Genomic DNA, 60,948 nt, shown 5'->3' on the forward strand with positions numbered 1-60,948 from the left:
ATATGTTATTACGAACCTAGTAGCAGACGATCGGTATCGTTAATAAACGATCAATTTTCTTATCACAACAATTGGGCATAATAAATATATACAGAAATTGATCAACCCTTAAACAGAGAAGTAAACAATTGTTTTGTAATCGAATAAATGAAATTAATTAAATATTACTTTCATTTAAATTATCTTTAATTAACAAGTTAGTAGATTTCTGCATAACAAATTATGCCCGATCGTAACGTTGTCATTAATAATTATAAATTAATGTTAATAAAAATAAATATAAATGTTAATTAAAATGAAAAAATAAAGAAGAAGAAGAATTAAGCTATCGAAAAAAAATAAAAATACGGAAAGTCAATGAATCTTAATCGAATACTAACACAAGATTCTTTAGGCTTCTCGGTCGTAGAAGAAATATCGGTATAAATATTGTGGCGATGAAAGTTACAATGCCATAAAAGACGATAAACTTGAAGTAATAACGAAAAGTCCGGCTTGTTTCATAGAGAAAGGGTAATAACAGGATGAATCCAAAGAGTATTAACTCGAAGCTTGATGGGGCCATTACTTTTGCAACGAAGGGCGGTGCTTCAGGATTTTTGACGTTTCCCCTTTTTTCTTTTTATACGTCTGCTGCTTTATATTAAAAACGTCTACGATCTGAACTTCTTCGATGCTCAATTTTTTTGTCTTCTTTTTCTTAATATTATTATTATTATTAGAACGCTCGAAGGACTATACTATTTATTAAAAACTACGAATAATAAACTAAAACGAAGCGGATTACGAACTACCGCCGGCGAACTGTCGCGCACTGTCAATGTTGCGAATTACCACCTTTATAAAGATTCGACTGATTCTGCTGATGGTAGGAATATATATATATATATACTTAGAATATAGATAAGGGAAGGGAATATGTAGATCGAGGTAGGGTAAAATATAAAAAATGACTGTAATGCAAATTAATTTTTTTCCTTCTTTCTTCTTTAGAATGTCATTTTTTCAATGTTTCTTATTTTCCTATAATTTTTCTTTCATATGTATATTTTTAACACTTTTAAATAAAATACCTGAAAAAAATTTAAAGCGAATATTGAATTGCGCTGTTATGAATTCGATCGATTGTTTTTTTACTAACGTTAATATGTTTACATATTCAAATTTAAACGCGTACGTGATAATATTTAATGATCGTGATAATAATATAATAACGTGATAATAATTTTCTTTTCCAATTTTTCAACAGTTTTTGTTTAGTAATTATCTTTAAAATGAAATATTTATAATCATTTTATTATGTAACGAATATTTATTCCTAGAAAATTAAATAGATGTTCTTTTTTATCTCCATGTCTTCTCTTGTCAGTCCACTTTTTTTTATATAATACGAATGTGCATATACATTTTTATATTTATGTTTTTCTATTTAAAAGTAGATTTGTAAAGTATTTTCTTTGATTTTATTATTGATAATATTGGTCTATTGAAATATAAAAAAATCAATATTTGAATTATTGTTATTATATTTATTATCGGTTAGTATTTAATCTCTTTTATTTGATTTTGTTTAGATATAACGTCAATGCACGTGTATATACGAAAACTCATTGTAATTGAATTTACGATATCGTCCGTTTATGTGATTGGTTCAAAAGTTGAACTTTAACCAATACAACCAACATAACCAATAATTTGATTCGTTAGTATAATTTGATTGTATACTCTTTATATTAACCGTAATTTTCTATAATTTGGATGATTGTAATACAGAATATCCGATATTTTTTTATAGACATTAGAAATGACTTATATAAATAGAAAAATTAACTTACATAAGTTATTAGCATAAGATTTATACAATATTACTAATTTATCAAAAATTAAGTTACGTATATACAAATAATTTATACGTAAGAAAAAAAAGAAATTTATTTATACATATAAGGGATTCAATTTTTTATTCCAATTTATAAACATTGACTTATCTCTAATTTATTCTCATAAATATTAATGTAAGTATTGCTCGAATTAACGATTCAAGGATTGTTTTCAATCGTTTATGGCATTTACATTCATATATATGTATTTTAAATTATTACTATCATTATTATAATTGATGAAAAAATATTTGTTCTTCCTTACGTATGTCTTTTTTTTCATTTTTATGATCATAACACATACACGCTTGAAATAGTTATAAAAAAAAACTAGAATATTTTTTATTTCTAGGGAAAATTAAAACAGATGTAATATTAAGATAGACGGATTGTTAAACAAAAAAGACATACGATAAAAATATCAGTAAGCTATCCAATGTTATTCTCAGCATATATTATTCGATCAGAAATTGAAGGTAAATTACACGATAGAAGTGTTAATTGTTATTTAAATATATATATATATATATATTAATAATATAGATAACCTACAATTTTTATGTACAGTGGCTAATAATTGAAGAATATTAACCCACGTGTTCATGGTTATTAACGAGATAATACTAACAGATGAATGCAATTCATTAACAGAATCATCTTATCTTGATATTATTAATAGGAACCGAATAAAACATTTAACATGGTGATTAATTCTGAAAATTTCAACGATGTGCACAAAATAATATTAGCCTTATTAATTTCCCGAAAAGAACCTACTTCTGTACAAATACTAGCAAAAGATTATTTTGAACAAGAAGGTGAATCTATACCATGGAAAGAATTAGGGCATGCTTCATTAGTAGATTATTTGAAAAGTATGCCAAATTGTGTATCTTTAGAGAAAAATGATGGTATATATTATGCTCGTGGTATTGCTTCTAATAAATCTAAACATATTAGCTCGTTGGTAGCAAGACAAAAAACAAAGTTAAAAATTCGACCTTGCGTACGTAAATACAGACCCAGCCATTATTATCCAATTACATCAATACCGAAGATTCACATACCTGCTGATATATTGAGCAATTTAATATTGATTATTAAACAAAGTCCAAATGGTATTAATAAAGATTATGCTTTAAAATGGCTTCATAATAAATTACCAGACTTAAACTTGTCTATGACAGATCTTGAAAAGACAGTAAGAGATATGTCACATAAGATATATATAGATGGACATAGAATCTTTTCATTTCAAAATGAAAAGAAATCTGATCAATGTTGGTTTTCAAAAAGTTTGCCAAAGGTAGAAAATGAAAATCTACAGTCTAAAGATTCTGTGAAATCTAAATATTTTGTTAGTGGGGATACCGAATCTGAGAACGAATCAGATGATGATGTAGCAAAGAAGAATCGGATGATAAATAGCAAAGATAATAAAAACCAAATTTCTAGCAAGAAGCAATCTACTTCTACATTCATACAAAAGACTGTATCTAAATCTTGTAAAACAGATGATCATATGCAACATTATAGTTCAGAAAGTAATACTGTTTTAGATAATTCTTTACAAAAATTACGAGAAGAGGATATTATATTCTTTAATAAGAAAAACATAAGATTACTTATAAATGATAGAAAAATATATCAACTAGAAAAACTTATTGAAAAATATCCAAATGGTATTTGGTGCGCAGATCTTCCTAAAAAGTATCAAGAAGAATATAATGTATCTTTAAATTATAACGAATTAGGTTTCAATAGTGTACGAGAATTTGCATCTTATTTGCCAGAAATCTTTCAATGTAGAAAACTTCCACAATCAGAGGATTTTATTCTCTATGATGCTAAAGCGGAATTGACCGATATCAATAAAACAACACTTCCAAATAAAGTTGGATCATATACTCAATCGTATTTAATGGAAGATGAAACAGATGCTTTGCCTGTCGTATTAGTAAGTAATATTTGAATCTAGTATAGTTTGCATATATATCGGTTACTATATATTTTATGTATATTTTATAGTCAAATGATACATCTAACAAACTAATCCCAGAAGATGTAATGGCTCTAGGAGAATCTGTAGGACAAATATATGTAAAAGATATACAAAATAGACCACAGCAATACGTACAAGTTTGTGTTGTAGAAGTATTTATGCCATCGTTATTTTGGATAAATCTTTATAAGGAACGAAAACATTTAACAAAACTGATGGATGCTCTTCAGTAAGTTATTTTATCATGTATTATATTATATATTATATTTCCCTTGTGTAAATGTATCTGATGTTTTTTTTTATAGTATTTTTTACGAAGAAAACTTCTTAAATTATAAAATTCCTATTGCTGTGCTTGAAAAAGGTTTAAATTGTGCATGTAAATATGATAAGATTTGGCATAGAGGGATAATTAAATCTGTCAGATATGATCTATACGTAACTGTAAGTAATCAAACTCAAAATATTATTTATTATGGCTTATAAAAAAATTAACTAAAGTTTAACTTTCTCTTAAACAGGTAATGTTCTATGATTATGGAACGTTGAAAACTTATCCGCCTGAGGAAATATTCTATTTACACCGAGCATTTTCGTATTTATCAGCTCAAGCAATACCATGTGGCTTGTACAATGTTAAACCCATTGTTGGAGATAAATGGTCAAGGGATGTTACGGAGAAATTTGCTTCTAAAACTTTACTGAAACCTCTTGTTGCAACTATAGTATCAACTGATCCAGAGGTAAATAATTTAAATACTACATTGTAAAAGATTTGAACTTTGATTGATAAACTTATTGTTAGTGATAATTTAGACATTTAATATCGTATTTAATATTGTAACACATACTCTTAATTTAGAAAAATTCTATGCTGGTAACTTTGGCTGATACAGTAGAAGAAGAGGATGTACATATTAATGATTGGATGGTTCATCAAAATCTGGCAGTACATGGAAAAATGGTTCGTATAAGACCTCAAAACTTTCCATTTTTTTATTATTTAAAATCTAAAGGGATTAATAAAACTAATATTGAAAATCTTAGTAGTTCTACATTAGATATTTCGGGAACTAACGAAATATCTGTAAATAATTTATTTAAAAATATAAATAAACGTGCATTATCTGCATCTTTACAAAATCATTGTAAAAGCGATATTATTTTGAACAATTCGAAAAATTGTTCTCAACGTTTGGAAAAATTAAATAATTTCATCCAAAACAGTCATTCCAAAACATCAACAAGATTGGATGATCAGTTACAAGTATTACAAAATAATAAAAAATATTTTTCTGATATTGAAGTTTTATCAAGTTCTTTGGAAAAGAATGAATTTGAAACAGGATTGGAAGAAATAATTGGTTCAAATTATATATCTTCTGCGACTCAGTCAGAAGAACAAGAAAATTGTGATATCAAAATGAATATGACAAATGTTATCGAAAGTGATGATATTGAAATACGTATTCAAGAGGAAAAGCAGGAACACAAAGACATACCTTTGCCAAAGAGATATTTCATAAATGCACTTAATTTCAGTCAAAATTTGCAATCGAAATATCAGGATTATGATATATCACCTGATGATAATATCATAACAACTATTGAATGTTCCGAATTAATTTCTAATTTTAACAATTACATTGATTTACAAAATATCAAAATAGGCGTACCAGAAATAATTCTTTCTGCATTAAGGACTGATAAAAGCCAAGTAAATGATCAATGTTCTGTTAATACAATACAAAATATAAATGATTCATTAAATCAAATTGAACAACAAACAAGTAAATCGAGTATTTCAAGTAAGTTAGTTAATGAGAAAGATTTTTCTAGTATGATTAAAATTAATCAACAATGTGATAATTCATGTGAAACTTCTAAAACTTTAATTCAAATCTATAATAAATGCAATGAAGATACGAAATTGGATTTTCACGATTATTTTAACTCAGAAAATTGTGATGATGATAATAATAATAATAATAATAATAATAATAATAATAATAATAATAATAATGAAACAAAAAAAGAAGTATTAAACGTACGTATGAATGAGGAAAACTTTAACTCGATTCTATGTAAAAGTGTCAATGAAAGTAATTTAATGAAAATTACTTCTCGGTTACGATCACTCTTAAAAATAAAAAACTTTTATTCTGAATCCACAGAACTGCATAAATTTACTAAAACAAGTTACAATAAACAAAAAAATCAACAAGAAGAAAATTTGGATATTACCAACGACAATGTCACGAATATAACGAATAATAAAATTTCAAATAATTCAAAGAAAAATCCTTTCGTTGAAAGAAATAAGTACGCAAATTGTACTAATATTTTGCCAAATAAATTAATATTTGAAAAAACAGATGAAGAAATAATGAAGACATTTGATGATAATGATCTAAAAGATGACAACGATGAATGTAATATTGAAAGTAAGGTGAATGGTTTTTATGGAAAAAAAAATGACAATGAAGAAGAGCAAATTAAAAAAGTAAATGATAATAAGAGATTAGAAGAAGATAGAAATTACAATAATGATGATTGTAAAGATAATTTAGTATCTCAAATCTCCGAAATTAAAATGATTGAAGATGTTCAACGCATTTCGTCAAATGATATTGATTGTTCGAAAAATTTGGACAGTATAAATCAAATTGAAAGAAATAATGAACAAACAGTAGACTCTACAATGCCATTAATACAATCTAATATTGTAGAACAGAAAGATGAATTGAATAAACATCAACAAGAAGAACATATGAATAACGTCAGTGACGTTGCTGCACATATAACAGATAATGAACTTTTAAATAATTCTAAAAAATTAGATAAATTAATATTGGAAAAATCACATGAAAAAATAATACAGACGGATGATAATGATTTAGAACATGATAACGATGATAAATGGAGTATTGTAGGTAACTTAGATGATTTTATTATTGGAAAGATTATTCTGTCAAGTTTAAGTGTTAATCCGATAATTAATAATGATGGTAACGAGAAAAAATTATTGAATATAATGGAAGATAGAAATTACAATAATGATGATTGTAAAGAAAATTTAGAATCTCAAATTTCCGAAATTAAAATGATTGAAGATGCTTGAATCATTTTGTTAAATAAAATTTAATTTAAAAATATATTACACCAAAAAAGCAGATACGATTAAAAATAAAGGCGCTCTTATAGATGTAGATAATGTACGTTATTAACAATAAGTTAAGCAGAAACATGAGTTGTTGCATAAAGTTTTGAACAAAGTTTAATTTAAAATTTTGCATTTGTATATTTTAATTAAAAATATTGTACTTATTATTTCAAATCTAAAGAATAAGATCGTTTTATTTTTGTTAGTTCCTTTTCTATAACACTTAGGTAGAAATATTTTATTTTATTTATTCTTACTCCGCCCTTTTCGGGTTTGGAGGACTTCCCTTACAAGCTCCCTTCTACAATATCTTACAATACTTTGCCATTTACCATAAACATATATATATATATATATATCATCCTAAATAAACTATATTACCAGCATATCAACTTAATACTAACAAATTCAACTTATTAACTGACTTAAAATAAAAACAAACAAAAATTATCTTAACAATCTTCTCTCAAACCCTCTTCGCTTCTCTTCTCTTTCCTATCACTCGTTTTAATATTTCTGCCTCCTTTGCATCCTGACTTAGTATCTCTTCTATTCCAACCTCACTCCTCGTTACTTCACATGTTCCCAGTATGTGCATGTAATCTTCCTCTCCTTCATTGCACAATCTACACCTCTTCTCCTCCTCCCCTTTCCAAAACTCTCTGCTTTTGCATTCATTCCCGCATTTGAATCTTGCTATTATTTTCCTATCCCTCGTTGACATATCCTTTTTCAAATACTCTGGTTCTTCCTCTACTCTTATATACTTGTATATCGCATTATACCTTGAGTTATCTATCTTATCCCTTCTCTCTTCTTAGGTAGAAATATATTATTTTAATGTTTTATTTGTTTTATGTAATAGAATTTTATATATATAAAAAAATAAAGATTTTTATTTTATTTTAATTATTGTATTTCATTTATTTTATTAGTATTTAATTAATGTAGATGATGATTCTTAATAATGTGAAATATTTTTCCCTAAGTAACTTTTTGGTTTTTCTTTAACTTTATATCCAAAAATAAAAATAAAAATATTAATATATGAAATTTTCTTTTGTGATCTATAGGGTGATGTAGTTGACATGAATAATTTAATGTCATTTGTGGAGGGAAACATACTTTATGATCTAGACAAATGTTATGAAAAGGATTATTATATTCCTAATGAAGAGAATGATAAAACTTGTGAAAAATATTTAAAAGACATTCCTTTGATATCACCTCAGAGCACATTACCTGAACAATCATCCAAAACATTATTTCATTCATCATTCTGTGATGATTTTACTAAATTAGCGCAAAAGAATTCAGATTATAATCCATTTTTAAACGTACATAATGATGAATGCAATAATTGGGAAGATGTACAAGCAGGCATAAAAATGTCAACTAACAATCCTTTCTTTGAATCCATAAATAAGCAAACAAAGTTTATTAATACTTTGTCACCAGAAATGTTTATGCAAATTTTGAAGACAAATGAAAAAATTCAAAAGCAAATATTATTCATATTTTCTTCTCTTATTGTAAAATTGGACTCAGCTTTTATTGAAAATAATTATCATTCACCAGAAAACGAATTAAAGAAAAGTTACGAAGAACGTTTGCTTCATGCTTCTGAATTTTTGGAAAATATTATTTCAAAAGAAGATATATTAACTTTATTAACATCAAAACCAACAAACTGTTTTAATAATACTGGTTTTCAATCTGACCAAAGTAATGGAATGTTTACGTCTTTATTTGCAAATAATAATAATTATGTTGTTAATGGAAAGTCAGAAATCAATGACTATAACGCAAACAAAGTACAATACAAACCGTTCGAACAAATAAATGACACGAATAATATTGTTTTAAATTCGAAACCACAAGTTCCATATATCAAATCTATTTTTACGGATCACGATAAAAGCGCTATTATAAATTCGTGTCAAGAAAAATCAGCTATGACTGAATTAAAAACCAAAACGGCTGCTTTCCCATATCAAAATGATTCGAAAGATATAAACGAAAATCAATTTAATACATTTGATTCAATATTAAAAGGAGAAATATTATATAATGAATATAATGAAACCAATCCATTTAAAATCATATTAAAATTGAAAGAGTGCAAAGACTTAAATGCAGTTCAAGTAGAAGATAATAAGCTTGATTTCGAGAAATATTATTTATCAGACTGTACTAATTTCGATCAAAATCGTATTGAAATGAACAATACACATGATCATGAATCAACAAAACAATATAACGATTATATGTCAGAATTTCCATTGATAGACAACAACAGACAATACACAACATCTAATATGTATCTTGGCACATCATTATTTTCAGAAAATGATTATTTTCACTCTTCTAACAATTATTCTACATCATTAGGGAATAATGAAACAGAAGAATTAATTAATTCAACATTTTTATCGTCATTAAATAATTTATCGATATCGGACGAATTCAGGTTCGATAGACAAAATTTTAGGCCTAATTCCGAAGTATGCTTCAATATGCCAAATAAAGGATGTATTAAGGAATTACAAGTTAATAATTCACAAGAATCATTAAATATTCCTGGAAGAACTTTACTCGAAAACGTGGAGAAGGCATTATTATCTCAAGTAAATGTTCCAAATGAATCGCATATAAATCAATCATTTACGGACTCAATAGGAATGTTCAATATAAATCAACAGTACCAAACTACTGTAGTTTGTCCTAATAATTACGAAATAGCAATGACAAATTTTGATTCACAGTATCCAAGCTTTCCCTACAGAGAACATATAAATAATGACGAAAGGAATGTTAATCATGTTATAGAAAATAATATAGGTTTTCAGAATTATAATGGAACATTTCCAACTAATTCAAGTATCACCGATATCAATCATCGAGAACAGCATGTAGAAAATGAACATGATAACTGGAATACATATTTTATAAAGACAACTAAAGAGGAAATAAATGTTCCTTGGAACGAATCTTTAGTAAGAACTGATAAAGGTTTGACAAGACTTTATTTTCGGATAACAGGTTTGTTTTTAATTTTTATATTTTGTATTGAAATTTGGTTTTGATGCGAATAATGCTTTATGTTATTTATACAGAAATAAACAGAAAGAAATTCTGCATATTTCATTTGGAAAATCAAGGATGGATAGATGTTAATGATTTTGTGGAAGAATTTACTAATTATAAAACAGTTTTAGAATTTTACGAACAGTTACAGCATGATTATCTTTCTATTGTTAATTTTAAGAAAATTACAAGATTAGAAAATCTAACTCCATTTTTTCAATACAATGAGTGAGTATAATCAAAATTATATAATAAATATTATATTATAATTCAAAAAGCTTTTTATTTTTTATTTTTATTCTAGAATCTTTTCAAATGTGTTTGAAGATAAGATGAATAAAAATGTTGATATTCAACTGATATCATTAAAGTCTATTTTAAAAATATTATTAAAATTTAGAATAATTACGTACAAAGATATAAATGACGTTAAGGAAAATGGTATAAAATTTACAAGGAATGCAATTGTTTATAAAGTATGGGTAAGTACTCTAGAGTAATTACAATCTTTATCCAATAGTTATTTATAATCTTTGCAATAACTTTATAACAATTTTTCAGATGTTAATTAGACGTTATGGAGAATTAAAACCTTTCATACCAGAAATGTAATAGTAAACATTATGTAAAACAAATGTAATTTATGTAAGATATAAATTATTTTATAATCTGTTTTACTTAGAGTTAATCTTCTTCTTAAGAAAGAGTATATAAATATATTTTTTTATTACAATTCGTATATAGAAAATATATAAGTATCATGTATTAGAAAGTATAATATCCAACATACAGAGTTATGTTATTAATACAGAGCTACATATATTTATTATACTAAATGCTTTTATGCAAACAAAGTTCCTTGGAAGTACAATTAATAGTTGTAATTTTATAGTATTATTACGGTTATCATAAAAATAATAAAATGTAATAATTTGTGACTATGAGAAATATATTGCAATTTTTGTAAAAATGTATTTTGTTTATAATTATAAGATTTTTATAATGAAGAAATGGCATTTTCAAATCAAGTTTATTTCATATTTTTCAAAAAGTCGATATAAATCGATAATAGAAATTGAGACGTCTATCGGAAATTTGTTGTATTACCGGTACCACTCTAAATTCCGTAACGAGCAGCTATAAGCACTACTTAGCAGACAATTTTGTCTGTTTAATGATTAAATATTAATATTATTACGTTTATTGAATAAATTTCAAAATTTCATTAATAAGAACAACATGGCTGGAAAAGTAAATAAAGAAGCAGAGAACTTGAAAGGTTTCTCGAAATATTTTAATAGCGTAACCATACAGGGACGAGCAAACGTAAGTAACCTTATCGTCTTTTCTTACTATTCCAACTGATACGTTTTCTAAAAATGAATATTGAGAATATTGCAATGATATATGTATTAAACATTATTTTTTCAATTTTTTAGGTAGCTATGACAACGTATGCTTGCTTAGCTATACTTGGATGTTATCTCTATTTCAAACCAAAGAAAGCTGCAACTAAATAAGAAAATGAAAACATACAATCATCTTACATAATGATTTTGTCTATAAATTAGGTACGCTATTTACTTAATAAAAATGTAGTAAACAATTTATGATCTGTTTCTTCTGTATTTTAAATTATCTATTTCAAATTTATGGTATTATTGTAGACAAACCTTGCAATGCCAAAATTTTTATTGTTTTTTACTATAATAGAATATTTTTAATGAAAATATAACTTTTGAAATTAATATCAAATATTTGAACAAATGATATGTACTACTATATTAGAAAATTTACATTTTAATGAATATATTTAATAACAGTGCAATTCTACTTGTACGTTTGACATTTTATGTTTATTGGATGTAGATATGTACAGGATGTCTTGTAATTGATATAGGTGAATACGAGTTAATATTACATGAAAAACTAAATAAAAATGTAAAATACTATTTTTTCATAAAATGTTTTATTTCTAGAAATATTTTTTTTTCATTCTAATAAAGGAATATATAATCAATTCTCAGCGAGAATTATAAGTAATTTTTTCCAACGTAATAGATTAACATGAATTGTAAATAAAGACAATGATAAGTGTAAACATATATCACTCTATTAGAATAACAAAATCGTTAATTATCCAAATCTTGTTTTCAAAATAGAAAGGTAAAACTTATTTAGTCTACGTACTAAATTAGAATTTTCAAGCGAATTAAATTTTTTTATTTCCTTTTTACAAAAGGAATTCTCTTAAATCTTTAGGAATTCTTTCATTAATACGTACCAGTTACATGTAACAAAAGTCGATAATTAGAGAAACCAATTTTACCAACCGAACGATAATATAAGAACCTTGTTTTATCGACCAGGTAATAATGATAGAGACCTGTTTTATCGACCAGGTAATAATGATAGAGACCTGTTTTACTGACCGGGAAATAATATTAAAAACTTTTTCTTATCAAAAAATACAGACGTCTCTAAAAGTTACAAGTCTACTTTTTTCGCGTAACCAAAATCATCTTACTGATAATTAATACCGGGACCATCAATGAACGAGAGTAGGTATTTAATGCGATAAAGATACAATACTATCAAAGAATACTGTATTTGATAGTATATGATAGTACATGATATATTCTTTGATAGCGTATATAGTATAGTGTTATATTATAATAGAATTTTAAACAATTATATTTAATTTTTAGTGTATAAACATATGTGTGTGCCTTCAGAAATGCATGTATATATGTATTTTCAATAATAGCCAAGGAAGGTAATGTAAGAAAATTGAAGAGGATTGAAGTTAAATCCAACGATGATCACCTGTAACAAAAAAAAAATTATATTAATCATACAATCAAGTGATACAATAGCCTAACATATAAGTGGTCCAATTCACAGATGCACTTTTCATTTGAATTCCCTATTTATTTTTTATCCAATCTCTATTTACCGTTTGTAATGAAGTTAAATTTAAACGCGTGATTTTACATTTACATAAAATAAATAAAAATATAAAGAAATAGGAAAGGTAAAAATACTAAGTTACAAAAAAAAATAATATCTACTAATTATTATGAAAGTCTTTTAAACTGCTTTATATAGAAAAGAAAAATTGCAAATTTAATAAAATACAATCACAGTAAAAAATTTTAAAGACGAAACAAGAAGAGAAAAATTACTTTAATATTTACTGAACGTTATTTAAGCTTCAAAATTGAATAATACAAAAATTTTAATATTTCTGACTCTAACTAAACACATATGCATCTTTTGGACGATATGGACACAAATTTGGTGTCCCAAGGAGATGGAATGGTCCATCATCTCCGATTACAACTACAAATTAATGACGAGCAAGAATGTAAAATAATAAAATATAAAATATGACTAGAGAGCTATTCTCGAAAAGTTCGAACTTGCTGTTTGAACCTTTGAAAATAACTCAATAGTCTCAATAGTAGTTGCCCTCTTCAACCACAATTAAGTGGGGGCCTCTTCGGCATTAGCCTCTTCTTTCTTCATGTCCTAAACGCTGCTGTGAGGCTTTTTCTAAGCGTATTTTACGATTTATTTCGTAAACAATCGCAGCCGAAAGAAATCCACAAATTGTATAATTACATTTACTCGAATGCCTCAAAAGATATTAGATCTAATCGATGAACCTATTATTAACACTTTGCATTTAAAAAATTAAATAATATCAAACAAAAGTATATAGAAACTTTGTCATACACATCTTATGGTCTTACTTTCTTACTCGACTACTTTTATCTTTTATCTTTATTCTACTTTGTATTTATTATACATATATAACAAATGAAGAATTCAATAAGAATTACTAAAGAGCAAAGCGTTAATATACTTAAAATTAAGTAAGTATCCAACGTATTCAGCTATCTTCACTTATTCGAAAAAAAATTAATTTTTAAGAAAACGCAAAGACTTTTGAATCGTTCGATACTGATTTATATCTCGTGGTACAGAGTATCAGCAATATATGGAAAAATAAAAGAAATTTTTAAATGATAAATGAATCTAAAGGTTGCTGAAACTTTGTATAATATCCGGTGAAGAAATTTCCACTCCTGAGTGAAAATTACAATCGCGCGACTTCTCCGGTCTCTACCTACTTACAAATTAAATAATTCACACCTAAGTATGCTACCTGCCTGTATATTGGCAATATCTAAAAGATCAAACATACGTACATACCCACCCTCTCACTCCACGATTCTCTCACATACCACCAGGGTGCAAAAGCCTAAACTAGAGAGCATGCCCCGGGGCACCTCCGACACCCTAGTTCAAACGCGTGTTTTCTAAACTTATGGGAGTACGTACCAATGCTGTAATCGACTGCCAAGGCTAATGATTATTGCAATAATGACTAAAGCAAAAATACTGGTACATACTAGTATATATCAGCATACTAATATAATACAAGTATTGTTAAATTTCCACAAACAAATGTGGGAACTCTACTATTCAAAACGATTCGAAAAAAAAATGAGAAAAATTTAATATAAATAGAAAAATACAAACATGTATATTTTTCATATCACACCTAACTCTTGGTGTGCTATACTAAGTATTACTTTAAGTATTAAATAATTCATTAATTAAAAACTATCACGAAACGATGTACAGTACACTACCTAATACGCACATACAGGTGTAAAGTACATCGTGCAATCACTAGCACAATGACAGCCGCCAATAGGGGGAGAAAAACTTAAAACTAAACCCATACTAACCGTTTCTCACCCATACGAGTAGCACCTGGGCACACGCATAGATGAGAACGCAGAAAGTATAGGGGGGAGAAACGGGAGATTAGTACATTAGAAGCTGAAAATCCTGATCTAAAAAATATGATTAGAGACACATAAATACATAACACATAAATATATAACAAATAAATACATTTTAATAAAAATTTATCTAAGCGGCTAAGGACTCTACAATTTATTTGATAAAAAATAACTTTTAATATCTTTTAATATCTATTAATATATTTCAAAGCCTCGGACGACTCCTTTCATTAAGTTGGCTGTTCTAATAAAAGAACTGGGCTTTGGGCCACCACTTAACTGCTAGAATCTATCCGTCGCGAATGAGTTTGTCTTCTTGCTCATTTATTTATAATATCGAATATCGATACATCAAAATTAATCGCGATTAGATAAACTAAGTACGAAGCAATGCATGTAAGATATTTATTACATGCTTTTCTGGACGAAAACGAGTAAATTAATGCTCGGTTTCACCACTACAAACCACGAACAAAACACGTAATAAAAAGAAAGTGCATTAATTAATTGCACTATTAATTAAATGAATTTAACCGGTGAGACAAGAAAACCTATCCTGAACTAATATAAAATATACAATACAATATACAATTTTCATGAGTAATTCCAAAGAAGAATTACTCATGTGCTCGTCAATAATTTATTGGAATAATTACAACCAGTAACTCGTGCCGATTAGGACCTTTCATCCTCGACATGATTGAGCACCGGAGGGACTTTAAATTTTAACTCACGGCATAAGAAGTTCTACGATGGCTCCAAAACACTCCTACTTCGCAGCAAGTATTGTGGAATGCGAGTATCGAAGATCCATCGAAGATCCATCGAAGATCCATCGAAGATCCATCGAAGATCCATCGAAGATCCATCGAAGATCCATCGAAGATCCATCGAAGAATTCATTCCACATCTTGATAAGGTAGAAAGTCCGTCGTCATATCTGTAAAATAAAATAGAACAAAACGATAAGTTATCTGCAATATAATCTAAAATCATATAAAATAAAATCGAATAAAATGTAAATAAAAATAGATACTTACAATGCATTCCAATGGGATGAATTCAATTGCACCATGGCGATGCACCTCGCGTGAATCTAAAAACGCGGTATAAACGAAAATAAGAAACTATAGATGAGTTTCTTATCGCGAAACCGAAATTTTATTATACGGCGAACAACACTGATTCTAATTCGCGTTTGATTTTAATTTGTTTTACGCCCGATCACTGATTCTACACAACTAATTCAAAGACTGCTTTGCACACAGTCAATGCAAGTAGAAAAATCTTCATTGATGCACTGATTCTAATACGCGAACAGTCTGTGCGACTGTTTAAAGATAAAAATACAACTTTACTCGAACAAACTCTAATGCAATTACTGCATTGGTCGCAGTTAATTTAATATATAAATCTCAAAAATAGTTCACGAACGCGACGGAATTGGAAAGAAAACGAACGAACGTGCTTCTAATCCGTGATTTTAATTATATGTATTTAACGATACAACACTCCCGTATATTGCTTCGCGCACGATAGCAATGCACGAACACTTGCAACACTTCACAAACACAATTCACAAACACTTCCAACACTGATATATTCCCATGATGATCTGAAACAGAAATAAAAACAAAATTATAAATATCATTGTTGTAAGTAAAAAAATTATTATAATTATTGAGAAAGTGTTTAAAATAAAAATTGACTTACGTTTATTCTTCATTGATGAATGCACGATGGGTATCCTACCCTTAGGATGACAATGAGCACACGTTTAAACCGAATAGAAGAAACTTACGGAGTTTCTTTACCCGAAAAACGAAACTTTTACATACGGCGTACAACACTGATTCTACTTTCCGTTCTTTTGTATTTTATTTTTACGATGCAACACACGAGTACCTCATTGCCTACGCGCTCGATTGCAATGATGTTCTGCAACAGAAAAAGAAAAAGAACAATTAATATCATCGTTATAATAAAAAACCATTAAAGTTATCATAGAAACGTTTAATAGGAAAATATACTTACTTTTAGTCTTCATTGATGACTGCAGGATGGGTATCCTACCCTTAGGATGACGATGAATAAAATAAAATTAAATAAAACTCTGAAAAGCTGAAACATACTAAAAAGATTATAGAACAATATATCCTGTGAATCATTCCTGAAGGCATTGCACACTTTTAAAGATATTTTATCATAAAGAATCAATATAAATTCAAGCAATATTAATTGCCTTTATCTCACTACTTGTATAAAATTACATATAAAGTATTTAATATCAGTAAAAATTGTTAATAAAAATCGATAACGTTATATATATAATAGTTTAATACGTCACGTTCGTTAGATCTTAGCTCGTTGAAGGACTGATCAGGAATAACACGTAACCGCGTCCTTCATGTCGAACGTTCGGCTGTCTTCGTTTTGTTTTCGGCTGTCTTCGTTTCTTCTGTTCTCACTTCGAGAAATTCCTGGAATATACGTACACATTCGTTATTGCCCGTAGATAGAATATTTTGTTTTCTTATTTTCTCTCTCTCTCTCTCTCTCTCTCACTTTCGTTCTCACTCTTTGTATACATTTCTGTATGGTTTAAAAAAAGAATAACGCTTACCTCGATGAATATGAAGATAAAAAAGAGTAAACACAATTGTTAGACTGAGTATATGTATTCCTGCTGGACTCTCCTAATGCTCGGTACCTAAAAAAGAAAAAAAAATTACATTAGTATAATAAAGAAAATCAAATATATGAGTGTATATGTACGAGCTACCTATACTTATGCATATATGCCTGTATGTGTGTGTAGGTGACAGGAATCGAATTTAATACGAAATACGATCTTTGAATACATAATTATGAAAAATAATTAATTAGAGCATCATTAGAGATGGTAGTAAGTATCGATAACATGAAAAAAGCTGGAAATTAGAAGAAATATTGTTAAGTAACATTGGTGAGATTTGGCGGGATATCGAGATATATCGATGTTACATTGTCACAGATATCGTTCGAACTTTTCAATATTTCGTTTTGAAAACATTCACGTATGAAAATCTTGTATGTAGCTATCGTTTGATATGTAATAGGAAGGTGTAAAATACTTTTCAATTACCTGAGTTAAACGAGATGACAGGTATACAAAATGGTGGTCGTCGCTGTGACGTAGCCGCAAAGAAACGAAGCGACATCTGATGACATCATGGCTGCTTGATCATTTCTATTTTTCCATCTATCATAGAAAAATATCGAATAGTTAAAAATAGGATATAGGAACATAAAAATTGTCGAAATATATACTTTATTAATCCAAACAATCAAAATTGAACATTATAAGTCGATATCCATAGAAATGATGCCGTAAAACAAGATATATATATGATTGCGTAGAAAAATGCATACCAATGTACATGGAATTTTTTCTACACAAATATTCTTTATCCTCGACATTATCGTAATTTTTCGATTATATCATTTGGAAGTCATTTGCTAGAAGAATCTATTAGTATATAGGAAGATTATTTACGTTAGAAAATATTTTTTAATTACCTGAGATTAACGGGACGACGTAGCATCCGTCCGATCTCCAGCACCGACGCCGCGAAAAGAAAGAGGAATGATTAGCAAAGAGCCCTGATTAGCTGATAATTATTGCAAAAGAAAAAGATGACCAATCAGAAATTCCCAATTACCATATAGAAATGTATTTACGCACACGTTCGTAACTAGCCTTTCTTCATGACCACTCTAGTCAAGCTTTGATATGATATTTATTTATAAATAAATAAAAAATTTATTCTATTTTTCTATTTAAGGTACACGTATCTTGTTAATATTTAAAAAATAACGAAAAGAATAAGACAATATGCACTATAATCCTTATCACACAGAACAGAAAAACATACATAATTTATTTTACAATAATTAATATCAATTTTATGAATTATTATAATTATTTAATTACTAATCTAATTATATTATTCTTATCTAATTTATTTTTCTATTAGGGGTATACGTTCCTTGTTAATATTCAAAAAATAACGAATAAAATAAAGACAATATACACTAAAAACGTCATCACATTGCAACGTTTTGATATAAACATTCCTTCAATTTTTATGTAATTCTTTAAACTAATATACATTTGTTTTAACATCCCTGTACAATGATGACTTTGGATAATAAAATTTTTATCCAAAAAAATATCACATTAAAATTATTTTATATTCAAAGTATGTTAATAAGTATGTAATGCTTAAACCAGTACATATGTGTTTAAACAATCTGAAATATAAAGAGATTGCATTAGAATATTAAAATAATTGTTAAATAATCGATAGGAATGTCTATTGTTGTCTAAAAGATCGGAATATATGATCTATGTACCGTCCCCTTCGAAATCCACCGTTGAAAGGAGACGTTGTCCTCTATGAAAGTACTTTTATTAAACGTTGTTTATCTGACTTTCCTAACGTTGCGCATGTGTATAAAGGGTGTCATACATCTAATACATAATATTAAGATTGTAACGTTCTTATTTTAGTATTCTTTTAATTTTGTGTAATTATTTTAGTGCTCCTGCGCAGTGAGGACTTCGAGGGTCAAATTTAGCTGCAATATAAAAAAGTGCATTAGTGCATTAAAATAATTGTTAATGTATACGTAATGTACACGTATATGGAAATGAAAAAAGAAAGTACATTTCTCTAAACAATTATACAACCAATATATTAAAACAATTATTAAACAATATACTAATGGAAAATATGAATTATTAAAGTTTACCATTATGATAGAAGAAAGCTGAGGTGTTTGTTCGTTTGAATACCATAAAAAAATTGCCTGGATTCATTTTAAAATCTTGTAAGTTCTTCTTTTATGTATGTACTTGATACACAGAACAATACGAAAGCCTAATAGATGCTGTGCTTTTCCAAATCTTAAAATTCTTGCAAATCTGAAAATTATAAGATTGTATTAGTAAAGTATCAAGCAAACTGAACGAATCTATGTATGTATATGTATGATATTTGTATAAGATATCACTCTCTCTCTTTCCCCTTCTCATACTTTTTATATTACTATTCTTTATGTTATAAAAGAAAAGAGATAAACTTACCTCAACTGATATAAATATAAAAAAGTAAACACAATTATTATTTAGATAGAAAAGTAAACACAATTAGACTGACAATGTATATATGTATTCATCCTGTATTCTACCAATGTTTGGAAACCTAAAAAAAAGTATAAAGTAACATATGGCATTGGTATATAAAGAAAATTAAATATATACGTGTTTATATGCGTGTTACACGTTCGTTGTTAATATTTAAAAATAACGTGTAGAATAAAGACAACATACACTAAAAACTATATTATACCACACAGAAAAACACAATCATATAGAAAAGAAACCACGTTGTTGATATTTTTAAAACAATTGACTTCGCATGCCAGAGGAAAACACAATCTATATAGATGAAACATCGTTATAGAAATCTTTAAAACAATTGACATAAGGCACTGTAGCCATCCTTAAAGAATTAAAATAAATTGAAACAAAACAATTGACATCTTTCATGCCAACTATGAAAGTATAAATTCCCATATTCTGTAACGATATGGAAAAATTTTTGTTACTTTCTTTCTTTAAGGATGGTTACAGTGCTTTATGTCAATTGTTTTAAAAATATCTGCAATAAGGTTTCTTTTCTATACGATTGTGTTTTTCTGTGCGGTTTTTAGTGTATAACCTTTTATTTTATTCCTTATTTTTTAAATATTATAAAGGAACGTGTATACCTAATAGAAAAATAAATTAGATAAGAATAATTATTAATTGGATTAATAATTAATATAATAATTCATAAAATTGATATTTAATTATTGTAATAAAAATTATGTATGTTTTTCTGTTCTGTGTGATAAGGATTATAGTGCATATTGTCTTTATTCTTTTCGTTTTTTTAAATATTAACAAGATACGTGTACCTTAAATAGAAAAATAGAATAAATTTTTTATTTATTTAATAAATAATTATCATATCAAGCTTGACTAGAGTGGTCATGAAGAAAGGCGAGTTACGAACGTGCGCGTAAAATACATTTCTATATGGTAATTGGGAATTTCTGATTGGTCATCTTTTTCTTTTGCAATAATTATCAGCCAATCAGGGCTCTTTGCTAATCATTCCTCTTTCTTTTCGCGGCGTCGGTGCTGGAGATCGGACGGATGCTACGTCGTCCCGTTAATTTCAGGTAATTAAAAAATATTTTCTAACGTAAATAATTTGCCTATATACTAATCGATTATTCTAATAAATAACTTTCAAACGATATAATCGAAAGATTACGATAATGTCGAGGATAAAAATATTTGCGTAGAAAAAAATTCCATGTACATTGGTATGCATTTTTCTACGCAATCATATATATATCTTGTTTTACAGCATCATTTCTATGGATATCAACTTATAATGTTCTATTTTGATTGTTTGGATTAATAAAGTATATATTTCGACGATTGTTATGTTCTTATATACTATTTTTAACTATTCGATATTTTTCTATAATAGATGAAAAAATAGAAAATGATCAAGCAGCCATGATGTCATCAGATGTCGCTACTTTTCTTTGAGGGTGAACTACCACGCATACAACTACACGATGTATTACTCCGCATCAAAATTGACGCCATCTTCAGAATCTGTCAAGTGTATATGTTCCAGCATACTGCGTTATCTCGTTTAATTCAGGTAATTGAAAAGTATTTTACACCTTCCTATTACATATCAAACGATAGCTACATACAAGATTTTCATACGTGAATGTTTTCAAAACGAAATATTGAAAAGTTCGAACGATATCTGTGACAATGTAACATCGATATATCTCGATATCCCGCCAAATCTCACCAATGTTACTTAACAATATTCCTTCTAATTTCCAGCTTTTTTCATGTTATCGATACTTACTACCATCTCTAATGATGCTCTAATTAATTATTTTTCATAATTATGTATTCAAAGATCGTATTTCGTATTAAATTCGATTCCTGTCACTACACACATACAGGCATATATGCATAAGTATAGGTAGCTCGTACATACACTCATATATTTGATTTTCTTATATTATACTAATGTAATTTTTTTTTCTTTTTTAGGTACCGAGCATTAGGAGAGTCCAGCAGGAATACATATACTCAGTCTAACAATTGTGTTTACTCTTTTTTATCTTCATATTCATCGAGGTAAGCGTTATTCTTTTTTTTAAACCATACAGAAATGTATACAAAGAGTGAGAACGAAAGTGAGAGAGAGAGAGAGAGAGAGAGAAAATAAGAAAACAAAATATTCTATCTACGGGCAATATAACGAATGTGTACGTATATTCCAGGAATTTCTCGAAGTGAGAACAGAAGAAACGAAGACAGCCGAAAACAAAACGAAGACAGCCGAACGTTCGACATGAAGGACGCGGTTACGTGTTCATTCCTGATCAGTCCTTCAACGAGCTAAGATCTAACGAACGTGACGTATTAAACTATTATATATATAACGTTATCGATTTTTATTAACAATTTTTACTGATATTAAATACTTTATATGTAATTTTATACAAGTAGTGAGATAAAGGCAATTAATATTGCTTGAATTTATATTGATTCTTTATGATAAAATATCTTTAAAAGTGTGCAATGCCTTCAGGAATGATTCACAGGATATATTGTTCTATAATCTTTTTAGTATGTTTCAGCTTTTCAGAGTTTTATTTAATTTTATTTTATTCATCGTCATCCTAAGGGTAGGATACCCATCCTGCAGTCATCAATGAAGACTAAAAGTAAGTATATTTTCCTATTAAACGTTTCTATGATAACTTTAATGGTTTTTTATTATAACGATGATATTAATTGTTCTTTTTCTTTTTCTGTTGCAGAACATCATTGCAATCGAGCGCGTAGGCAATGAGGTACTCGTGTGTTGCATCGTAAAAATAAAATACAAAAGAACGGAAAGTAGAATCAGTGTTGTACGCCGTATGTAAAGTTTCGTTTTCGGTAAAGAAACTCCGTAAGTTTCTTCTATTCGGTTTAAACGTGTGCTCATCGTCATCCTAAGGGTAGGATACCCATCGTGCATTCATCAATGAAGAATAAACGTAAGTCAATTTTTATTTTAAACACTTTCTCAATAATTATAATAATTTTTTTACTTACAACAATGATATTTATAATTTTGTTTTTATTTCTGTTTCAGATCATCATGGGAATATATCAGTGTTGGAAGTGTTTGTGAATTGTGTTTGTGAAGTGTTGCAAGTGTTCGTGCATTGCTATCGTGCGCGAAGCAATATACGGGAGTGTTGTATCGTTAAATATAATTAAAATCACGGATTAGAAGCACGTTCGTTCGTTTTCTTTCAATTCCGTCGCGTTCGCGAACTATTTTTGAAATTTATATATTAAATTAACTGCGACCAATGCAGTAATTGCATTAGAGTTTGTTCGAGTAAAGTTGTATTTTTATCTTTAAACAGTCGCACAGACTGTTCGCGTATTAGAATCAGTGCATCAATGAAGATTTTTCTACTTGCATTGACTGTGTGCAAAGCAGTCTTTGAATTAGTTGTGTAGAATCAGTGATCGGGCGTAAAACAAATTAAAATCAAACGCGAATTAGAATCAGTGTTGTTCGCCGTATAATAAAATTTCGGTTTCGCGATAAGAAACTCATCTATAGTTTCTTATTTTCGTTTATACCGCGTTTTTAGATTCACGCGAGGTGCATCGCCATGGTGCAATTGAATTCATCCCATTGGAATGCATTGTAAGTATCTATTTTTATTTACATTTTATTCGATTTTATTTTATATGATTTTAGATTATATTGCAGATAACTTATCGTTTTGTTCTATTTTATTTTACAGATATGACGACGGACTTTCTACCTTATCAAGATGTGGAATGAATTCTTCGATGGATCTTCGATGGATCTTCGATGGATCTTCGATGGATCTTCGATGGATCTTCGATGGATCTTCGATGGATCTTCGATGGATCTTCGATACTCGCATTCACAATACTTGCTGCGAAGTAGGAGTGTTTTGGAGCCATCGTAGAACTTCTTATGCCGTGAGTTAAAATTTAAAGTCCCTCCGGTGCTCAATCATGTCGAGGATGAAAGGTCCTAATCGGCACGAGTTACTGGTTGTAATTATTCCAATAAATTATTGACGAGCACATGAGTAATTCTTCTTTTGGAATTACTCATGAAAATTGTATATTGTATTGTATATTTTATATTAGTTCAGGATAGGTTTTCTTGTCTCACCGGTTAAATTCATTTAATTAATAGTGCAATTAATTAATGCACTTTCTTTTTATTACGTGTTTTGTTCGTGGTTTGTAGTGGTGAAACCGAGCATTAATTTACTCGTTTTCGTCCAGAAAAGCATGTAATAAATATCTTACATGCATTGCTTCGTACTTAGTTTATCTAATCGCGATTAATTTTGATGTATCGATATTTCGATATTATAAATAAATGAGCAAGAAGACAAACTCATTCGCGACGGATAGATTCTAGCAGTTAAGTGGTGGCCCAAAGCCCAGTTCTTTTATTAGAACAGCCAACTTAATGAAAGGAGTCGTCCGAGGTTTTGAAATATATTAATAGATATTAAAAGATATTAAAAGTTATTTTTTATCAAATAAATTGTAGAGTCCTTAGCCGCTTAGATAAATTTTTATTAAAATGTATTTATTTGTTATATATTTATGTGTTATGTATTTATGTGTCTCTAATCATATTTTTTAGATCAGGATTTTCAGCTTCTAATGTACTAATCTCCCGTTTCTCCCCCCTATACTTTCTGCGTTCTCATCTATGCGTGTGCCCAGGTGCTACTCGTATGGGTGAGAAACGGTTAGTATGGGTTTAGTTTTAAGTTTTTCTCCCCCTATTGGCGGCTGTCATTGTGCTAGTGATTGCACGATGTACTTTACACCTGTATGTGCGTATTAGGTAGTGTACTGTACATCGTTTCGTGATAGTTTTTAATTAATGAATTATTTAATACTTAAAGTAATACTTAGTATAGCACACCAAGAGTTAGGTGTGATATGAAAAATATACATGTTTGTATTTTTCTATTTATATTAAATTTTTCTCATTTTTTTTTTCGAATCGTTTTGAATAGTAGAGTTCCCACATTTGTTTGTGGAAATTTAACAATACTTGTATTATATTAGTATGCTGATATATACTAGTATGTACCAGTATTTTTGCTTTAGTCATTATTGCAATAATCATTAGCCTTGGCAGTCGATTACAGCATTGGTACGTACTCCCATAAGTTTAGAAAACACGCGTTTGAACTAGGGTGTCGGAGGTGCCCCGGGGCATGCTCTCTAGTTTAGGCTTTTGCACCCTGGTGGTATGTGAGAGAATCGTGGAGTGAGAGGGTGGGTATGTACGTATGTTTGATCTTTTTAGATATTGCCAATATACAGGCAGGTAGCATACTTAGGTGTGAATTATTTAATTTGTAAGTAGGTAGAGACCGGAGAAGTCGCGCGATTGTAATTTTCACTCAGGAGTGGAAAATTTCTTCACCGGATATTATACAAAGTTTCAGCAACCTTTAGATTCATTTATCATTTAAAAATTTCTTTTATTTTTTCCATATATTGCTGATACTCTGTACCACGAGATATAAATCAGTATCGAACGATTCAAAAGTCTTTGCGTTTTCTTAAAAATTAATTTTTTTTCGAATAAGTGAAGATAGCTGAATACGTTGGATACTTACTTAATTTTAAGTATATTAACGCTTTGCTCTTTAGTAATTCTTATTGAATTCTTCATTTGTTATATATGTATAATAAATACAAAGTAGAATAAAGATAAAAGATAAAAGTAGTCGAGTAAGAAAGTAAGACCATAAGATGTGTATGACAAAGTTTCTATATACTTTTGTTTGATATTATTTAATTTTTTAAATGCAAAGTGTTAATAATAGGTTCATCGATTAGATCTAATATCTTTTGAGGCATTCGAGTAAATGTAATTATACAATTTGTGGATTTCTTTCGGCTGCGATTGTTTACGAAATAAATCGTAAAATACGCTTAGAAAAAGCCTCACAGCAGCGTTTAGGACATGAAGAAAGAAGAGGCTAATGCCGAAGAGGCCCCCACTTAATTGTGGTTGAAGAGGGCAACTACTATTGAGACTATTGAGTTATTTTCAAAGGTTCAAACAGCAAGTTCGAACTTTTCGAGAATAGCTCTCTAGTCATATTTTATATTTTATTATATTACATTCTTGCTCGTCATTAATTTGTAGTTGTAATCGGAGATGATGGACCATTCCATCTCCTTGGGACACCAAATTTGTGTCCATATCGTCCAAAAGATGCATATGTGTTTAGTTAGAGTCAGAAATATTAAAATTTTTGTATTATTCAATTTTGAAGCTTAAATAACGTTCAGTAAATATTAAAGTAATTTTTCTCTTCTTGTTTCGTCTTTAAAATTTTTTATTGTGATTGTATTTTATTAAATTTGCAATTTTTCTTTTCTATATAAAGCAGTTTAAAAGACTTTCATAATAATTAGTAGATATTATTTTTTTTTAGTAACTTAGTATTTTTACTTTTCCTATTTCTTTATATTTTTATTTATTTTATGTAAATGTAAAATCACGCGTTTAAATTTAACTTCATTACAAACGGTAAATAGAGATTGGATAAAAATAAATAGGGAATTCAAATGAAAAGTGCATCTGTGAATTGGACCACTTATATGTTAGGCTATTGTATCACTTGATTGTATGATTAATATAGTTTTTTTTTTTGTTACAGGTGATCATCGTTGGATTTAACTTCAATCCTCTTCAATTTTCTTACATTACCTTCCTTGGCTATTATTGAAAATACATATATACATGCATTTCTGAAGGCACACACATATGTTTATACACTATAAATTAAATATAATTGTTTAAAATTCTATTATAATATAACACTATACTATATACGCTATCAAAGAATATATCATGTACTATCATATACTATCAAATACAGTATTCTTTGATAGTATTGTATCTTTATCGCATTAAATACCTACTCTCGCTCATTGGTGGTCTCGGTATTAATTATCAGTAAGATGATTTTGGTTATGCGAAAAAAGTAGACTTGTAACTTTTAGATACTTCTGTATTCTTTGTTACCATTTTCGTGCAGAAAAAGTCGATAATTAGAGAAATCAATCTTACTAACCGAGCTATAATAGTAGAACCCTGTTTTTCCAGCAGGTAATAATGATAGAATCCTTTTTTACTTACCGGGTTATAATATCAGTGCCCTTTTTTTATTGACTAAATAACAATTATAGAGTCCCTTTTTATCTATCGAGCGATATTAGCAGAGTCCTATCGTACTAACCAATGAGGAATGATAGTGAGATTGAAGGTTTTAAAAATAACAAAAGTATCAAAGAAGTATCTGAGAAACTCATGAGGATACCGGCATTAAACGATTTAAAGATAAGGAAAATTTTTAGGTGGTTTTGTTTGGCTTAGACACCCTGTGTAAATGAAAATAATTAAAGAAATTTATTATTACTAGAATTTAATATATCAGGATATTACATCATTTTATTTTACAATTACGAGAGCGCTTTATTTTCCCTCCACTTAATTCTAATTTTAAGTGATATCTCAGAAATTGGAGGATAAAACAATTTTTAAATAGATTTTGTGATTTCTTTTTTTCTTCAGATTAAATCTAATAATATAATACATTCAAAAGTTATATTAATAGATATTAATAATTAGATTTCCAATGTTACTTATCATTGTAATATCTAGCACAATTGAGAATTTTATTAGATAATTTAATATTAAAAAAATATTAGAACAATTTAATGATTTCATTTTTTTGGCAAAAATTCGTGACGCGTTAGATTAGCGTATAATTATATGTATAGTTTAATTTCTGTGTGTGACTCTTGTTTTACTTTTATTAGTGAATTAGAATTAATATTTTGACAACAATTAATGTTTATTATTTTTTGATAATATATATATATATTATTTGATATTATATAGATTTACCATTGAAAATATTATTCTAGAAATCGTTGCGAATCACAAATACGCTACGCGAATAACGCTATATTATATTTATATATTTTGAATATTTATATATAAGAGTAGGTTCAAAAGTATTGAGCTTATTCTTTTTCAAAAGTTTTGAGATTACGTCATAAAATATAAGTTAATTTGATCGACAAAGAAAATTGTTTCTACGTCAGGCTTAAGACTTTTCAACCCACTCATGTATGTACAGGGTGTTCAGTTGTTTTCCGAAAAATTTTATCAGTCTTGTAGAATATTCTGGTAAAATTTTGCGGAAAAAATCTAGGACACTCCTTATATAATATATTTACAGTATTTTTCATAATAGTCTTTTCATTTAGTATTATAGATATAGATATATAATTATAAGATTTTTGTACAAATATTTTACTTTTTGGAACACTTTCTATTAAAGTCGTGTCTAGTTTATAAATATACATAGAATATATATAATTTTATATCCTATATATATATGTAATCTTTACATTTGCGTAGCACTTATTTAAAAATTTTTTTATTAGAACGGCTATGTCTCGAACATACAGTCTCGTGTTTCTTTATCTTAAAATACATGATCATTTAAATAGAATATTTACAACATTAAAACAACGATAACGATAGTTTAAGAGATAGATTTTCGAGAGTATGAATAAATAGAAGAAGATTTTTTGATTGATCTCAATTTTACATTAAATTAATTGCCTTATATTTGGTCAATGATATATCCAATGAATTATACGATGAATAAATATGAATAATACTGTTTTTACTATCGCTTAAATTTATCAAGATTATGACCGAAGAGTTATGCTTTTTATCTATATGAAATATTTTTAGCGCATTTGGTAAATACTATAAAAGGCAGACTGTCGTACTCGAAAACATATATTTCGCAGAAAATGCATTAACACCACATCGCAATATAAACAATACTAAATTGCTTTCTATAATAATGGGATAAAAATGTATTTTTTTTTTTTTTTCATTATTTATACAAATAATATCATTTTAAAAAGAAAATTAGATAGTACAAAAGTAAAAGAATTTGATCTATATAAGATAAAATAGTTATTTATAATTTCAATGGAAATAAATATTTTTTTTTTTTTTTTATTGATTGCCTTTTTTTTTATTTAGTATATTTCTATCATACGCGAAGGATGTAAGAATGAACTTAATAATATCTTAGGATTCACATATAACACGATCGAATAGGAATTTTATGATTATTCAAAAATGTGACTATATAGAAGAATCGTTATTATTATTTTTATTCCATCCATTTTGATCTGAAGATGAAATATTATTAAATTTGTTTAAATTTCTCATAGAATTACAAGGAGGATAATATACGAGTGTACCTGGACTGGTTGGTCTATTTGATAATCTAATACTTTGTCTAGTTCCCCCATTTGTATAGTGAACGTAATTGTTTCTATTGATGGTATTTGTTCTATTTAAATGATTATGTCTAATAGAATTTCTTAACTCTATGTTCGTCATATTCGTCACGCTCGATTCATCACGTGTTTGATGTTCCGGACTGTCTCTGTCACGAATGAAAATTCCCGAACCACAAAATAGTTTCATAAATATCCGTTTGAATTTTCTACCGAAAATCACGTATATTATAAAGTTGATACTACTATTTATGGTAACCAATAAATTACCTATTTGAACTAACCACCTAGGTGGATCGCCGATAAAAGTCTCCATAATATTTGAAGTAAGTGGTAAAATGTTACATATAACGAATACTATTACAACACAAAGTAACATAGTTGCCAATCCAATTTCTCGTCTTTGATGATGCGTCAGTTGTTGCAAATCCCTGTTCGCTTTTCTGACCTGTAACATTTATACGATAACGCATATGTATATATAATAACGAATAAGAACAATATATTTTTGCGTTGACATAAAATTAAAAAGAAATCAAATATCCAATATATTGTCAAAATATTTCTTTTACGATCCATCTCTTTCTATCTTTTTCAAACGTCCAATTTCATGTATACAATTTTCTCTCGCACGTGTTACATATTATTTTGGATAGAAGCAAAAGTGAGAAGAGAAGAAAATATTGTATGTATTTTTCAAGTTATTTTAAATGTATTCTTTTTCATTTTTGAAGTGAAACCATATAATATGAAATGGAAAGAAAAGAGAGAAAGAGAGAGAGAGAGAGAGTGAAATAGAAACCACAATCGATCGACAGTTGAACGAAATTATGGAAGATTCTAGTATTAGTGTGTATATACATATATATTTATATTAATTATTAATAATAATTACATATATTAAAATATTATTTAATTATTATTATAAATTATTATTATATATATATTTTTCTGTTTTTTTTTTTCACATTATATATAACGAGATATGTCGATCGATATTTATATCGAGATGCGTTGGTTTATTGAAGGATGAGTGGGGGTGAATATATTTGAGAGTGTCCGAGATACTCTAATCTATTAATTAAAGTAAATCGAACACAGTATTGTATTACGGTAATATTTTGAGATTATTTAAACTAAAATACATTTATTCGAACGTTCCTAGCTTTTGTCATGATTTTGAGTTTGATATTTTCATTTAATCAAATTGTTTAATAGAAATGTATATTAATAGATATGTAATATTTAAACAAATGTATTTTGTATTATTCTTAATTTTAATAGATTATTATATCGATTCTTATTTCTTGATCTAATTGTAAAACAACACACGTATCATTCGTCGTTTCTTCGTTCTCACGATATTACCCTTTCGCACAAACTGTTTCACCAAGAAGAAAACAAGAAGAAAGAAAAAAGAAAAAACTTACTACTTTTTGCCATACTACTTTTGCTTCATTAACTGGGTCATTAGGTCATTCGAGATATCGTCAAAAGTGTGTAAGGTTTAAATAACTTCAATTTTAAAGGGTACTTCGAAAGTTCTTTTTTCTTTCTTTTTTTTTTTTTTTTTTTTAATGCACATATCATTTAAGAAGAAAAGTATGTAAAATGGTATATCTTATCGTTATTAGACTTACCCTTCGATAAATAGCCACGTTGAATATAATTAAAGCGATTAGGGGAATGGAATAACACACGAAAAAGTACATCCAGTGGACGTATACGGTCACGTAAAGATCGTTGCTTCTCAAAGATGCTGGACGTACGCAATATACCACTACATTGTATTTCCAATGCATCTCGGTGTAAATTTCTATTTCAAAAAATCTGAAACGAATATAAAATATACGCACGCGAGCGCGCCACGTATAAACGTGTGCAATGAAAAGAAAAAAAAAAAAAGAACAAAAAAAGAAAAAAACAAAAAATTTTAATAAATTATTCTCACTCCTGTTGTAAGAAGAATTTTTAAATTATCATTGACGGATTTAGCACTCGCGAGTCTTCAGGGATAATTTTATTTCGAAGCATCTCTATAAATATTTTCTGTATTTTCTCCCACTGCAGAAGTTTTATTTATTATTATGAGATCTGAGATTTTCTGTGTGCGGAAATCCGTCACTGATTATTCGAACGTTTTATTTTTAAAACGCGGTTTGTTTTATGTAAGAAAAAAATGAGTTAACTGTATTGAGAATATTATAGAGAACAAAACTGTGGAAGATAATATTACGATAAATTTATTAGACGAGGAAAAATTATTATGCATTAATAAAATATCAGGAAATAATGATCGCGAGACGATAACATTTTGATATGATAGAATGATTTCAATTCGATTACACGTTGATTGGAATAATTAACAGATAAAAATAAATTTTGTGAATAATTATAATAATAATTTTTCTTTCGTCAAATATTTTACTTACTTTGGAGAATTGTAGATTAGTGCAAAAATAACGATGCTTAGAAAAGCCAAACGAGCACGTCCACATGTGCAAAATGATCTCGCTTTGAGAGGATGACAAACTGCGATGTATCGTTCTATTGTTACAGTTAACGTTAAATAAACCGTTGCTATTTGCGCAGCACACGATATTGGATATAAATATTTGACTATCTTCGGATAAACGACGAATTGGTAGTTAAAAAGATAGCCAGTGTAAAGGTAAATCGATGGTAATCCAAAGATGAGTATCTGTGTGATAAATAACAACAAATTTATATTTAATTGACAGTTTATATCGATTGATTTACCGATATTTTGTTTAATAATCTAATTCATACAATCTTGTAGGGACTCGAATTATGGGTTCGGTTATTTACAGATTTCTATGTAGAGATTTAAAGGATTTAGTTAATACGAGATAAGCATCGGGGCTTTCGAAAAGAATAAAGAAATAAGCCTTTTGGGACAAGCAAAGGAAACAAGCTTTTAGAAAAAATCAATAAAAGAATCTTTTGAAAGAATCTAAAAGAATAGGACTAAGAAAAGGACTCGAAAAAATCTAACTCTATGTCACGTATGTTATGGTAACCCTAAAAAGATTCGTTTAGTTAGATTTATGACTTATTTTTCTTTTTTTTTTTTTCTAACAAATATATTTCGTGAAAATAAGTTTATTCTTAAAAAGAATAATCATTAAAAGAAATATTATTTAATGTCGTTACAAGTGTTCGATTTTATTCTCGTGGCTATACGTTATTTAATTTTTATTCGATTAAATCAATAATCGCAAATTATAAAATGTTTAATCGTTATATTTAAATAACGCGTAGTTTGTGTAAACAAAAAATAATAATAATCGGATAGAAATAATCGGATCGAACGCGCGAATGCCAATGGGCTTTTGCAAATAAATCTCGTCGGATTAAATTTCATCCGTGATAGCATTTAAACCGTTAACGAGTAAATATTTTCAATTGTTCAATTAATTAATATAATCAATATGAAAATTTATTGGCGAATCAATCGGTCGCGGTCTATCGCCAGTTTAAAAGCCTTTTGTTTGTTATAGATTGACTTAATTGATTATATCACCGTTGAAAGTTTAATCGAATTCTAATGTTATTATTCGTTAAATTACAACTTACCGCGATAATTATTAGAAGAGTGTCGCAACTGGCTAAACCAATGAGAAGATAATTAATAGAAGATTTCATTTGCGGTCTTGAAAGTACCACCATCGATATGGTGTTTCCTAAAATACCACAAAGACCTACGAAATTAATTAATATCCCGTATACAATAAAATCGAACAAACCGGTTGAATTTATTTTTTGATAACATTCAGTAGGAACGTTAGAGTCGTTAGTCTCGTTTTGAAAATACGTCGGACGAGTACTATAATAAACCGTTGTTGTCGTATTTTCCATCATTTTATCATCGATTTTCTTTTACTTTGCTCCTTCGTATTTTCTATTTATTTTCTGCTTCTTTATCTTTTTTTTTTTTCTCTATTTTTCCTTGTTTCCTTATATTCACTTTCTTCTTCAGCTTCCTTTTCTTCTTTTTCTTTTAACGATTTTTCTAGACAGATCCATATTACTTCACCATTCTGATCATCTCCGATATTTCATAATATAATTCTTTTACTTTCTGACCACAAATTTGGATTGAATTTATTTTCGAAGTTCCACAATGAAAGTTTAATAAGTCATGTTTATCGATTATTCCAATTGAAAGATATGTCTTCGGTTTGATATTTTTGTCAATAAAATAATCGATATCCTCGTCTTGATATCAATTCCTTGTGTGTTCTGAAACAGATTATTGAATTTTATTTAATAAACGAAAGAATTGTATAAAAATCTGTAGCAGTAGAAATGATCACGAAAATATATCGAATTGTATGGTCGTAAAATGTATCGGCTTCGATTTAAGTAAAATAATAATTGAAAAATTATATAAAACGATCTTGATAGATATTTAATTTGTAGAAAAAGAAACAGAAAATTATATTTTATTTAAATTTTCAAATGAGAAGTAAAACATGAGAGAGTTAGGGAGAGAAAGTATGTCAAACTGTATTTAGTAATACATCTTAAATATGCAAAAATACTTTCATGATCACTAATCACTGGGGTATATTTGAATAATTTAACGATTATATATCGAGTTATTTGATTTTACTAGTCCTTAGGGTACAAGTCAACTCAAAGTTGAAGTAAATAAACGATAATCAAGGATGTCTACTAGTAATATGTAATCAAAGTTAGTTGGAATCTAACGATCATGGATTTTGCTCGTTCCTTTGGGTACTCCAACGAGATATTTTAGTCATTTAATACAATTTTGTAATAATTACTCATTCGTTGAAGTTTATATGTATCATTTGATATTTTATTAGAATAATATATTTTTTTTTTCCTACCAACAAAATGAGAGATTGGTGGGATACAATGATAAATCCCCTCTCCTTTCCAAAAATAAAAAAATAATGATAACTTTTATTTGATGATTATATTTTTATGGTTATATTATAATAGATTTTTTTACTCTCGAAACAACAACGAAATAATTCTATGAATTCAGCTATTAAGAAAAATTGACGAAGACAATTAAATTGTAGGAGAAACATTTTTATGTCAATTTTAAACTTTACAAATTTCAGATTGTAATCTCGGTAACAAAATGTGTTGTCTTTCTTTCGTTTCAAACATATTTTTGTAGTTCGTATTATTCTGAATTCAACTTTAATCTAATTTTTTATCTTCCAGGAGTATATGAAAGAAAAAAAACCAAGCAAACTCACTGCGCATACAAGGTAACATACACACATACATACGCACACATATACACGTACGCACATATAAGGTAAAAAAGAAAGCAAATTGTATATTTTTATGTTTGTTAATTATTGTAGGAACATGGAAGAAAATCTAAAAAAAAAATTACAATAATAACATGGAATTATGTAGATATTATTTTGCTACACTGATTTATTATACATTATCTCGTCGAGATAGCCGAACGATAATAAATTTGTATTCGCGTGTTTTAACGAAGATTTGTTATGATAATAATTATGCACACTCGCGAGTGAATAACTCGTTGTAAAAATTCGACGATAACAAATCAAATCTATCATCGAATCGGGAATAAAGAAACGTTAGGAATTATTTCGATTAATTATTATTATTATTATTAATATTATTCGCGAACTTATATTTATAGCGGTTTATGCAAATGACTTCGCGTGTTCGGTTTGGAAAATTGTAATTTTTTATCGTTCTTTTTTTTTTTTCCTTTCCTCATTTATTTATCATCATGCGAGATGAATTTTTTGATTTAAAATTTTTTTAAATTAAGTTAATTTATTTACTAGCGCAGGAAATGGACAGGATTAATTAATCTTTCTAATTAAAGTTATTACTTGCTGTAAAAAGGTTTTTTTTTAAACATTAAGTTTGTAAGAACTCTTGGTAGAAATTTTCCACATCAACGAACTGTTAAGTACAGATTTTATGGTTACATGGTGGTGCTTTAGAAAGCACGTCTATCGATTACGGTTTAATATTAAAATCAATAGTTCCCCTATTATCTCTTCGAATGAAGTATTACTTAGTACGAACATTTGATATAGATCACAAAATCTTATTTTTATTTCGTATTAACCTTTTAATCGCGATGCTCTTTTTGCTCTATAATATTTTAATCTTCAATAATCCAACCACTGCACATTGCGTTTTATTAAAATTTAAAAAGAATACAAAAATCTTACGTGTTATTAGGAAGATGCTTTTATATGAAATAACAAAAATCGTTTCACAATTATTACCTCTTAAGTGACATTTATTATCTAATCTTAAGAAGAACAAGAGGGAGGAAGTATCAGATTTCAGTATCGACGTTTAATATTTTACACCTGTTAGTAATTGACTTGACGTATTGAAGAGAAATGTTACGTTTATTTCCTTTTCAAAGGTACAACCTGTCGAGGTGGAACTTGTCAAAGATTGTACTTTATTATTTTTTATTTTTCCCTTTTTTTTTTCTATTTTTTTTTCTATTTTTTGTTTTTTATTTTCTTTTTTTTTTCTTCAAAACTAGAGCTTAATATTTTTTTCATCTGTCGATACTCGGTGATGTTCAGCAAATGTTCGTAGTTCTGTTATTTTTTTTTCTTTCTTTTTTTTTTTTTTACAGTGTCCATATTTTATGTCATTTTTCCAAGCTCTTTGGACGTTTCTCGGTATCGAGAAATTTTTTCTACAAAAAAAAAAAAAAAAAAGAAAAAAATAAAGATAAATAGAAACAAAAACACGTATATATAAAAATATCAAAATAAAGTGGAAATAGATCGTATATTCGGAAATACTGGCAACATTTGTCTTCCTCTCGTCTTACGAAAAATTAGATGTTGATATAATAATTTCAAAAGTTACGAGTTATTCTCGACGTTAGTCGTTCAAAATGTATCTTGAGATATGAAACGATTTAGTTTTCTCGAAAACGATCGAACACTGACACTAAACTTTGCGTAGAGTTTAAAAAAAAAAAAAAAAAAAGAAAAAAAAAAGATCGATCTTTCGTAAATAATCCGACGCAGTTTATTGTTAGTTTAAAACGAACTTTCGTATTATGCGTCACGCGTTTGCTTTTTTTTTTTTTTTATTTTTCTATTTCAAAACGACATCATTCGAATATGGTTATCAAAATGTAAAAAAAATATCTATTACAATAAGATCACAGTTGGATTATTTTTGGTTGACGTTGTTGACGCATTACTTAGGTATCTTAAACTCGTCTTGTCTCGTCATTATTACGCACGAGCCGTTTTAAACTTAAGATGACGCGAGCTATCAAAAAGATTTCCCCCTAGTCCCAGTTCGTTGCCTTTCATTATTGATGATACGTTTTTATCATTTGGATAGAGACTCCTCTCGTCTGTTACCGACATGAGTAATTGCTTCTCTCAAGTAACCTAGTCATTTTTTATATTTTCAATATATATACCGATTCTCGATTAATCAAATCAACTTAAGAATTACGAATGTTAGTGATATTTGTTCTCTTCCTCTCTCTCTCTCCCATCATTGTCAAATCGCGAGTGGAAATATTAAAGAAATAGCTGACCTAGACCTCACTAGAATGAATGAAAGAAAATAGGATTAATGTTGAAGTCAAAAGGATACCTTATTTTCTCTTCTGTGAGATTTAAAAAAAATGTTTTTTTTTTTTTTAATAATTATTATAATAATGATATATTCTAGGGTATAATGAATGAGCATTATTATTGTACTGTTATATCGTTTTACGTTAGATTCTATACAAGACTTAACATTATATGTACGAGACCCGGTCCAAATTTCGCAATTATCAAGGACACACCGTCTCCCGGTTAAGAGTAGGACAGTGTGGACAGTGTTACTGCGTTAAAATTGGACAAGTAGTACTATAGTAGACTACTTAGGTATAGTGAGAAACTAGTGTATAGGAGGGGAGGTTAGGGGAGGTGTATATACTGTTAGAAGTAGCTTTACGTATTTTTAGATAGATAGTTGCCAATAACGTTAATGATATTCAACAATCTTTTCAAATTTAACAATGGACCTGTTTACGACAAAAATAAATATCCGATATTAATTTATTAATTATTATTATTTTCATCATCGGTATCGTGTATTAAATATCTTTGAATTTGTTTTATTTGCTATCTTATTTTTACTTACGTTTCGATCGATTACTGATAAACATTTTTTTTATTGCGATATATCTGTTTTTGAATACTTCTAGAATTTCAATTAGATATTTTATTCTTACGTTCGTTTTATGTTTCTAATTATCGTACTTCGAATAATAGATTCTTCTTTATTATTATTATTATTTTTCTTTTTATTTTATTCTCGTAAAAAGTTTATAAAGTATTTATAATATAATTTCAAAATCTCGCGTAATCTCGGATTATTTTTTACCGTATATTATTTTGTTGACAATGTGTAGGTTATATCGCGTTATAATGAAAGAAAAAAAAACAGAAAATTCTTTTTATCAAGAAACGAAATAATGATCTCGAAGTGTACGTCGTCCCTTCGTATTCGCGTTACGATTTTGTCCTATCCTTCAGTTTGTCGTCTCGTGAGATTTCAGAGAAACCATTTAAATGATCGTGACTGATGCGGAACATTTGCTTTACAAAAAGATACCGAAGAAAAGTACTATCTTCCATCTTCGTGACCCTTTTTCCCAGAAGTATGAAAAAAGATTTAACGAACGACGCAAATTTTCGAAAATTCTGAACCAAGGTGACCAAGGAAATTCATTCCACTATTTTATTTGCAAAATACTTTCAAAATTAGTTGACCGTGTTTTCTTTATTATCGTTGCCGGCTGAGTTTCTTTCTCGATATACATACCTATCTTGATATACGATAATGTATTCTCAACAAGAAAAAGAAAAAGATAAAGAGAGAGAGAGAGAGAGAGAGAGAATTTCTTTTCTCTCTTTAAACGAATGACACCATTTCTCATAGAAAAACCATCATTAAAGAACAGTTCCTACAAAGTTATTCAAGCTATTACTGATATTTGCAGACGGTAATATTTTTTTTTTTAGTAAACTAATAAATCGAGATGGTAGAAAAAGTTAGATTAATTCGATCATTTATAATAAGAAGAAAAGAAGAAAATAAAAATACAACATAAAATAAAGATAAACGCGGAAACGTCTTTATATATATTTTTTTATATTTTTTAATATTTTTTTTCAAACGAATAACATCGTTCTTCGTTAACGTGTGTTAAACGTTATTTAAAGTTATTAAAGTTGATGATATTTATTAAAAAAAAAAAAACAGAAAACTTCGACTTTCGAAAATGAAAAGTAATCGAAGTTTAGTAATGAGAGGTAATTGCGTTTAATTTAAACGCATGGGTCGTTGGTTGCAATTAATAGTGCATCGTGCGTGTGTCAGTCACGAAGGTATCAAATTGTCGAATGAATATAAACAGACGAGTCAGTTTACATCAGTAGATCATAAAAATCACAAAATTATAGTCCAACTAGAATTGTTCAAAATTCCAATGCAGTTAAATATATCTTAATGTCAATTATTCGCTTAATTGTCTTAGAATTGTCGTTGATTACTCTACATTATAATGCATCACGATGAAATGTTACTTCTATGTTTCATTAGTTTTCAATGAATATTTCATACCCATATAACACAGAATAATTTACTTTCTGCTGGACGTGTGTTTCCGATTTCGTTTAACATAAATTTCATCGTAATTTTCTTCAAAAGGATGTCGTTATAAATGCTACATATTGTAGTGAATGCATTTCGTAGTATTATGTTCTGATATATATATATATATATAATGATAACAATTATGATATTAATAATTATAAATATATGATTGCATTTACAGAGATATACATTTGTACGTTAAAAAATAATTTATTATTCGATGCTTTGATCGACTATCTTTTATAATAATTACTATTTAATATTTAATTGATTATATGTTGGATATTTTTTATTCGGGACACACACACACACATATATATATATATAGTATAATAGTAGTAGTGGATGGTGGTTGTGGATTCTAACTATGGAGAAAATCACACGTGTTGAAATGTGGAGGACAGAGGAAACACTACAGACGGTTTTGTTTAGTTCTTCTATTTTGTTCCGAATTTCAATCGTAGAAGTTTCCTCCTGTTGTTTTCGTTCTATTCGGGTATCCGATACCCGAATCGTGCTCGTAAACTTTCAACGAATTTCCTTGTTTTTTTTATCTCTTTCTTTCTCTCTCTCTCTTGTTCTCATTCTCTTTCATATAACTCTTTCCTTTTTGAAATATCTTTCCATAACGAGTTGTGAAAAGTATCGTATATGTTTATCGAAAATAACGAAATTGATAGACCAACTTTAAATCGTATATTTTTATTCATTGCCATTTATATCTACATAGATATGTATATATGTTACTGTTGAAACGTGAAATTCGTTAATTCATTATTATTAATTTATCATGAAATAATTATACTGACTGTTTTTTAAAGTACGAAATAAAGAATACAATTAGAATATTTTAATTAGATAATAAAAAGAATTCACGAGAGAATCGAATAATTAAAGTATAGAAATTGAAATTTCATTCGTAGATTGGATCCGATAAAATAACACGACTTACGGAATATTAATTTCTTTATTTTTCAAGCACAGAAATGATAAGAACGATTAATTACGAGCATTATTATAGAGAAATAAAATTCATACTTTAAATGTAAATTAAATTTCATAGATTAATTACTAATCTTTCGTGAACTTGGTATATTACTTACAATTAATTATTTCATAAAACAATTTTAAGTAATATATTATGAAATTCATTTTACATAATGTTTTTCTTTTGAAAATGTTTAATTATTTCATTGAATTATACACTTCAACGGTAACATATAATACATGTTTACAGATATACCTATATATATATATATGCATAGATACATAATATATGTAAATATGTAGGCATATGCAGAAATGATCTTTTGTAAGAAGCTTTCACAAAGAGCTTTCACAAAGAGCTTTCACCATGAATGGCGCATCCAGTCGTTATACTTGATCCTTCTACGATAACCTTTGGCATTTTACCTTATACTCACGAACGACTGCCAATGTTTACGTGACAATCCATATTCAGAACAATTTTTCTTTATCTCTTCTTTCTTTTCCGTCGTCGGAGAAAGAAATAAAGAAAATAAAGAAATAAAGAATGAGAAAAGAAAAACTACAGTCATCAGAGGGTTAGATGAAGAATCTAGGAGATCGCAGGGGGTCAGAAATATTTTGGTATACATATATATATATATATAAAGAAGCATAAACAAGTTTTGCGTGTGTAAGATTCCATTCATGATATTTATCGGCAAAAAGCGTCAGCTCTTGGTTCATTCGAATGTTTCATGGGAAAGGGGTGGGTTAGTGGGCTCTTTGTTAAATCCGAGGAATATTTTTCAAGTAGCATCGTCTCGAGAATAATCAAGGAATTTTTCAAGAATAGTATATCTTTCGTGAGATAATAATATTTTATCTACCGTATTTTTTTTTGTTTCTTTTTGTTTTTTTTTTTTTGAGGGAAAAAACAGCAAGGAGTAAACAAAATAAGAAAAGACAAAGAAGATGAATGTCTTCGCGTTGAGCTAGTTTAAAAAATAGACATTCGGGGTGGAAGGGAGGACTTATGGTTGACTAAACTCTAGAGTACTGTTTTAGACGTTCCATTAAAGATAGTAAAGCGATATGTTTACGTTACATTACCTCGTTGTATTTAATTATTGATTTCAAGCATTTATATCGTATCTGATATTGCAACTTGTTTTTATTATAAAAAAGGGATGAATTTTAAATATTTAAATTTAATTTATGACAAGTAATGTGTGCGTGTGTAAAGAAACAAAAAAAAAAAAGAATCTATGAAAATGATTTAATCATTTCTATAAATAATTTCGAATAAAATAATTTATACACGTAAAATGGAAATATAAAAGTAATACGTCCTTTTATGCGGAAGCGGAAAAATCTTAAAGAAAATGATTTCAATGTTTTATTTTTTAATCATTTATTTCTATAGTTTCTCTACTATTCATCTATCATATTAATAAATAATAACGAAAACGTCAGAGTTTATTCTTTCTTATCCGTTCGAAAGTTTGACAAGAAAATGAAATAAAAGTTGCAAAGTTCCGTTCCAATTTGATATTATTCTCTTTATTCCTTTTTGCGTTTTGATTTTCAAAAGTTTTACAATATGCAATATCATTTGAACGGGTTAAACGAGGCGACCTTTTTATAATAGTTCTTTTTCCTGTGTCAAATACAAGTACCGGGACGAAACAATTAATTCGACGAATTCAATGAAATTTGATTAGATTTGTTCGTATTTTATTTTTTCAATTTATATTTGTTTATGATTTTCTGTTAATCAACGTTTAATTAACAAAGATGATCGAATATGAATGACGTTAAATATATACAGAAATAAATTTATTATAAATATGTTATATATTTATATCTGTCTCTTTAAACGAATATATGCACGTTCGTATGACATATTCGTTACACACATAGATTACCCTAATTTAATTGTATCACATGCAAATTTAGATGCAATAATACTATCGTATTAAAATATTATAATACGAATTGAAAGTACTACGTTGACATATATTATATTAAACGTATCGTCATCGATTGTTTATAAATGTTTATTTTATTTGAGAAAGAAAAACAATATAATGATATAATGTTTTACAAAAAGGAAAAAAGAAATAGGATCAGTAAAGTATTGGGTTGAATCGATATTGTTTTAAAGGAGAAAGTTTAACACTATTTGGTAAATTAAGCATCGTCATTGACGTCATCCAACAAATCAAAATGGAAATTCTCTTTTTCCTATCATCAAAGGCATGTAAATACGTGTACTTGATGATTAATTGTTACCAATTAGAGTATATATTGCTTTAGCAAATTGAAAGACATTTTAAATAAAATGAATATGTATACGAACGGACATAATGGTACGTATATAAAACAGTAATTTCAACTGGCTACGTTACATTTATATAGATAATCATTTAAATACGCGACAATATCGTTTTATATTATGTTTAACATTAAATAAATAACGGAAAATAAATTCATCTTTGTAACAATGTATTTAAATTATATATTAGATAAAAAGTGTAATATAATCATTTGAATGAAATTAATCTCACCTTTGTGAAAGATGATCCTTCTTCGACGTATCCTTGACACGATTATTAACGTTAATTAATTAAAAAACCGAAGATAAGATCTTCGTTTTCTTAATCTTAGAAAAGAAAAACTCGTTAAATGATAATATCGAAGTTTTGTAATGACCAAAACGAAAGAGAATACACTTTCCTTGAGTCAAACGTTTAGAAGTTCACTGTTATTTTCCCCCAAAAGAGATTTGTTGCTTGATCCTTCTTCTCCTTGAACGTATTAGTTAAGGTTCACCTTGTTCCTTGGGAACTTCGATTAGTTTCTTAAAACGGATTCCCCTACTCGTAATGTGACAACATTTTGGTGGATGGTGTAACTTTTTTATACTGTTTTTCGAACAATTGTTGATCAGGGGTTGTGATTTCCTTTATCTTTCTTTATTTCTTTCTTTCCTTTTTTCTTTCTTTCTTTCTTTCTTTCTAGGGGATGATGGCTGTTTCCAAATTGAATAGAGCTGATTCGGTAGCAATCGAATTCTCTTAATAGACAAGAAGTAATCCCCTTAATGTAGATCTCGTAATACGATATTTCACTAGTTAGGAATGTTACAATTGAATTGATTTCCATCTATCATGAATCATTTTTTCATTAAGTTATCCATGTCCATTCAATTTCTTATCCAATTTCTTCCCCCTTTTTTCGAATTCTGTTCGAAACAAATATCTCAGTTCAATTATATTTAATATTTCATTTGCACAGATTTAAAAATGATTTTTCTTTTTAATAAGTTTCCTTGAAAATTAATCTAATGAATTTCATTCGAATTAATATTTAATTAAAATTTCTTTTTCTATCAATACAAAAGGTATTCGTTAACGCGCGTAATTATATTCAATTAGGATTAAAAGTTGTAGTAATAAATTTCATTTTTTGTTAGTAATAAATAATTACAAATTTAATATGACATTTTAAGAATGCTCGGGTATAGAATATAAAAGCTGAATGGATATTAATGTTAACTGTATTTATACTTTTGCGTAGAAATGCTAACGCCCGTATATTTACATCCGAGTTATTTTTAACGAATACTTCAAATTTACGGTTCGGTTAATGGTAAAAATAAAAAGATAGTTTTCCATTCGCTATCGGCAACGTAAAGTCAATATTTTTTTTTTTTTGTATCGATATATATGTTTTATGCATAATTCGTATTTTAAATTAAAACATATTCTATCATTTTTTTTTCTTTCTTTTTCTTTTTTACTCTTGTATTTTTGTATATACGAAAAAAATTCATTTAATTTTCATTTGAATGGGAATATTCTTTTCGATGAATACAAACGCGATTCGAGAGTGTCGCGTTAAAAATCGATGATACGAAATTATGAGATTTTATTGTTTTGTTTTTTTTTTTTGCATGATTATTAATCAACCGTTAATAATCTTCTCGTACAGGTTTTAAATTATAAGATTAAACATGCGCAAGTGCGAGTTCCTTAATGGAACTTTCATTATGATAAAAGTATATTCACTATTCTTTCAAATGGTATGCTTTCAGCCTAATGTTCAAAAAGTATACGAGTAAGTATTTTCTATATTGTATTCGCGTGTGTGTGTGTGTATGTGTGGGTGGCCCGATTTTCGACGCATAAAATTTGTCCTTTCTTTCTTTCTTTCTTTTTTATTTATTAGAAAAAAAAAAAAAAAAAATAAAAAGTACTACCAGCGAAAATGGAAGAAAATAAAGAAAGGAAACGCAAATTTAGCAAATTTACTCCTCCGACAAAATGAGCGCGGTACAAATCGTGGTAAAGTATTTAAACCGATTGTGTTTAATTTAATGGACAAGAGAAGGTACCAATTTCATTCCGTAGAATTCTCATCAAGGAATCTCGCAGATGCGCATTACTATAGTCCCCGTTCTCTCTAAAGTCATCGATGAAATTTTCGAAAATTCACCGATTAAATTAAAATGCAAATAATTGAATTAAAAAAATAAATGTAAATAAAAAAAAAGAAGATTTCAAAAGCATAAATAACATTGAAGAAATTTTCTTTATTTTATCATACGCGACGAATACGTTAAACTGGATACGATCATCTATAAATAAAAAAATAAATAAATAAGTATTAAATATATATATATAAAGAAACACACCACGAGAGAATAAAGAAAAGCAGGAGCGAATAAGATTCAAAATAGAATTTAAAAAGAGTATCACGTACGCGAAAGATCGTTACCCTGGTTAATTATATCTCGAAGAAATAAAAAAAAAAAAAAATAAGAGAGCATTTCCTTCTGTTTCTCTTCTCTTCTCTGTTTCCTTTTCTCGTAATTGTTTTTTTCAAGGTCAAATTCTACCAACTTCTCATTCACAAAACTTTTACACGTACACACATACACACGTAGCATAATATACACATATATCGGTTATACGTACACGTATTATTCGCAATTAATACGAGTAGTACACGAAACGTTGCAATGAGAGAAACATCGAGATAAATTGGCAAGGAATGTTAAGAATCAAACTATTTTGTGTATGTACACCTTGTTATATTTAAAACTATCTATCTGTGTCTCTCTATCTCTCTCTTCATTTTCTCCACCATAAACGAATAATCTTATCACTTTTCGTCCAATCACCGTACATTTTCCAATATCGTTTGTCCATTATATTATCTCGCATTGACACGCGTTTATTATTGTTTTTCTTTTTTGTTTCAAACGAAAGGGAATGGGGGGTGGAAAGAAGGGTGGAGGGGTCTTCGACACAGATTTATTTTCAGACGTCGTTTTAAAGTTAGAAATTAACTGTTACACTTATTTCTCTTCCTATTCTTTTTCTAGATTACAAGACTCACTTACGCACTTGGCACGAGAAATCGTATAGAATAGAATCGAAATTAAACGAAATCGAATTTAAACGGAAAAAAAGTTCGAAAGAAGTAACAAACGCGGAGAGTAACAAATGTTTAAAAGTTGATAAAAGGAGAATTAGATTAGAAGAAAAAAGCGAACAGAATTAAAAAGAAAAGAAATGAAAAGAAATTATAATGAAAATTGAAATTACTAGTCCCTTTTTATTTTTCTCCCGACAAATTTAACTCGCTCTATCGTTTAATTCTTCTTTTAATTAAATTATTTATTTCTCATTATTTATTTTTATATTTTTAATTATATTTTTAATTATATTTTTATTTATATATTTATTTGTTATCGTATTATCTTCTTTCTATAATATAAAATATTAGAAATAACAACGGTAGATCGTGATTCGCGGTTTCGCGGCGTTAAACTGAGCTTTCAAAGAAGAGGATCGTCGGAGGACAGATGCGATCTGGTGGAACGAGTACGAGAAGTGACCCTGGCAGTGAGTGCCGCCTGCGCGTTGTGTTCTATCTCCCTCTCTTTTCTTCCTTCTACATTACCCTATTTCACTCTCACTCGCTGATTCTCTCGCTCATTCTCTCGCTTACTTACTCTTACTCACCACCCTCTCTCCCAAGTTCGCCTTATTTTTTTCCCTTATTTTTTCTCTCCCTTTTTTGTTGTTGTACCTTCCTTTCTTTTCCTTCGTTCATCCCTTTTCTTCCTTAAATTCGTTTTTATCTCATACGTTTCTTTTTTTTATTTCTTTAACGACCCTCCTCCCCACCCCCACCCCATCCCACCCCACCCCACCACCAACCCCACCCACGCTCCCTTTTTTTTTTCCTTCTTTTTAGTTTTCTTTTTATATGTATATTATATTTACACGTGTTTTTGTCAGATTACATTTTTTCGCTACTTAATTTTATTTAGTTGCAGCCTAATGCACGCACGCGCACACACAACCATACACACACACACGCGCGTAATTTTCCGTCTTCTAGTTTTATCTCTTTCTCGTTACATTAGTTTGTGCTACCCAACATACTTTAGAACTGCTTATCAAACACTTTTTCGAACTTATACTAGTGCAAACATTAACGAAAGATTTCTATCTTTAAGACTTGGTCCCTTCCTGAAATGTTCTCTTTTACTTTTCTTTTTCCTTTTCCTTCATTTCTTTATTTCTTTTTCCGTCTCTCATCCTGTCTTTATTGTACCTTCCCTTTTTTTTTTTTTTTTTTCTTCATTCAATTCCGGTTTTGTCCACAGATGCGAATTGACGTATACAGTTTGAAGATACCTTTACTTGTTGAGAGTAAAAAAAGAAATACGTAGAATTTGATCGGATACCAGGGATTCGTATTTTGAGATTTACGATAGAAGAAGATACAGATCGTTAGGTATCATATGATATTTTGCAATATACTTTTTATCTATGTCGGATATCTATGATAAGTATTCGTAGCTTATAAAAATATAACAATTCTTTTTTCTCGTGCTATATCAAAAATGCAATATATTTGTGCCTACAATTTGTCTGTACTAATTTACTTTACGTTATAAACAATTATTTACATTACTAAGTAAATTGTTTTCTTTTTGTTAACTTATTATCATCTAGTTTAATTCGAAATGAAATCTCTAAAGAATACGAATATGTACAACACCGTTATTGTTCTTAAGTGGTAGGTACGTGATTGCTACGGGAATTGGCGTATTAAACAGATACGCGAAATTTCATTTTAGAGAAATATTGTTGTTAACTTCTGTTACTTCTTCTTCTTCTTCTTCTTCTTCTTATGTTAGTCTGTCCTTGTTTGCTTTTTTAAACTTGGAAAACTACACGAATGTTAGACGAAATTGACTTTCCTCCTCCTTTTCATACGAATCCACCCTCGGTTCCCTCAATTTACTCTTTCCAACTTTTCATTCATTCTTTTCCTTTTCCTTCATTTTCTTTCTTTATCTTTATTTCTATTTCCACCCCTAACTCTCTTTATATATCCGTCTGTCCGATTGTCTGTCCGACTATTTATTATTTCCCATATATCTTATATCACACCCGCCTACACACGCGCCGCGTTTACGCTTGTTTTCTTAAATTTTTGTCTCGCAAAGGAAAAAAAAAAAGCAAAAGAGAAAGAGAGAAGAAATCGTCCTACGCTAAAGAAGGAAAAAAAAACGAGATTACGAGTTAAACTCGTAAAAACAAGGATTAAATATTTATAATACCGATGTTCTTAAAATAGCGCAAATGTCGAGTTCATTTATAAATTTGAAATTGGTTACACATGTAATGTGTATTATTATTATTATTATATTTCATACCATTCACGTTCGACCATTATTTTACTTAATCTTAATCATTCTTCTTTATTAACGCGACACACGTTCGAAAAGTTCAAGGATGTTTTGGAATAATATTCTTCTGGCTTTGGGTAAATAGTAAAAAAAAAAAAAGACAAAAAAGAAGAAGATGAAGGAGGAAAAAAAAAAGCAATATCATCGCGATGATTTATTCGTTTATTTTCCAGATAACGAGAATGAGGAAGAATAAATATCGTTGATCATTCTCTCCATTTTTTTTATTCTTTTCTTTTTCTTTTTTTTTTCTTTTTTTTTTTTTTTTTTTTTTTTGAATAAGAATGATTGATGATCGATCTTGTTTCTATTATAGCTCGGAAAAGAAATTGATCAATGCAAACGCCTTCGAGTATAATTCAAAGGTTTATCGAGAATTTCTCTAATCGAAAAGTTTATTAGATTTGTCACGTTTAACGCGTTAAAAGATCAAACGTCTCACATACCGCGAATATTTCGTACGAAGTAAATTAAATTATTCTCATGTTCTCTGTTAGATTCAACATAGTTTAACGATTTTTGATCAGCCAGCCAACGCGACAAAAAAGGAGATTTTTCTTACGAATCTTGTTCACTTTTGCGATGGGCAAGAAAAGGGATCCAAACGAATCCCTTCGTGAGAATCTGATCTTCGATCAGAGAAAGAGATTACCTTTCTATCCTTCTTCTATTTTCCTTCCTTTCAAAAAAAAAAAAAAAGAAATCAAGAAAAATAAGGGATTATTGTTAAACGATAAAAGAAGAAACGTTTTGGAAACCCTTTGGGGTAAACAACAGACTTCAGAGAATCAAGAATTTTCTAATATTTTAGGTTGTTCAAAATGTTACTTTTTTTTCTATGGAATATAAATATAATATGGGTAAGGAGGGTCGAAGGGAAATAAACAAAAAATATTTTGACAAAACTCACGTATTAGTTTTCGATACAATATTAATACGTTGAACATCGTTTCTTCTCGAGAAAAGAAAAACGAGAGAAAGAGATATTCAAGTAAATGTGTATATGTATGTGTGTGTGTCTGTGTGTGTGTGTACATGTGTGTATTAAACCATATTTTATTGTCCGATTAAGTTTGGATTGGTTAAAAAAATATTCAAACGTGACGATCCACACTCTTTTACGGTTTTTTCTTTATTTCATTAAATTATCCTGAATAGATTATGAATACGGTTCAATAGTATTAGTAGTAGTGGTAACAGTAATAGTGTTAGAAATAGAAGTAGTATCGGAATATCGACCCGATCGAGGACGATTCTTGTTCGCTGACAGGCCACTTTTGCGTGATCACGTCTGCTATGATTTTCAATCTTATTGAAGATTTGTCTTCAAGAGCATACGGATTTTGTTCGACGTAACAATGATAAAATATATAATATCACTTTTTTCTTTTTTTTTATATTTCGTGTACTATAAAAGATATTCGTGATACGCGTTTTCCTGAAATATATTTTATATTATATACAAAATTCAATATAATATAATAGATACGATAATATTAAAGAAGCCGAATGTAGAATATATGTTCTATGTAAATCGATATGACTGAAAACAATAAATGCAATAAATTAAATATCTCGTGTAGTAGTTTAGTATCAAGTACGATTTTGAATGCACATTAATAAAAGACAAGTACGAGATATCGATACGAGATATCTCGTAGAATCGAGATATTGATACAAAATAAAAATGGAATATTATAATATTGTCCCTCGTATACATCGCATGTATCTATTATTCTTTTATCGTAATATCGATATCTCGAAATTTACTGCATTCGAGTATCGCCTATTATCATTTAAAATTTTATATTCGCGGGAAAGGAAAAAATATTGTATTGTAAAATGTTACCTTTCATCGATAATATGTCTAACGTAAGTTTCGTTGTTAACAAACGTGGACAAAAAAAAATATTGAAAATAAAGAAAGAGAGAAAGAGAAAGAGGATCGGGTTGGGTGGTAATCGTGCAATCAAGTGTCAATCGTTTAGAAAAGATCCAAGAGAAGATGAAAGATAACGGGATGGTACGCGAACGGAAGCAGAAAATTACTTTAATGGTGCTTGACGATATGAATACCACCCTATAACACACACGTTGTCTCTGAACAGTATAACAGAAGGAATAATGTACACGCTTGGAGAATCGGTTGCGTGCTTTAATCGTAAATCATAATATTGCGTGTGACAGATAATAATGACGTCATTACAATGCGAGTCTATCGAGATAGACATGGTTTCCTTGCAAATGCACATATACATACTCCCGTTCATACGTAAATACTAACGTAAGAATATTCTATTAGGTGTTCAAACAAATTGGTCATCTAATATTCCCATTCATGCTCTAATCCACTTATATACGCTCGTTAAGGAAATTATGTAATGAAGGGAGAAACAAAATCACATGCTTTTTGTTTGTTTAATATATTACTTTATAGTTATGTTTTATACGAATCAAGTAAGATTTTATTTGAAATTGTTTGTAAATTATTTAAACGATCTTACGCGATGAAGTTGCATACAAGTGATTTTGAGTAGATTATATTGTAGTTAATGATTTTTGGCTTGAGAAAATATTGATTATTCTATATATTTATAAATATAATGAAATATTGTATCGCGATACGTTGGAAATATTGTATGAAATAAATTTTCCTCGTTTTTGAAAGTTCTTCTTAAATTCGAATAGTGGTGCATCATTCTCAAGCAAATGCGATTTCGCATACCGCACACACACGTACGGTGTGTTGCTCTTTGCAGCATGCTGCTGCAACGAGCGAACACATGAATCATCGTGCACTCGGTCAGCCAAATCGGAGCCCAAAGTGCAGACAATTCGGAGCCAGCAAATTTCACTGTGCTCTTCTTCCGGAAATCGTTCTTTTTCTTTTTCTTTTTCTTTTTCTTCTTCTTTTACTTTTTCTTCTTTTTTTTTCGTTCAATCATATTCGCCAACTGTTTTGTTGAATGAAAATAGAAAAAAAAAAAAAACAATAATAAATTGAAGCAGAAGAAACAAATTCACGAGATTTAAGTAACAAGAGAAAGGATTTAAGTTATATTCAGTACTGTAAACTTCCTTAAATCCTCCCTCCTCCTCCTCCTCCTCCTACCTCCCAACCACCCGATGGGAATTTAAAGATTATACGGAAGAGAATAAAATGCGAATTATTTTCTTCGACGTTTATTTTTCCTTACTCCTCATCTTTTATATCCAAGTGTAATATTTATTTTTATACGTATTTCTTTTTTCTTTTTTTCCTTTTATATATATCTATTTTATTTTTATTCTCGATACTAAAATTGAATTTCTATCGATTATATTAACGTACACGCGTTGTTAGAGAAATGTGAGGAAAAGAAGAAGAAGAAAAAAAAAGAAAGAAAGTATACTTTAAGAACGTTTAAAGTTATACGTTGAAAATATACTAGAGTCATATTTGTCGAACTATAAAAATTGCTGTATACATTTTGAAAGTACACAGTACCGTAAAAGCGTTTTATATCCCTTTTTCGACGAAATAAATGTTACGTTCTAAATGGTTTCGAAATAGATCCACCTGCTACTAAATTCGTATATTCTATTTTGAAAATTCATCGAGATAGACTTGACAACGACGTACTTAATTCGTCTGATTTGCTTATGCAAATAATATTGAATATATATATATATATAATAAATATTATTTGTTTTTTTGGTGTATATATAAAAATTATGAGAATACACACGACGATAATGTTCTTGTAGATCGGAAATTCTTATTTAAAAAGAAGGAATTTTATTATTTTTTTTGTTATATTTATGGATAATATTTGTTACTACCAACTAACGTCAAAAGCAGATGTGGTCTCATTATCCGTGGCTTTAAACTCTTCAAAGCGCGACATTATTCCTCTAACAAAGAAAATATTTCCAGGTATATCGCGTAACAGGTACGGGATGTGTGGGTGATATTAACGTGTAGGAAGGAATCGTCGATTGAAAGTAAATTGCATATTCTGTTATAATACATGAGAGAGAAATTTTAACAGAGGTTTCAATAATTTTCATGATAGTTTGATTAGATTAATCTTCTTCTTTCTCAACTTTCTGTCATTAAAAGTGAAAACTTTTAGTTGGATGAACGAGAGTTTCAATAACGTATGAACTGAATCCGATGTTATCGCGATTATTTAAAATACCTCGATTAAAAATCTAATAATATTTGAAGTATTTATTTTTAAGTGTTAAGAGCATGATATTTACCATTACATTCAAAAATATGACAACTTTTGTCTCAATTTTCGAGTTTTCCCATTCATTGCAATCAAAGTTAATCAAACGAATATACAAAATCATTTTGTATTTCTAATGAATTCAATTAATCGACTTATAATCTAAACATTTATAACCTACATTTTTTTATAATTGTGAATAAATCATTCAGAACATCGATGGAACTTGGAAATAGGAATGACATGGGTTCAAAAACGAGTTCTTTGAAAACTGGTTCTTTTTGGTTAGTGTTCCTGCATAAGGTGTACAATTGTTTTGAAAAGTTTTGTTCTGAAGGTGCACAATATTTTTCTTAAAGTGAAAAAAAAAGAAGCAATAAAGATCAGAATAACGAAAAGGAGAAAAAGAACAATATTGTCATTTCTATATTTCATTTCGAACAATATACTAGAATACAAAAGGAAAAATCTAGATCTACTAACCGTCGCAGACCTTAGGCATAATATAGCAAATTGTGTCAGGGTTGCAGCAGCAGGTGAACTTTCACGAAAGTAAAGAAATAAAGGTAGCTCATAAATTATAATTTTTAGAAGAATGGTGAACCTTCGTCAGCATGTGTCTTATTTTATTATTTGTTTTCTAATTCCCAATGGATTCTATTGAATCTCAAGGTAAACCACTATCGTGTTCCTGTATTGATTTTTATGTTCTACATTGAATCTGATTCTTTAACACGTTGAGCGAGAAGCCAATATTTTTGATCTTTCCGCTCTGTTGACAGCGAGCAGGCGACACAATCAAAAACAACAAAAGTTTCGGTACTTCTCTTTGAGTGAAGCAATGGGATAATAAAGACAAGGTTTTAATAAAGCTCATTGAAACCATATTTGACTATATACGGACCGACGTGGCGCTCAACGTGTTAAACGATGCTTAAGAGAGAGAGAGAGAGAGAAATAATATTATTGAATATAATTAATATCAAAGAATATTTTGTTAACACACATATTCTACGAACAATAACAATCCTTCTTGAGTAAATTATCGAATGAAATTGTTTAAAACTAAAGAAAATTGACGATAACGTTGAAATAACATTTTCTACAAAATAATATGAATAATTTTGCTGTAAACTTTCATTTTATCGTTCGGCTTATGCATATACATTAGGTTATTTACTTTTTTGTAAGAATAATCTCTATCGCGTTGCATCGTACTAAAAGATAACTTCTTGTCTTCCACGAAGATTACAACGTGCTTTACCTGGTTTTATCCTTATTGAAACACTCTACGTTAACATTTATCTATGCATTATATCTTATCTTTATCTTTGATCAAATTTCATCTGTGCTATATCAATTTATATCAATGGATTTATTAATTTAATTTAAATAATAGATTATTATTATTATTATAAACTTCGATCGCGATGTATTTATTTTTTATAAACGATTTATATATTTATTTGATTCTTCAACAATTAGTTATTACTAAAAACTTTTAATTCATCTTCCATTATTCATACACACACACGATAGTGGATTAAGTAATTAACTATATTACTGTATAACTATATTATAGTAATATATTATATAACTATATTATAGTAATATAATATAGTTATAATATATAATATGTTTCTGTTAACTTATGTTAATCCACTGTTACAAAATTACCTTTGCATATTGCACATCAAATAAGGAACAGTACTTTTTATAAATATTAATTAAAATTTTAATTGGAACGTTAAATATGTTTGAAATATAATTGATTCCATTTGTATATATCTCTTTTCCTTTTCCTCCGCGGAAAAATATTTCAATCTATTTTTTAAAGTACAATGCCTTATTTTCATCGTGCATTCTAAAAGCGTAGGTGGTTTGAATGCTCTTTACGATGCGTTGTCTTTCTGAAAAGAGAACAGCAACGATGTCGCGTAGTTCTCGACCAAGTTATTCCAATTTCAACTTTTAACCTTATTGGCATGTTGCCTAACAGAAAGTAATCGTGTATGAACGAAGATATTCACGAATGTGTGTATTTACTAACATATAACTTCTCTTAAATACTATACATTGATGCATACTAACAATCGAATCAAACTCGAACCTCATTTACTTTCATTATACTTATTTATCATGCCCGTATCTATAAATTACAAAATTCTGTGCAAAATGGGAAAAGCCAAGATTTCATAAATTAATTAACATCGATAATAATTTATATAATTATATGATAAAAATTGTATTCGATATTTTGCTCATTGAGAAATCCATGTAAAGGGAAGCATCTTTCAATGGTGGAGATCTCAATGGTGGGAAGATTTCTATGGGAAGGGGCCGGAAGGAATGCACTTGCCATGAGTGGTCAAAGATTCTTACTGGATGCAGTGGGGCTTCTTCTTACTGGAAACTATTATAGAATGGCTTCTCTCTCTCTCTCTCTCGAGTTCTGTTTTTTATTTTATTATTCTTACATTATTTATATACTTTTATTTGTTTTTATTAATTTTTTAATTATATATATTTATATTATACACATTTATTATATATTTTTATATTATTATATAGTATTTATTATATAATATTTCTGAATTTGTCTGGTTTGTATTTATTACGTTAATACGTTTTTTGTTTTAATTAATTTTAACGTACTACGATTTAAATTCGTTTACGAATATTCGATCTTATTTCACATATGATTATTTTTAATATTTTATTCTATCAAACAATTATTTTGATATGAAAATAATAAGATTGGTGATATGATGTTAAATTGTAATAAAAAGTTTGTATATTGTTTTTTAAAAAAATTTCTTAACGTTCGTTCGTAAAATGGTATATTTTGTTATATCGAAATAAAGCTTTAGTCATTAAAATCTTTGAGGTAATATAAAGAAGAAGAAAAAGAAAAAGAAGAAGAAGAAGAAGAATTTATAACTTAAGAGCTAACGCAAAAGCATTAGATGGAAAATCCCTGTTAAACGTAAAGGTTCTCATTCTTATTTCGAGAAAAGAAAAATTGGGTTGGAATGTCGGGACAAGGGGACTGAATAATTAAAAAAAATAATACCGCGAAATATACTATTTAATATCAAATACGACAGATCTATATATAAATATTATAAAGTACTTGATGTATTATATTTATTTCCTTACATTCATCATCATTTCATGATCATAAAATAATGTCCATTTGTTTAAAGAAAACTACGTGGGAATAATTTTATTTCGCGTACGAAAGATTTATTCTTATTTTCTTATTTTTTGTTTATTTGGTTACCTTGTTGTTGTTATTGTTATTTTAACAAAGCGTAGAATTTCTGGTTTAATCAGTCGACATAGTTACAATGTCACGATGAGAAATATGAGTGCAATTATAGTTAGTTGTTACGGTACAATACAACAAATAAGAGTAATAACGTAAATGCAATTCAAGGAGGAAACGTTTCTCGTTTAAAATTTATATCACTGTCTCTCACTCTCTCTCTCTCTTTTTCTCTTTTTCTCTCTTCAAATAATTCAATAAATAAATATTATTAAAAGTATTTAATTAAAAAATAAGAATTTCATTCTCAATCATTTTTAAAAATAAATATCTAAATGCGTTGAAAATATATATGTATTGTATGCAAGTTGTATAACAACTTTATACAATATATGTGTGTGTGTACGCGTGTGTATCAGTCTTTTATGGTTTACGTTAACCGTTTCTCTCGGCGTTATAAAATAGTTTGAGAAGAGAATACGATGATGGTAATTATGATTCACGAGGTAGAATAAAAGTCGACAAATTACCTGTTTATTTCTTCTTAAATACGTTATTATCTAATGACTCGGGAAAACTCTGTGATTTTTAAATTGCAAATAATATAATCAAAAACGAAAGTAGAGAAAATTACGGGTAAAAGATTTTTCTTTTTTTATTGACAGTATTCATTGTTCTTATCTATCGAGGATTACTTTTTTTTTTTTGTGTGACTTTGAATTTACAATTTACGTTCGTAAGAATTCATTTTCTAGAAGACGTCGTCGACGGGAGTAAAAAAATGTTGCGGAAACAATGGTAATGGAGAGTAATAAAAAAAAGAAAAAAAAGAATAAGTTGAAATATAAAAATACACGTTTATCGTCGATAGGATTATGGGTTAATCTCATTTTCCGCTCCAATTCTTTACAACCCATTTTTCCAACGATATCGTATCGAGTACCTACCCCATAAGAGATGAAATTGCACGAAAGTAGAATCATTTTGTTTATTTAATATCAAACGCTAAAGTGTTGTTAACAATGCTTAAACGTGAAAATTGATAAATAAAGAGAGAGAGAGAGGTACACGATAATTTATTGAAATCGTTAAGATATTAGTTCAGAGTTAAATTAAATTGTTGATAAAATTCTACTTCGAATTAAATTCATATTAAATTATTCATCAAAAGATTTTGAGAAAAACGGATGGGTGAACATTTTCTTAACTGACATAAGACGTTTCTAACTATTCTCATATTTTAAATATTTAAACGAGTCTCGTGTAGTAAATCGTGATCTGGATTTTAGGTAATCTCTTATTTATGAAAGTTTATCTAAAGTTAAGAAGTAACATTTCTGACACGAGTAATATAATAACTTAACGATTTCTAGGGCGTCATAAAGTTCGAATGAAAGTAACACCACCACCACCACCAACACCACCATCACCACTACCACCCCCAATACTACCATAACTGTTCCCATTATCAGTACTACCACAGTAACATTGCCATCAATATTGAAATCGATTCGCATGATGTCCCAGAAGATGCGACTCTGATTCACCGATAAATCTGTTCCTGGGTGTATGATTAATGGTAAAAGGGAAGAACCTCCTTCTTTTGTATTATTTGATATAACGCGATACGGGAATGCTTCGTAATTCTTCTCAGGTAGAAAATTGTTCCCTTTTCTGAGAGAAAAAAAAAGATATTGATAAGACGATGCTTCGAAAACGGGTGGTGGGTGGGTGGTGGTGGTGGTGGTGGTGGGTGGTAGTTGAGGCAAGTAATATAAGAAAGAAAGAAAGAAAGAATAACTTGAAAAAGAAAAATATATAATAGCGTCGTTATGCATCGTTGTAATAAAATTGTGTTCGATAAAAAATATATTATGTGACAATGAGAAAAACAATCGTGTAAGAATAAAATAAAATGTTAAAGGACGATCCAAGGAATATCTTTTTTTCTTCTTTTTTCATTAGGTTCGTTTATAAAAGGAAAAAGAAATAAAAAAAAAGAAGAAGATTCAACCACGTGCTAATTACTACGCTCAATGAATTGCGATTAAGCGAATGAAGTAAGGGATAGTGGAGTGGACTATCGATAACCTTGACCTTAAAGTAGAAAGAGCGAGGTGATCGTAGAAACGGAACGGAACGAAATAGAACGGAAAGGGGGAGATTCTCTCCCGTGGGAGGGAATGAGAAAGAACGAGAAGAAAACTAACGAGAATTTCGTTACTAGTTTTCCTAGCTGGCGTTACCTAAGGGGTAGCTGAAAAACGTGGCTTTCTACGTCAGTGAAAAGTTTTATGTAATACCACGAAAAGGTGTACGGGGTCGCCACGTTTTCTTCAAGGAATGATGATACGTGGAAAGCCTTAAGTGGTTTTTCTTTGAAACGAGGAAGACAACGACGACGACGACAACGCTTTTGGAATTCTTCGAGAAACCAATAAAAAAATAATAATGCAAGACGTTGCAAACGTTATATCAAATATATTTTTTTTTCTATTCCTCTTCTCCCCCCTCAACGAATTCTTTTTAAAGTATATATGAAAATTACCGAAAGGTTTATAAAGAAGGTAATAAGAATTTAAACGACGAAACCCCTTTTCAAATAAAATATTATCCATATTACCTTAGGTTAAATTCTTTTACCGAAAAGTAAAGGGATACACTTAACGCACATGTTTTAAGGAAGGACGTGCAAAATTTACTGATTTAGAAATACGTGGGCTAGTTTCACGTAATATTGCATTCTACTGAAAATACTACATATAGAAATATATATAGGTATCACGTATCGGGTATTAGAAAGCCTTGTCTAAGATAAACTCAGGGCCGTATAACAAATCTTTTTTTTCTTTTTTAGCAAAGTTCATTTACAACCAAAATTCCAATATTCCCGTTCTCTCTGAATAAATATTATAATAAATTCGTATAATACAATTATACGAATTAAAATTATTATTTATATTAATTATTATATTATTATTTATATTATTAATTATTATATTAATTTATATTAATATTAATATTATAATTAAAAATTAAAATTTTCTATTTTATCGATAAATAAATGTTCTACGATAATTCTTTTTCATATTATTATTATTATTATTGTAATTTTTTTAACATCAAAATATATCGTAGAACATTTTTAATGCAAATCTTAGTTGGAATTTTATTTATCATGTCGGTATCAAAAGATAATGCAGTTAACATAAACTTTTCCCTCCCCCTGCTGCCCCATGGCTGAAATTCTTTCTCTTCCTTCAAAACCCGTTCTTAGTAACTCATGTCAGCCCTGTGGCACGAAGGTAAGATACGCTGTCAGAAATCACAAAATTGTACTCACGTGGATTATAAAAACGTCCGAGCAGCTTTGAAGGCTGACTGCTTCCGTGCACACGAACAAATTATTAATAGCATTGAAAATTGTCGATCGATACAATCGTAATAATAATTCACAAACTTCTCCTATCGTATTGTAAAAGTTTAGTTGTTATTATTATTATTATTATTAGCCTTCAAACCATAAAGTTATAGAACTTTGCCGATGTAATTTAGCACCGGAGACTAGTAAATTGGACTAACTATTTTCGCATATGTGTTATACCTAAATTTAACGATATTATTTTGATATCTTACATTAATCGTTTCTTAATGAATATCTCTGATCTAATTTTAAGAAGAAGGATAATTAACTTCACTACGCAAAGCTTTTTCTTCTTTTTTTTTTTCTCTCCCCTTAATTTTCCTTCCTTCTGTTCTTTTTTTTTCTTTTTTTTTTTCCCCCTTTTCATCGAAGTATCTATTTCATACTAAAATGGGGATATCATCATCAACTACGACTTATCTTTTGTCCGTGAATTATGTCATCGATCCCAGACCATAATAGTAGAAAATATTCTCTCGATAAGGAAGTCTTTTAACGGAAGTTTCTTCGTTCGTCGTAGAAATCAAGAACACGAAAGGACAATTTATCTATCAAAATAAAATACTTCATTAAGTAATCGTGTAAATGTGTACAATTATACAAATATAAAAAAATAAAAAGAAAAGTGCAATCAACGATAAATTCCGAAGTTTTAATTTGTACGAATTATCAGACGACTTAGATTAATTATTATTAAATAATATTAAAATAAATTTAAAATAATAATAATAATTTTAATAATAATAAATTAAAATAATATTAAAATAAATAATAGACGACTTAGACAAATTGTTATTCCATTTTTTAATGATTCTTCTTCTTCTTCTTGTTTTTTTTTTTCTTATCGAATTACTTTTCTCTGTCGTAAAAAAAAATATAACAAAGGGAAATTCTTTTCTCCATCCCCACATTAAGAGAATCGAATTTTATTTGTACTTATTCGAAGAAAAAACATATTAAAAAAGATGACTTTATTATCTAACAGATATATCCGTAGATTAATCATCCCTTATCGTACCATTGTCTAATTCTATCTTTTATGAAATATCTGAAATAGCTTTGACATGTATTTACTCTAGAGATATTTGTCACTTTTTCTTTTTTCTGTTTTTTTTTTTTTTTTTTCCTATTTTTAATCGAAGATCTTATCTCCGTCTCGTAAATTGAAAATAGCCTCATTTTCGAGCCGATTAATCCGTTTAAGAAAATCCTTTTTATTTTCGTTCTCGACAAATCTGTTGAGAAATTTCATTCCACGATGGGTAAAGCAACCAACACAACTCGGATAAAAGTTAAGGACAACGAGCATCCCCTTTAATGCTCTACGATCTGGTTAGGATTTTTCTACTTTTCTGTTTTCCCTTCTTCTTTTTGTTTTTGTTTTTGTTTTTGGGTCAAACCGCGGGGCTTGTTGTACACGTTAAAAAAAAAGAGGGGAATTATATTTCTCTTATTTTACGAATGCATCGTCGAGAATATTGAAAATTAAACTTTATATAATTTGATATTATCTATACTGTAGAAGATAACTTTTCAGTATTATTAACTTTTTCTATTATATCATATTCCATTATGCGTTAATGTTGCATCGTGATTGTATTATTTCTTTCTTTTCTTTTTTTCTTTTTTCTTTTAATCAATTCAAACTTATTCGATTAAGAAAAATCTTTCTTATAAAAAACACATTGAAAATCTCACCCATTGAAAAAGTTTGTTACTTTTTGAATGATTAATTGACTAAAGTATTAAAAAAATCCTAAACGATTATCGACAAATAGATTTCTTTTTGAGTTTATATTTAAATAATTCTATTCAATAAATCCCCTTTTTTTTTTCAATGTGAAACCGTTTGTTCCTATTTCTGGGAAAACTTCGGAATTTATCTTAGAATAGAAATATAACGATAGGAAATTTATGGTATGTTTATTTAACGAAATGAAAGTAGTAAGTCTATTAAGAAAATTCGTTTTCTAGGTCTCGGTTTCCTGCTGAGACGAAATCGAATGCTAAAACCTACGAGAAGGAAAAGAAAAAAAGGAAAAAAAAGCTTAATCTTTCTTTAACGTCATCGATGTAGGTCATAAAATAATAATAAGG

The 60,948-nt window shown here is 28.5% G+C and overlaps 3 protein-coding genes across 8 annotated transcripts in view; 1 reads left to right on the forward strand and 2 right to left on the reverse strand.

The window, feature by feature from the left end:
• The window catches only part of LOC122523030 (1-acyl-sn-glycerol-3-phosphate acyltransferase alpha), a 2,353-nt gene extending 1,405 nt beyond the window's left edge, over positions 1 to 948 (reverse strand). The window contains exon 1 of the mRNA XM_043644551.1: positions 381 to 948. Coding sequence (XP_043500486.1) covers positions 381 to 565 — 185 coding nt within the window. The 5' untranslated portion in view covers positions 566 to 948. The remainder of the gene's footprint in view (positions 1 to 380) is intronic.
• Positions 949 to 1,543: 595 nt separating this feature from the next.
• LOC122522991 lies at positions 1,544 to 12,084 on the forward strand. Of its 2 annotated transcripts, none has more exons than XM_043644478.1 (12): positions 1,544 to 1,702; positions 2,233 to 2,356; positions 2,448 to 3,837; positions 3,909 to 4,111; positions 4,188 to 4,326; positions 4,404 to 4,625; positions 4,745 to 4,846; positions 8,119 to 10,087; positions 10,162 to 10,360; positions 10,437 to 10,614; positions 10,694 to 11,458; positions 11,572 to 12,084. In XM_043644478.1, exons 3-11 carry the CDS (start codon positions 2,581 to 2,583, stop codon positions 10,742 to 10,744), a joined length of 4,320 nt encoding a protein of 1,439 aa, XP_043500413.1. In that variant the 5' UTR covers positions 1,544 to 1,702; positions 2,233 to 2,356; positions 2,448 to 2,580; the 3' UTR covers positions 10,745 to 11,458; positions 11,572 to 12,084. The 2 variants fall into 2 exon arrangements, with proteins under 2 accessions (XP_043500413.1, XP_043500414.1); XM_043644479.1 differs by having other exon boundaries at positions 10,533 to 10,614.
• Positions 12,085 to 29,183: 17,099 nt separating this feature from the next.
• Positions 29,184 to 45,904, reverse strand: LOC122523012 (FMRFamide receptor). Of its 5 annotated transcripts, none has more exons than XM_043644527.1 (7): positions 45,151 to 45,904; positions 42,739 to 43,415; positions 33,104 to 33,769; positions 31,939 to 32,207; positions 31,147 to 31,336; positions 29,777 to 29,954; positions 29,596 to 29,715 (listed from the first exon to the last, which is right to left on the reverse strand). In XM_043644527.1, exons 3-7 carry the CDS (start codon positions 33,386 to 33,388, stop codon positions 29,693 to 29,695), a joined length of 945 nt encoding a protein of 314 aa, XP_043500462.1. In that variant the 5' UTR covers positions 33,389 to 33,769; positions 42,739 to 43,415; positions 45,151 to 45,904; the 3' UTR covers positions 29,596 to 29,692. The 5 variants fall into 5 exon arrangements, with proteins under 5 accessions (XP_043500458.1, XP_043500459.1, XP_043500461.1 ...); XM_043644528.1 differs by having other exon boundaries at positions 29,628 to 29,715; positions 29,791 to 29,954; XM_043644523.1 differs by having other exon boundaries at positions 29,184 to 29,954.
• Positions 45,905 to 60,948: the final 15,044 nt, after the last annotated feature.

The sequence above is a fragment of the Polistes fuscatus genome, unplaced genomic scaffold, assembly GCF_010416935.1.
Source record: "Polistes fuscatus isolate 324 unplaced genomic scaffold, CU_Pfus_HIC Scaffold6, whole genome shotgun sequence".
Lineage (NCBI taxonomy): Eukaryota > Metazoa > Arthropoda > Insecta > Hymenoptera > Vespidae > Polistes > Polistes fuscatus.

Bases quoted from the DNA above. Each gene is read 5' to 3' on its own strand.
- LOC122522991 (XM_043644478.1), top strand. From the start codon at position 2,581: ATGGTGATTAATTCTGAAAATTTCAACGATGTGCACAAAATAATATTA. The intron at 3,838-3,908 runs GTAAGTAATATT...TATATTTTATAG, and splicing joins ATGCTTTGCCTGTCGTATTA to TCAAATGATACATCTAACAA. The intron at 10,088-10,161 runs GTTTGTTTTTAA...TTATTTATACAG, and splicing joins ACTTTATTTTCGGATAACAG to AAATAAACAGAAAGAAATTC.
- LOC122523012 (XM_043644523.1), bottom strand. From the start codon at position 33,388: ATGATGGAAAATACGACAACAACGGTTTATTATAGTACTCGTCCGACG. The intron at 32,208-33,103 runs GTAAGTTGTAAT...TTTATCACACAG, and splicing joins CTCTTCTAATAATTATCGCG to ATACTCATCTTTGGATTACC. The intron at 29,955-31,146 runs GTAAGTCTAATA...TAAATGTTACAG, and splicing joins ACGTGGCTATTTATCGAAGG to GTCAGAAAAGCGAACAGGGA.